The 71,549-nt window shown below is 43.6% G+C and overlaps 6 protein-coding genes across 10 annotated transcripts in view; 1 reads left to right on the plus strand and 5 right to left on the minus strand.

Moving 5' to 3' along the window:
- Positions 1 to 3,823, minus strand: part of LOC310867667 (transmembrane protease serine 9) — a gene marked incomplete at its 5' end in the record, with an annotated part of 24,520 nt that extends 20,697 nt beyond the window's left edge. Inside the window, 8 exons of the mRNA XM_083777786.1 lie at positions 37 to 143; positions 431 to 534; positions 676 to 800; positions 1,213 to 1,441; positions 2,735 to 2,770; positions 2,884 to 3,077; positions 3,542 to 3,609; positions 3,731 to 3,823. Of these exons, the coding sequence (XP_083633912.1) occupies positions 37 to 143; positions 431 to 534; positions 676 to 800; positions 1,213 to 1,441; positions 2,735 to 2,770; positions 2,884 to 3,077; positions 3,542 to 3,609; positions 3,731 to 3,823 (956 nt within the window). The remainder of the gene's footprint in view (positions 1 to 36; positions 144 to 430; positions 535 to 675; positions 801 to 1,212; positions 1,442 to 2,734; positions 2,771 to 2,883; positions 3,078 to 3,541; positions 3,610 to 3,730) is intronic.
- A 4,288-nt stretch (positions 3,824 to 8,111) lies between these two features.
- spata13 (spermatogenesis associated 13) lies at positions 8,112 to 30,125 on the minus strand. Of its 2 annotated transcripts, XM_083778399.1 has the most exons (13): positions 29,647 to 30,125; positions 21,801 to 23,417; positions 17,250 to 17,693; positions 14,534 to 14,681; positions 14,171 to 14,292; positions 13,647 to 13,826; positions 12,840 to 13,013; positions 11,290 to 11,469; positions 10,906 to 11,138; positions 10,623 to 10,752; positions 10,113 to 10,491; positions 9,035 to 9,109; positions 8,112 to 8,790 (listed from the first exon to the last, which is right to left on the minus strand). In XM_083778399.1, the coding sequence occupies exons 1-13, from the start codon at positions 29,653 to 29,655 to the stop codon at positions 8,609 to 8,611; spliced, it is 3,873 nt and encodes a 1,290-aa protein (XP_083634525.1). In that variant the 5' UTR covers positions 29,656 to 30,125; the 3' UTR covers positions 8,112 to 8,608. The 2 variants fall into 2 exon arrangements, with proteins under 2 accessions (XP_083634525.1, XP_083634526.1); XM_083778400.1 differs by lacking the exon at positions 21,801 to 23,417.
- Positions 30,126 to 30,917: 792 nt separating this feature from the next.
- On the minus strand, positions 30,918 to 33,024 carry c1qtnf9 (C1q and TNF related 9; the record flags this gene model as incomplete). Its single annotated transcript, XM_083777861.1, has 4 exons — positions 32,976 to 33,024; positions 32,405 to 32,609; positions 32,203 to 32,265; positions 30,918 to 31,687 (listed from the first exon to the last, which is right to left on the minus strand). Exons 2-4 carry the CDS (start codon positions 32,592 to 32,594, stop codon positions 30,918 to 30,920), a joined length of 1,023 nt encoding a protein of 340 aa, XP_083633987.1. The 5' UTR covers positions 32,595 to 32,609; positions 32,976 to 33,024.
- Positions 33,025 to 34,995: 1,971 nt separating this feature from the next.
- Positions 34,996 to 36,983, minus strand: tagln3b (transgelin 3b; the record flags this gene model as incomplete). The annotated part of the gene is made up of 4 exons (XM_083778056.1): positions 34,996 to 35,137; positions 35,264 to 35,366; positions 35,545 to 35,719; positions 36,804 to 36,983. 4 exons carry the CDS (start codon positions 36,981 to 36,983, stop codon positions 34,996 to 34,998), a joined length of 600 nt encoding a protein of 199 aa, XP_083634182.1.
- A 2,668-nt stretch (positions 36,984 to 39,651) lies between these two features.
- On the minus strand, positions 39,652 to 44,485 carry abhd10b (abhydrolase domain containing 10, depalmitoylase b). The gene is made up of 5 exons (XM_083778780.1): positions 44,375 to 44,485; positions 43,546 to 43,729; positions 41,663 to 41,774; positions 40,622 to 40,759; positions 39,652 to 40,447 (listed from the first exon to the last, which is right to left on the minus strand). The coding sequence occupies exons 1-5, from the start codon at positions 44,466 to 44,468 to the stop codon at positions 40,106 to 40,108; spliced, it is 870 nt and encodes a 289-aa protein (XP_083634906.1). The 5' UTR covers positions 44,469 to 44,485; the 3' UTR covers positions 39,652 to 40,105.
- A 1,871-nt stretch (positions 44,486 to 46,356) lies between these two features.
- ythdf3 (YTH N6-methyladenosine RNA binding protein F3) lies at positions 46,357 to 56,712 on the plus strand (the record flags this gene model as incomplete). 4 transcript variants are annotated; one of them, XM_083778785.1, is made up of 6 exons in its annotated part: positions 46,357 to 46,698; positions 47,205 to 47,229; positions 47,366 to 47,422; positions 47,593 to 47,672; positions 47,885 to 49,603; positions 54,306 to 56,712. In XM_083778785.1, exons 1-6 carry the CDS (start codon positions 46,675 to 46,677, stop codon positions 54,327 to 54,329), a joined length of 1,929 nt encoding a protein of 642 aa, XP_083634911.1. In that variant the 5' UTR covers positions 46,357 to 46,674. The 4 variants fall into 4 exon arrangements, with proteins under 4 accessions (XP_083634911.1, XP_083634912.1, XP_083634913.1 ...); XM_083778786.1 differs by lacking the exon at positions 47,366 to 47,422; XM_083778787.1 differs by lacking the exons at positions 47,366 to 47,422; positions 54,306 to 56,712 and having other exon boundaries at positions 47,885 to 49,612.
- Positions 56,713 to 71,549: the final 14,837 nt, after the last annotated feature.

Below are 71,549 nucleotides of genomic sequence, written 5' to 3' on the forward strand. Positions count from 1 at the left end.
ACACACGGAAACAAGAATCTCAATACACACACGTACATGATTTCGTTGACCTTCCACCAGCCGCTTTCACAGCCTCTCATGTCTTTTCGTTTCAGTACGTAGTTCTCGAACCTCAGTGCAACTCCTAAACCACGGTTAGGGGTCTGCGGAAGAATAACAGAACCTCAGTCAGTAAGAGCCGTTATTAATTATACCGTCATTATTACCAAATCATAACTATGCCATTATACTTGTAACCCGCCCCAGAAGAGTATCACATTCTCATACGACCTTGAGGAATCATGTTGCAGTTCCCATTTCACTAATATAAGCAAAATGTGTGTGTGTGTGTGTGTGTGTGTGTGTGTGTGTGTGTGTGTGTGTGTGTGTGTGTGTGTGTGTGTGTGTGTGTGTGTGTGTGTGTGCGTGTGTGTGAGAATTTACACCGTACCTGGAAAATCCAGGTGCAGAGACACCGAGGAGGAAGCATGCTAGGGTGGAAGGGGCTAAGGAGATGACCTAGGAAGGGCTGGGTCTCAATGTGAGACACACCCACTGTGGGACAGACAGAGACACGACCCAGAGCATTGATTGTCACTGGAGGGTTCTGTTCACATCCAGGTCTAATGTTTAGTTAATCATTGCGATCCTTGTGAGTTACCCAACGCTTTTGAGTCAACAAGTTAAATGACTCACTTTGGTCAGAGATGGCCTCAAAGTGGCCTCTGAAGCTCTTGTCGCCGTGGGTCATTCGGAAAGACAGCAGCATCACATTAGAGGTGGACACCAGAGACAAAGGCCTGGACACTGGCTCACACACCCTGCACAGTACAGATACAGTATACTTATAAGGACAAAACATCAGTATATCTCTATCATCTCACTAGCAGCATATGTTATACTTGTTGTGTTGCTGTCACATTTAAGCCCAGTCGACACAAAGGACTGGTATTTTACAGTTATGTTCGAGAAATATACAATATTTGGAAAGAAATTGTATTGTGTTTTCTACACTTAATACATTAATAAATAAATCAGTGACCAGTAAAATTCCTTCACAAGAGCAAAATATTCTCTGGCAGGGGGATGACATTTTAGAAGATACGGTATACTTGACAGAGGGACATATTGTTTTTGATGAAACACTCACTCTCAATAAAAAAGCTTCTTGAAAAGAAAAACACATCTCCAGAGCTTAAACTGATTTCGGGCTCACCTACGTCACTGACTCACCTGTGGAGAGTGCGCCCCCTCATGGGCAGCAGTGCGTCATACACGGTGAGGGCGTCACCCACACAGTCACTGGGCTCAATCATAAAAGAGTTGATGGTCAAGCGGATCACAAAACCCGGGGCGGACGTCAGCTTGACATAGCAGCTCAAGCCGCCCCGAGATGAGTAGACATTTAAAGGGACATTCACTCCGGGCAGGTTGGCATACAGCTTATCAACACACTGTGAGCCTGGATGGAGGAGAAATAACATTGGTATACTGGAGTCTCACTAAGCCACGGTTATAGCAATCGAAATTAAGTAGTTCATTATTTTTCCATTGCTAGAAATGTAGTGCAGTCAAAAGTACATTATTTGTCTTTGAAATGTAGTGGAGTGAATTAAAAGTCTCCAAAATTACAAATACTCAAGTAAAATACAGATTTTACTTAAGTACAGCACTCAAGTAAATGTACTTTATTACTGTCCAGTACTGAAGGTCTCTCATGCACACTCCAGTCTCCAATAGATTTTCACAGGTTCTGATGCGACTACAATGCAAAACGTGTTTTGAATGCTGGAGGGAAGTGGGGCAGGCTGAGACTGGGTAGGCCTATACCATACTAAACGGACACCTCCCTACTGACCTCAGTGACCTGACATAATTGAAATGACAGCACTATGTATGTTCATCACTTGTTTCAGAGTGCTGTAAATTACATAATTTTTCCCCCACGTGCGTGCGTATGTACGTGTGCGTGTGTGTACGGTTGTAATGCACATAATTCGAGAACCGTTTGACCCACCGACTTCACATTCGACACACACGTTCCACACCCCCCCAGGGAGTGTAGTGCCAGGTATCGAATCGTTCAGACCCACGGTTCTCCAGAACCACCACAAAAGGCTCTGGTCAGGCTCTGCCAGTGGGCCTAATGAGGCCAACTCCTTTCACCTGTGCAATTTCCAGCCTCTGCCTCAGCCAATTTACGCTCAACCAATCAGGCTCTGCCAGTGGGCCAAATTGATTGCCAAGTGCACTTTTCAGTTTGCAGTCTTCACACACACAGACACATACACAGATCTCCATGTGGGACACCAGCTGACAGTAAAAATGGGTGCTATGGCAACGTATATCATTATCATTAGGTTCCCAAGTTGCATCGTTCCCAAGTAGGCCTGTGGCTGACTGTGACGGGCACGTACAGGTCTAGTACATACACAATATCAGCCAGTGGTTCTTAAACGTTTTCATGTCAAGGACCTCCAAATTAGTGTATTTGGCCAAGGACCCCATATCAAAAGATTCTGTGCCCATACAAGATTTGTGTTTGTGTTTATTCTTTCAAAACAATATTCCAATTGGTTTTCAAATTGCCATGTATAGGATATAGGGCGATATTAACACATTTTGCTGGGGAACCCAATGAACCCCATCAGGGATCACTGGGGGTCCCCTGACCCACTTTGAGAACCATTGAACTGTTGTCCACACAACCCTCTCATCACGCTTTATTGAGTGTCTATTAAGTGCATGAACTCACCTGCTGCAGTTGATGAGTAATCTGACCGCTGAGCAGCTGAGGGGAACACAATAGTCGGTCACTCTCAGTCTCAGTACACACTGACCACTGACTAAACACATTTCCATAGACACACACACACACACACACACACACACACACACACACACCATTGACAAGGATGGAGTCGATATCAACTGGAAGGCCCAGCAGGTCTCCTACAGATGTCCTGTTCTTTATGCTGGTGTGGACAGAGTCTCTAAGGATTGCTCCCACGCAGTCTTCACACATTGCTGGGCTCTTCAGGTAAGGAACCACAAACACCATCCAAAAATGGACCAGCACACCACCTTTATTGTTGTTACTGGGCAAAAAATATACACATGCTTTAAAGCAGTGATTAGCTAGCCTGGGTAAACCCCTCCCCCCTCACCAGACTTGCATTCTGCTCCTGGCTGAATGAAATGTTGTCCAGCAGGGGGAGTGGGTTTACCCAAGCTAGTGATTAATAGCAACCATTGTCATTTCAAGGACCCCGAGTCTGATATGCATCATTAGGCCAATCTCTGGGACCCCAATCTACATTGTAAAATCCTCAGTGTGTATTGAACTGTGTCTCTGAGGGACCCTTGTGGGCCCATGACCATTTGGTTCCTTTTGTACTGTACGTGCTCTCTGAGTTACAGTCCCATAAGTGTCCATGGACCCCTGGTGGTACCCACTACCCAGACCTGCATCTGACGTTGAGTGTTTAAAAGGCCCACACAGTGTAGTAATCAGTGGTGTGAAATGCACAAAGAACACACTTGCTATTTTGTTACAGTATACCTGAGGTCGGCAATGACAGCATGCTTGTAGAGTTTGGCCACGGTTGACATTCTGTACACGTTGCTCACCTGTGTCACAGCAATAAACGACATTACAGATGATGAAGTACGTCTCACCGCCTGTCATATTCATAATGATAAAATCTTCATGGTGTTCCAAGACAATCATTAGCATTGAACTCTTACGTACCACATGTCGTATCTTGTTGGCCATGAATACAAACTCCTGGGAGTCTGCGTGGCGGTACTCTGGGATAAATTCCACATTGGCCACCCGGAACATCCCAGTAAAATAGGTGGAGCTGTTACTTTCTCTGCGAACTAAATTAATGACATAAAATGATGACTAGGCACAAAGACAGAGCAAATCAACTGTACAGTTTGCAACTTTGCATATGTTATGCTCCTTGAACTCTACTGACCTAGTATAACTATAGATCCATAGGGCTGTCTTCCTCATAGTTCTCAGTCGATCAAGACTTTGTTAGTCATGTTTTTTTTCTTCATGCTGGATTAATTATTTATTGATAAAATATGAGCATATATCTTGTAAACTCTAAACCATTTCATTACCAGTCTATAGGCCAATAGCGAGCAACTAGTAGCAATTGTGATATCGACATTTAGAATGATCAGTTGTGAACCCTAATCAGCTCTGAACTCTGGATGATTATATGTGTGGCAAAAACAATTGTATAGATGTGTTGATTAAACCAACTAACCATTACAACCTACTATGCTGTGGGATGGTGTGTTGAATGTACAGAAGGTCACTCAGATATAGGGCAAAATAAATTAGGACGTAGTGAACATTGATGAGGATGAATGGGATCATATGGGGCTGTGTAAAGAAAATGTCTGTGCAATCATGTTAGACCTCAGCAGTTTAAAATCCTGCACCGACTGCAAATCTAAGACATATAGTAATACATGAACCCACAGCTATCACCTCTGTGCCTAAAATATAAAATCTCAGTTTTACATTTTGTGTCACCTATTGTGTCTGGTCTTGTCCTAAAATACAGGTACACATATTGGATGGATAGTTAACTATACCTCCCTTTTTTATTTTTTTCGTTTGAGCTGAAATTATATTTTCTTCATCATTTATGTTTATTTTTTATGTCTAATATGTGTAGGCCACTAGGCCTACAGATAGGCCTACATTATATCTATGTCCATCTTATCTTTAAATTTTTTCATGTCAAATCAAATGTGAAGACATTGACATGAACGGCTCGGTGTTACTGAGCCGTTTGTAAAACTCAACTAACCACAAATTCCTCAGTCAATAATACTTTGTTAAGTCGAGGATAGCCCTATATCCTGTCATTATATTGTAAAGGCACTGGGAATCAATTACAAAAGAGCCTTGCATCACACCCACTTACACATGAAAACCCACAGCAGGGACCACACGACGACCACCACCACAAACAACACCGCTGCGACGATGATAGCAATGTGCGGGACGTTCAGCAGGCGGTTCCACAGCGCCTTGACTTTACTGGACTTCCACCTGATTCTGGCCCTGTTGTACTTCCCGCGCAGCTTCTCCAGAGTGTGGTCCACGGTGGCCACCTCCACAGACACATCTGCGACCTGCAAGAAAAGCATGGTCATGACATTCTCTCACATGAAGCCACTTAACGTAGCACTCAATTTCCTTTGACCTTTGAAGTAGTCAGTTCAATCTGCCAAGCCTCTAAACGGGATGTGGTTTATGGTGCTGAAGTGACACGGGATAAATTATATGTCTCTGTACTGCAGGTCCCCAGGCAGCCATGCATATCAAATCCCTAGGGGACTGTCATGTGGATAATCAGGCCTGCTGCCTCCAGAGTTCAAACCATGATGCTGAAATGAATGAAACAGCATCCCATTACCATTTACCCCTCTCTCTCTCTCTCTCTCTCTCTCTTTCTCATATATACACACATTATAAATATATAAAATAATGCTTTGGGTGACTGTTGGTTGGTGCACCATGCCTTGGTTAGGATGAATCCCACAACAAGACAAGACGTATCTCTCTTTGACTGGATTCACTGTCTCACTGAGGACAAAAATGCTAAAACAAATGTACTGCAAGGCTCACATACAAGCCACAATTTGGGGATTCAGTGGTGATGCAAAGAGGAGAGAGGAGTTATAAAGTGTAGGACCCTCTGTGGCTAATGATTGATTTTCTTTTACCCATTTTATGACATTTACAGGGAGTCACTGAGAGGTCATACACTGTAATGAAGCCAGCAGTGCCCCAGTGGGCAGTGACACAGACATTGCCTAATCACTCTTCATCTGTGTCAGCTAGTGTACCTTACAGTGGAATGGCAGATATGCTAATCAACGTCAATTGTCTCCAAGTGAATCACACAGACTTGGGTGACCAAAAGGCCTATACAGTCTACAGACATTTACATAATCATGTGTTCTGTCGTAGGCCGTGGCTGTATCACTGGATCAAAATGAGGTCTCGAACCTCAATGTAGTTGTCTCCACCAGCCGAAGGCATGGGGAGAGTATGTTTTGCACTCCGTCCGTCCGTCCGTCCGTGTGTCCGTGTGTCCGTCCGTCCGTGAACAGCTAATCTCAGCCACCGTTAACCCGGTCGATGCCAAATTTTGCACACACACTCCCTGGATGCCAACCATGAACCTCTGCCCCAAACTTTCCAGAACGGCCTGTTATAGCGCCACCAGGAGGCCGCTTTGTGCAAAACAAGTTTTTTCACAGTACACCTACAGATTTTGTCCAAACATCACGCAAATTGGTACACAGTCTCTCTAGAGCCATTCAACGAAACGGGTCTTTCAGATTTATCAGACTCCATCCTGATTGGTTAAGATTGGCTTCCAAAGTTCACAGGAGTGCTCAGTTTCAAACAAAATGCTGCAAATCATGAACACATCGCGTGATTTCCGTGAAATTGTGCACCCACATTCCCACTAGGCCCAGGACGAAATGCCACATGAACAATTTCAACTCAGCCTCAAGGTGGCGCTATAACTGGCCCAAAAGTGTTTTTACCTCTAACTGCACGGATCTGTGGATAACCTGGTGGAGACCTGTGCCCGGAAGGGCACTTTTTCTAGTTTCTTCTGGTTAGATAAAGGGTAGGGGAAGTCGATTGGAATTCAGACTTAATGATTTGACAGCAACACTTGTTCATCCAGCAAAGTAGTTTGGTACACTGGAGTAGGTAAAATAATGTTGTTTGCCAGCTGTCTGAAGGGACAGTCTGAGGGCAACTGTAACTCCACCAGATCCAGCACTCACTCATTGAGTTACCCGTTACACATATATTATTCAAGGAGTGTCATCCCATACCTCGCAAGTGCCACTTAGCCCATTTTAATTTTCAACGTGAATCTATACCCCACTATCTCACAGTAAACATAATATATACTTAATGAAGCAAATCAAAACCAAAATCATATCTGATTTTGGTTATCATGGTAGATTTGGAATCTCCATTTAAAATAACCATTTAAAATTGCCGTTTGTTTTTTCAATTAATGAAACTACAGCACTTTCAATAGTGGAAAGACCTTCCAATTACACAATTCTCATCGTGGTATATCTTTTGTACAAGAGTTTCATACATTGGCCATGGTTGACCATCTTTCGTAGTTTAACAAACATGCTGGATCTTCAACGACAAGGAATGACCAGAGTATTAGGACAACCTTTCAATTAATTTAATTTAATTAGCCTCATAAAAACAAATGTAAGAAAAACATGCATTCCAGCTGATATCTCCGAGCATCAGCTCTGTTTAGCCCATCTACAGTACTTCATCCGATCGTATGTAGGGCGGTCGGTGTTGCACGCAAAAATAGCAGATCTACAATCTGACGAAGTGATCGTGAGATTGCAAACTGCCATTTTCAACATGATATCATGCCCATGGGCCATTTGCTCAAATTAGACACGCCGGGTTCAAAGCTGTAAATATTACTTACACTGGCAGCATCCAGTTGAGAGGCATCTCCATCTCCATCTTTTGTTGGCTGCTGGTTCTCCACACACTCTGTGCCCATGACACAGGCGCACAGACATGCCGTCACTTCATTGATATCCGTCTCATCACTAGGTGGTCAAGAGCTATAGCCATCCTCTTATCTCAGATCAAAAACATGCACATAAATATAAGACAGAGCTCAGAAATCGGTATCTGTGCATAGCAGTGAGTGCAGGTAGTGTATGGCTGAGATGCATTTGCAGCCCAGGCAACAGGGGTGTGTGAAACCAGATCCTTTCGCTCAGATGAGCTGTGGGAACAGAGTCGACCATGGTGAAGTAACACACCTCCTTCAGTCCTGTGGCTAAGGTTTCATTCATTAAAAAGCATTTTCTCATTCATCAATCTCAAAGAAATCAGGCTATTCAATTTGACAGTTTGACAAGAGGAAGGGTGCATCCACAGCAAATAAACCAATTAGCACTTAGCATTTTCCAACACATTTGAAATCAGAATTCATGTCAACTGTCAAGCTAGCAAATCTTCTTTAAAAATGACACAATTTGGTCATTTTGTACAAGACTTTTATTTACAATGTTAACAGGAAGTGAGTGTGACAGCTGACCGACTGCTTCTCTGGCCAATTTGTGCTCAGAGACGACACACAACAAAAGAAAAAAACAAGAAAAAAAGGTTCCAGCCTTAGTGAAAAACAAACAAAAAACACAAGAAGTACTCAAAATTTAAAGCAGAAAAAACTTTGTCATAATTAATTAACATAAAAACAAGTTTCAGCTGGCATAAGACAGGGTGGGGGTATAATGAGCAGCATCGTTAACACCCACAATATGGAGGGAGTCAGTATTTTAACACTTTTTAAGGTGTCCCTCCCAAGTTGCAGGCACTGAACTTCAACATTGAATAAACAGACATACATTAACAGACATACAAAGCACAAAATAAAGCATGACATACATTCACAAGTAGGTTTAAAGAACAAAACAAAAAACAACAACGTGATCTTTGAGCCTTCAGGACGACGGTATGGGGGTGAGGTTTACGCACATTCACAGAACAGGGATCAAGGGGGGAAATAATTAAGTTTCATTTCCTGAAAAAGGCGCTGCGGGTGAAAGTGTTCCACAGGTGGGAGGGCTTTCGCTTCTGGGGCTCGGCCAATGAGAACACCTGCTGCTGAGGCACGCTGGTTGGCACGGTGACGTGGCGTTGGTGAAGCGGGTGAAGGTTTTGGTGGTGAGGCGGAAGAGAATCAGAGTACCCAGTGGCTAACAGAGAAAGTAGAGGGAGATTATTTAAAAACCTGACAATTAACCACATATATAGAAACCTCTCGGTTATACTACAGCATCACATAGAATAAAAAATAGCAGATCTGCTACTTTTTAATTTGAATCGTGATAAGTAACAATTTTGGACATAATGTGGATTCTACCCGACAGACGATATATAGCAACATCCATTCAAGTTTTTCCAGAGTTGAAATGGGTCAAAGATGACATGGTTACTTACTCTTGATCTTCCCTCGTTTGGCCTTTCTGGCATTAAAAATAGCCCGTTTTCTTTGCTCTTCACTGATCTCTATCCCTGTCACAAGAGAAGAGAGAGAGAGAGAGAGAGAGAAAAGTAATGTGTTAAGTAGTGTATTATACATTTTCACGGCATAGATAATATTCTCGAATCTGTGTGGCAGATGGGCACATTTAAAAAATGCCTGATAAACCCGCCCCATATTGGCATACTGGGCCCCACTACATCGGGGGCAGGGAAATCCAATCTCAATCGAGCGGGGCCAGACCATATCTGCCGAAGGCTCTTTTTAACTAGCAGATTCATCTGGTTTCCAGGTTACTATTTTCTAACTAATCATTGCTATAGAATGTTCAGTAACAGAGACCGCCCTGTCTCTCCAGCTCTTAAATAAACAGAAAATAAATGACTGAAAATAAATGACTAAAATATGTTTTTGTGGATGGAAATGACAAACGACTTCATTTGCACCACTTGCAGGGGGCGTAGTTAGACTTTGTAGCATTCGAAGATTGTGGAATGGTTGTCTGGCTTGAGAGACTAAACTCCATTCTAAAACATATTAGGAGTAGTGTGCTACAGTCCTTTTGGAGTCCTTTTAACACCTTGAATGCGCCGGAATGTTTAAAAAATAATAATGGCGCTATAGGGCCAAGCAGATGAGGCAGATTTTACTCTGAAAAGCCCCCAAAACTGGGAGGCATAATCTGTCGTTACCACCTTGCACTGTCACTAGAAGTGTTTATATTCCAAACAAGATGCTGTTAAGTCATAAATGAAGACAAAACATTGCAGTTTTGATCAAAACCATGGAGCGCGCCCTAGATTTATAGTAAAGAGACAGTTTAGTCGGGCCGTAAGCAAGGAAGGGAACAGCAGTGTGCATGCACAAAACATGTCTAGGATCGCTGAGGCAAAAAAAAAAAGAAAAAAGATTTCAGTGATCTCGTTTGATATCATTAAAAAGGACCTAAAGACACGACATAGGCCCCCCGCGGTTTGATTAGAATTGACGTGTATACACGACCACGTCCATAGCACAAAAGGAGTTAACACTCACCCATCTCCTGATCCTCCTGGACCCTGTGTCTCTCCCTGGCAAAGGCCTGCAGCCAACGCTGCTTGTCCTGTGGCTTCCTGCAGCAGAGCATACACAGAGTCTCCAGGGTGGAGGCGTTGCGGAGGCGCAGGGCGTTCCTCAGACTCAAGCCCAGGTCCGGGTCCCGGCCGTCGGCCTGCTCCACCACCTCCGTCTGGTCCATGTCTAGCCGGCCACGGTAGTGCAGTAGGTCCCTGCGCAGGATGTCCTTCTTGCAGAACACGAGCTGGTGGTCGAACAGGAAGAAGTGGCGCTGCTGCGCCTTGCCTTGACGAGGGACAACCCGCGTCATCTCGCCAGAGTGGATCAGCTCAGAGCTGCGCTCCAGGGCGTCAGCTCCCTGTGGCAGCAAGTTAACAGTAAGATGTTCATGAATGCAATTTATTTATCGCTTAAAAAATACGAGAAGTCCACTTATATGAAGTAACATATTGTTCATTTGAGCGTGACCAATAAGATGGTTAACATCACCTCCCAGTGCAGAATGGCCACCTGCCAGTGAGCGATGGCATCAACACTCTCCAGCCTCCTCTTCCTCTCGTTAATCAGACTGGCCACGTTCTTCATAGCCTCATACGCATTGCTCACTCCACTGTAGTCACTAACAACGGAGAGACCATGTTAGCATCCAAGTACACCACAGCAGGGGTTCATGATGTTAGTGATAGAAAGAGAAGGTTGACAAACTTAAGTTTGTAAGTTATTTGTTGTTCGCAAAAGAAAGTAAACGGGGTGTTCTGGCTTCTGGTGGTACCTGTGCTCCTTGGGGGTGTACTTGAGGAGCTCTCCGAGCTGAAGGGGGTATTTACAGATCTTCTGAACCGGCGTGAGTAGGAAGCCAGCAATGGAGATGTCAATCATCTGCTGGAGGAGCCGGCACGCCTCGAAGAAGTGCTTGTAACGTCCCAGCTTCATCAACCGCTGAAGCTCAGCACATGCTGCTGGGTGGGTGTTGCAGTAGTCCGAGTAGATGGAGAAGCCCTCGCCCTGACGCGGAGCGAGACAGAGGTTAATTCGGTGGTGACTTAAGTGACACTGAATCCGTTGTGAATTAATTAATGAGCAAGTGACCCAAGTGAGTGTTCGAGGATTGAGTGAGTGAATGTTCAGTGTTTGTGCATGTGTTTAGATCCAATACCTGCAAAAGAAAGCAAGAGCCTATCTCGCTCAGATGTGGTTTATCTTTGTTGTATTTCTTCTCCAGGTCACGGAGGAACTGCCTCTGGAAGCGGTAGATGTCCTCTATGTTGCTGAAGATGGTCTTGAGCTGCTCTTCAGTGAACATGGTAGGGTGTTTACGACACTGGCGGATATAACCCTGGACAGAGAAGAGCAAAGCCTTTTATAGTATATCAACACTGACAGGACGCCTGGAAACAGTTCAGCTGCTGGCCAACAGGTGCCGCCAAAGGCTAAACATGTAACCATAACCCTGTTGATTTATTTACTAATTTACTAAGTTGAAGCATTTCTTATCGGTTAATGTAAAAGGAATTCTCATCTCTTCAACATTACCTCCATTTCAATATTGGTGTGAGTAATTATTATTCTCTTGAGACAGACTTTTGGTTCCCACAATTATCCTGAGTGACAGCATGCACATTGGAAGCACAGAAAAGCCATTGAAAAAAAGCAGATGTGCCTCCACCCACTTCAGTTTCACCTTTGCAGTTGTGCAAATAAGCCCTACTTTAAATCAAATTAGTCTTAAGTGATCGTGTGCATTCCTGTACAAAAGTACACAGGAAAGGTTGACAGCAAATGTTCCAGGGATGTCACTAACAGATCGTCTTGCAATCGGATAGCCGACATCATTTTTATTTAAATTGACGGTGTAGCCTAAAGCTGAAATACAGTTATGATGACCCACATGAAATGCACCCAAATCTACATTAGAATGAACATTTATCAGAATACTAGATATTCAATTAGGCATTTAATTATGCCTTGATCTTCGCAGCTCAAATGCATTAAGCAACCTACACAGCTTGACCCAGCCCAGGTAACTGTCTGCTTGTAGGTTTAGTATACACATTTTTATTAAAAGATCAACATCTAGAGTGCACTGCAGTCTGTTGGCACGACCACAGACATTCCCAGTACTCCCAGATAGCAGATGAATAATGGTTAAGGTAGCCAGTCTGGGGGAGTGTTCCATTCTAATGGATTCATTTCCCGGATTGGGGGGAAACCTCTCATATAGCTCTCCACTTTGTTTACTTGCCCATTTTCCTCAGAAGTAACATAGATGTCAGAAGAGCAGTTCTTCACATTCTTCTTTGTGTCCCCATCCATGCGCAATAGATCGCTTGGACACACAGGTGATGATTATATTCTAAGTGATTAGCATGTTGCTCATGCTGCTGCAGTTTTATTTGAGCACCGTTTTGCAAAGCTCTCGGCCATCTTTGTGAAATGGTCCCATACTGAGCTATACTATCCCTCTCACTCTTGAACTCTCTCTGAACTAGTAGCCTGTGAGCAAATTTGTAGCCAAAAAGCATATTCACATATTACTAAATAAATGACTAATCGGCAAACCAAATAACAGGTGACATCCCAAACATACACATTTCATTCATACACTGCAAACTTCTGTTGAAAACTCAACCCACTACAGATCAATGAACACTCATGAATTGTTGCCAGTGCCAAGAGTGCTGTGGTCTAGGTGGGCAGCTCCAGTACCTCACAGATGTCTCTTAGGTGCTTGATGTAGATCCGCTCGGTGTTCATAATCTCTTGGATCACATTGGTCCTCATCTGCTCCTTGTGCTGGCTGCTGTCCCTGGGGGCCGGCTCCTCCTGGTCAGCGATGCTCTCTACACTCTCCCCGCTCGAGTCCTCTTGGTTCACACGCAGCTGTGTACAGACAAACACACATGCATGTGAATGCACCACACCCACAGTGGGAACTGAACCCCAACTGGGATCACAGAAAAACCTTCAGCTAAAAGCTCCCATAATGGTACATCATGAGGATATACTGTATACACATCAGTTTGGTAAATGTCGCTCTGTTTGCAATCATTTATTGTGCTTCACAAACAAGTGAGATAAGGGACCATTTTCATTCAAACAAATTTTAAATACACATTGCCATTAAAAAAAAAAAAAAAAAAAAATGCAAGCAAGTTAACTACTAAAACTATGATAGCCCAAGAATGTTCCACATCACTATGACAACACAAACACCAATTTAACCAACTCCTGTTCGGTCAACAGCACCAGGCAATTACACAGCACAGCAGATGAGCATCTGACAATCAACTGGCCTCACCGTGGTAACCACAGCCAGCCTAATTAAGACTCAACTGCCAATCAGCAGTGGTCGCCACAGAAACCAGCCGAACCTCTGAACTACCAAAGCCCTGTACACACAGTATTAAAGGGGGTTAACGGGGCATGTTTGGAGCAAAGCCAGTTTGAAGCCCTTTGCTTTGTGGTTGGAGAGCAAACATGCATTTAGACACACAGGTCAGGAAGTCCACTTACCCTGACAAAGGTGGAGGGGAACCAGGCCTCCCTGTCGACAGCCCTGCCCCACCACCAGTCCTTGTGAGAGGCATCCAAGATGCGGATGACGTCCCCTGCCTTGAAGGCCAACTCCTGGTCCTCCATGGTCACATGGTCCCAGAGGGCCTCAGCGTACACCACATGACCAGCGATTATCCACTGATCCCCACACACACACACACACACACACAGTACAATATTACATGCCGGGCAAGGCCATGTCTTATGTCAAACATACAAGATTACATCTGGATGTCTGGGACACTGCAGAATGTGCCTGTTCTGCTAAGGTAGCAGACCAGACAAAGCAACAGCCCAGTGCATCTTCACAACACACAAACTTTGTGTCTTTGTGACTGACTGCACAGACACACACACTGGGATTAAAGTGAGTGACAGAATGTTACATCCCAGCAGATCCAACCCATGTTTTCCACGGTTCAGTTGTTGTCAGGAAGGCAAGCGGTTGGGATCATGGTGTTAATTCCACCAAGCTGACTCACCTCGTTGAGCATGGGGAGCTCCACCCCCGACTGCAAGTAGGGTGTCCCATCAGTGAGCTCATCAAAGCTGCCGTCCTCCTCGCTCACACTGTCGTCCACCGTAGAGCTCTCGGAGCTCTCATCTGCAATGCACAGATGACAGAATACATGGGCATTAACACGGTGTGTAAATCTACCGGTTGACAAAACAAATCTATTAATCTAGCATTACTTGCAAAACAAAAACAATCTGCAAAATCAACGTGGTCACAGACCCGGTTCTGTTCCTGCGCTGTCCTGAGACACGCACATCAACATTCCCAGACTCACTATCTCTGTTGTTGTTTTTTCCCCCCCCGCTAAACACAATCCCCTGGTTCTCACCGCTGAGGACTCTCTGGATCTTGTGCCGTCCGAGACGGTCCAGTCCGATGGGGGTGCTCTGGGAGAGGGTGGAGGAGGGGCGGAACCTGGCAGACACAGCTCTGTAGGGGGGCACCTGGTGGGACGGAACCGGGGGTCGCGACAGGGGCTGCAGGGGGAGAAACCATTGTGGGATTTAGTTAAGGGTCGTGGATTATAGCAAAATAAAATCTCACGGCTGAAAAATGGCGTTCGGCCAAGTACTAATCTGTGATTTGTGAAACAGCATTGAAAGGAGCCCCCACGCACACACTAGGGTTTCATAAACAATTAGCACAATATGTAAAATTATGTTTTGGTAGCCATACAGCCAGCCAGTTGCACATCAAGGCTTTTATGAAATATCCTAGAATATAGTTTTCTGGAAGATTGAGCATGTAATGTATTCTTTTGCTAGTTTGACCGCTTAAAATACTTAAAGGGAGTGCCACATCTTTTTTGGCTGGAATCGTTTTTATGTGCAATGGTGTATTAACTTTGTATTTAGGGTTTCTTCCTGGAGGCTGAACCCTTGACAGTCAAACGGGCCAATGAAATAAACAGTAATATAGTGACATCACACTATAAGCCATTCCCCTAACCCCTCCCCCTTTAAGATGCAACTACAACTGTGGGTGCGGCTTCAGTACAGGTGGATCACCACCCACCAGGCATACTTTTTTTTTTTTTTAAGATATTTTTTTGCGGCTTACGCCTTTTATTGATTTTTGAAGGGACAGACAGTAGGCTGACAGGAAACGGGAGAGAGATGGGGGGATGACATGCAGTAAAGGCCGTGTCGGGTCCGGGAGTCGAACCCGCGGCACACTGCGACTGGATTACCAGTCCGGTGCCCAGACCGTTACGCTACGGCCTGGGCCTACCAGGCATACTTAACTGGTGGGCGTGCCCACATAAAAACATTTTAACAAATACTGTAGACTTTTTTGAAAATAATTATACCTCCTTATATAACAATAAGACCTGATGATCATGTTTTAGTGTGGAAAAAAATCACGGCACGCCATCTTTAAAATAATGAAAATAGCTGATCTACAAGCTTTTCGCTGTGCGACATGATGACTTATATGCAGTGTTGCGACTAACGCCCTTACATCGCGTTACGTTACATAACGTAACTACTATTTGCAGTAACTTGTAACCTAACGCTTTACATTTCCCCAGCCTTATAGTTATTGTGCGAGCGTTACCCACGTTATGGCGTTATGTCAACTTATGTGATCAGTGAAAAGTCTTGCAGCTCCGTGAATCTATCATACAGGCGTCTCTGTGCTGCTGACTGCAGTGCAGAGAGAGAGAGAGCGCTCTCTGTGTTGACAGTTTCGTTTGTGCAGTCATACTAGCCTCTGAGGCCACATGGCTTGATACACCCTAACATGATAAAAGCATGTCGCATTGATTGATCGCATTGATTGACAGAGACAGTCTACAGGGTGGGCGGGCTTACTGGCCGTCGTAAACAGTAACACACACACAAACCCTTGTAACGCATACATAGACACTACACAGACAGAAATCGCGGGTTGAACGAAAATCATCATAATACAGTACCACACGCTAAAATGGCAAATGCGGATCATGACAGCGAGATCGGTTGCTTTGGGGGTTGGAAATATCGATTTTAAATCGCCACAGTAGCATGTCACCAAGAGTCAACTTGACAAAATGATTGCTATAGGTTGCCTATGTTGTTGAGGAAATGCTTCCCCTCTCAACGCCGGTGGAGTCTGTTCCTTGGTCAGCAAAATACCAGTGAAAGCAGGGCCAATGTGCAGAAATACATTTTCCAAATAGTGAACAGTGAATATTCTAAAATGGAAGATGAGCTCAAAAATACATTTGATGAAATAGAATATCTCTATAAAGATGCCTGTCAAAATTCCTGAACATGTTTTATTGTTCCACTACATTTCATAATGTTAAGAGGGAGTTGTCTTTTCTCTTACTGTGCGACAGAACAAAAAACCTTCTTTTAAATCGTTTTTTATATTATTATTTTTTAAAGTAAAGTAAAGTAAACTAAAGTAGTTACTTTCATAATTTAATGTAAAGTAAAGTAACAAATTACTTTTTTAGATAAGTAACGATAACTATAATTCCTTACTTTTTAAAAGTAACTTCCCCAACACTGCTTATATGGAATTAAAATGAATGAAATCAGTCATGGTGATGATGAATCCATGAGTGCTATGATGGCTCACCGTCGATATAACCAACCTATTCAGTACAGACTTACTTCTGCATAAAATTATAATGGATCACGTGGATTACATGTGGCAATTGGACAGTAAAAAGCATGTCTACTACGCAGTACGCACTAGAATACCCGGGAGTCATTAATGCAAGCCTGCGATGCTGCAGGGGCGAGTTCCGAAAGCAACGCAGAAGTGCATTAATGACGTTATTGCAATTATATTATTATTTATTTCTTAAGATTTGCCACACATTTTGCAAATTTTCCCTTATTAGTAGCCAAAACACCCCTGAGGGGATCGACAACGGGAAGTATGATTACTCTTAACGCGACAAGCGACGGGACTGCGATTTACGTAGCATGTGACATGTCAAACTAGGGGGTTTTCATGATTCTGAATCCATTCCAAGCATTAGTTTTGCACAAAAAACACTCCTTGGGCTTAAAAACTGCCATAGCCGTCATCAGAAAGTCGGGCCTTACCGAGGGCAGGCGACACTCCTTCTCCTCGGGGGAGGAGAACAGCTCCTCTCCTCCTATCACTGAGACGGGCCGCTGCTTTCGGCTCTGAAGGTCCCCATTGACGCCACGGCCGTCAGGACTGTCTCCACTCACACAACCGTCATTGCTATTGTAGTCTTGACAGGATGTTCCGTTTGTAGTTCTTTCATCCGGATGCAGCTCTGCCTCTTCCTCTGGGATGGGGCATTTCCTTGACACCAGCTGGCCGTAGGCAGAGATTGGCCGAGGCCGTGTTCTCCCCGCCCTCCGCCTGGGGTTGACGGACGACGGTGATTCTATGGAAGAGGTGGACGCCTCTCCAGGGGATGAGGATGACCCTGTGGATGATACTGGCGAGAGAGGAGGGGTGCTACTGCATGCCTCGGCTTTGAGAAGTGCCTCTTGTACATTTTGGTCAGATGATGCCTGGAGAGCAGGGGGGGACAAAGGTCAAAGTTCACAGGTCAATGAGGCTAATTTATCACTCTTCCCCCATTCAACAACCTGCAATGGTCCTGAGATTTACAGGCTGTAGGACAGAAAGTCTGTGAACATGTTAATCAGAAACAGAGCTGAGTGCCTTCAAAGTTAGTAAAACTGTCTTTAAAGGCAAAACGAAAATGCTACATTAAGGAGTACATTTTCAAGGAACCATATCAGGATTCTCACTGAAAGTCTGGCACAAACCATGTGAAAGTATTCAACTATTCACACAGTGATTGCCCAAACACTCAACACACAACTGGGTGTGTTGAGTGGGATTATCAAGAGTTATCAAGAAAATATGAAAAAATATTTCCTTCATTTAGTGATAACATCCTGCATGTGTACTTACAGTATGATACATCTATTGTATAGCTAAATGGTCAAATATTGGCTAATAGTTACTCATCTAAAAAGTTTTCTAAATTGTTTAGTTAGCGAATGATACTCCGGCTGAAACCTCACCTCGTTCTCTTGGTCTGGGTCCGGTCCCCTGCATATGCACTGAAATGGCACACAGTGGCCCAGCACCATTTTGAAATATACCCACACTCATATACAAACATACACACAGGCCCGTCTCCTGAAAGCAGTCTTCACAAGTCCAGCTAATGCCTCCTGCCTCTTGCTATTGAATGGAAACCAAATAGTATTTCCTCCATTGATCCTCTTAATCAAGAGTCTGGCTATATGGCTAGGATTTTATCTAAATCCATTTAGCTATATGTTTACAATTCTGCCTGTACGGTCTGTGTTGCTCCAGCTATCCTGGGCCTAGTACGCATTGTTATCGGACTTTGACCCAGCGGGCTGCCACCACCACAGGGAGGGAGGGGAGGGAAAACAGACAGTGGGGAGAGGGGGGCTGGGGGGAGCATGGCACTTACTGATAGCTGCCTAACCTGCCACAGCAACTGGGAATATGGAGCTGGAAGCTTTGCGCAAGGGCTGCTAATCACAAACAAGGTGTAATTATTAACCCTGGGCAGCTCCTTCAGTGTGGAAGGTAAAACAGTACCACTGGCTTCAGCATGTGACCCAGCTGTAGCAGAAGTCACAACAATTGTTTATGACTCAGGATGACATAAGGGGAGGGACGGAGGGCGCGAAGAAAAGGCGCAAAGATTTAAGTTACTATTGTTGATTAATTTCATTCACACTGGTGGGGAGTGCAACAGCTAATTACACTAATAGATTTAAGTGATTAAAAAGAAGTTCGGTAACACTTTATATTAAGGTCGCCTTTATAATGCATTATAAGCTCGTTTATAATGCATTATGTGCTTATAAGGCATTATAACACTTGTTTGTAATCATGTAATAACTTATAACCACGTTATAACATATTGTAAGTGCTGGTCATAATGCATTATTATGCTCAGTGGAACAGCACATTATAACAATTATAAGGTGGTTATAAAGGCACATAGAGAAGTGCTGTAATCTTGTGTCATAATGCATTATAACCAATGTGTATTAAATGGAATAATGTCTTAACATCAATAATATGATATAGCAGGACTTTGAGACCTTTAAGTATAATGTGCTGTTCCACTAACATAATAATGCATTATGACCAGCACTTATGTTATAAACGTGGTTATAAGTTGTTATACATGATTTATAACGAGTCTTATAATGCATTATAAGCACATTATAATGAATTATAAATGCGCTATAATGCATTATAAAGACGACCTTAATATAAAGGGTTACCAAAAGTTCAATCATAACTGAAGTGTTGATTTCGTCGACTAATACTATGACAAAAAATCGGCTACCTTTTTTCACTGACTAAAACTAAAAAAAACTAAGCCATGATGACTAAAACTAATGAGCATCGCACCTGTCACAGACATGCACAGAGCAAGTTCAGTCAGGAAACCTCAGCATCACATTCTCACTCACATGGTTCACTCAGCCAATCACAAACTCACTCCATCTTCATACCGGCTATTTAAACTGGAGGATCTGCACTACCCCTCCTGCTTGTTTGCATGCTGCTGCTGATTCTGCTGCTCTACTGTATGCTAAAGTTTTGCTGCTCACCCGCCTCCACCCCAGCTACCACCTGTCGTTTTGGATCTGCTGTTTAGGTCCAATTCATCGCCAAATCATAATAAATATATTGCTCATTTTATATATTCAATAAATATATATTCCATCCATTCTTGAGTAGTCCTGACTGAAAGACTATTGAATATTTCATGACAAATAAAAACTATACTAAAATGTTAGGGACTAGTGGACAAGATATCCAGTATAAGTCATTTTACACTCTGTTGCATGCGGAGAATAGATCTAATGAAAACTAAAATCAGAATTTGACTGCAGACTCACTCCCAATTTTCCACCATAGTGGAATGTGGTGGAGGTGAAGACTCACCTTCTTCACCACACACACCACACGCCTAACAGCACATCACTGTCCTTGTAGCATTCGTTCTTGATGGGTTTTTTTTTGCAATCACATAAGAATGTGATTTGCATGTATAGACAGAAGCTACAGTAGGTTCATTGTTTACCAGGTATCCAATTGTCTTCGAGAGACTATGGTTCTCTCCGCACTCCATTACAATTTTCCTTGTAGTTTATTGACTAGACCTCATGCTTATACTCTGCTTATTCAGATTTAACTCTGGAAGAGAGCATCCGCTAAATGTCTAAATTGTAATCTATTTCAATCAAATTAAAATATTATAATAATGGGGGTCATATGTAATTCCCTAATATAATTTAAATAGCTAAAATAGCCGTTCTACAAGCGCACCATGAGTCACATTGCAATGCGCTGTGAGCTTGTTGTAGATCTGCATTTGTTTGCGTGACACCATGATACGACGAAGTATAAAACGGGTTTAAGTGGTTAATCAGATTAATTGATTTAGTAAATTATTAAAGAGAAAAAAGAAACCCTTTTAAATGCTTCACATAGATTCATTGATATGTAATATATACAAATATATCGATCATACATTTAAGAAAATACTCTCATCGATTATGACATAGTCGATAGTTGCAGCCCTTGTGGGGACCTTTGGACCGGTGTGTTGCTCGAACTGTTGCACTCTCAGCTCCTGCTTTCTGGCTACAGTTCAAATATCATGCATCATGTCGATGGCATTGCGTCGAGTAATAATTCATTGATGATCCTTCCTGCTCCAGGTGATAAGGCAGACATTTGATCTTTTTATTGCCTTCATCCCATTGTTACTTCACACAGATGAGACACAACCCATGACCTCGCAAGTCTTCACTCACAAAACCTATGACCTCATGAGTCTTCACTTCCACTGTCTTGTCCCTGCTGATTAATGGCAGGGCTGTTTCAGCCTTGAGAGAAGGACACGCTGGTTCACAGGTGGTTTCATTTACTGTACTATAGTTTAGTCTCCTTCCTTTGTTTAGCTTTTATTTCATTTATCTCGTTTTTTGCTTTTTAACCACCTTTTTCTCCCCAATTTAGTCTTTAAATGCCACATACTTCTTACACATTCACCTGCAGTGAGGAGTCCCCCCCCGCCCCCCACCCCCGCCCAACACTCCCTGCAATTACAAATATCAACTTCCCTGCCCGGCTTCCCTCCCCCCAATTGTGTTCGTAGTTCATACACTATAGACGCTTGACAAAGCCAGATGCAACACGGTGGATTCAAACGATGAGCCCATGCGGTGATAGGCAGGCACTTTACCACCCGAGCGCTTCTTTGTTTAGCTGTTTTCCCCTTCACAATTTACTGTGCCACGTTATAGTTGTTTGTATTGTTATTTTGTTGATATGACATTTTACCATTTCAATTATTTTTGTTACGTGTTGTGCAAAGAGATTTGTAAACTGTTTTTAGTTTTAGAAAAATTAATAATAATGATATAAGGACACAGTTCCTTGCTAGCTTAATTCAGCTGCAGGACATCACTGAACACTAAAAATTGTTATTTTCAAACGGAACCGGTGCATAAAGATGACTTCCTTGTTGTTACACAAGACAACAAAACACTGTTTGTTCAGGAGGGAGGGTGCCATCTTTACCTGGTCCACTGACTGCTTACCTCTTTTGGTTGTGACGTGACGTTTGTCTGGTCTTTGCTTCCAGAAGGTTCAATGAGGTTGAGTGGGGGGGAATGGCATTCTGCGGTCAGTGTGTAACAGCTGGTTGAAGTTATAGACAAAGCATTGTAATTAGAGAGAGAGAGTGAAGCCCGTTCTTTCCCCTCTGCATTCTCCACAGAGACCGTGCTTATATGAACCTGGTGCAGGAGCGGGCTGAAGACAGAGTCAGGCGGTGGGTGGAGCACAGGGGTGAATTCAATTTGTGCCTGCCTCTCGTCCGTACTCTCCCCGGCCTTCCGAGTTCGGGCGGGTGAGGGCCGCCGCTGCCGCTCATTGGCAGTCAGGCAAGGCAGTCTGCGGGAATAGTCATCGTGGAGACGGCTGAGGGGCGACAGTGGAGATGTGGGGGAAATGGGGGAAGGGCCTGGGGAGCGGCTGAGCCGCCTCCGGGTGGTGATGTCCGTCATGCTGCCCATGAGCTTCAGCATCTGGTCCTTGGCCTTCAGAGGGCTCTTACAACGTGGGACGCTGCTGCGTCCACGTGCGTCCATTGATGAGGCACTGGCCGTCCTCTGGAGGCTTGCGCTCCTGTTGGGTCTGCTGGTCCCTGGGGAGTCTGGCGCAGGTGACGTAGAACTGGGTGAAGGGGCTTTACGTCTGAAAGATGACTTGAAAAGGTTCAGGTTTTCTGCACTCTTGCTCAGTCTGCGCATCACCTTCACATTTGTGTTCACGTTTACTCCATCTGCGTGCGGGTCCACCTCTGACCCTGACCCTTCAGCTGGCTTCTCGCTGCACACCGTCACATCCTTCTTGCTTCCCCCTCGTCTCCCCTGACCAGTGTCGAGTAAAGTGATTCGTCCTGCTCCGTAAGCTCGCTTGATACTCCGAGAGAACCGAGTGTTCCTCTGAGGACCATTTCCTTCCTCATCTTCTTCAGCCTCGCCATCACAGTCCTCATAATCAGAGCCGTACTGGCTAGTAACAGCAACCTTATGGCCGTTAGACACAGTGCATCCCTCTGAAAATGTGAAGAGGTTAGCCGCATGGCCTGGACCACTGCCTTGATTGCTCATGATCAAGCCATTATCTAGTTGCGGATTGGTTGTAGGACTACACTCTTCATCGTGATTGTCTGTTCCTCTGCTCTGGATTCCCTGGAGCACAGAGGAGCGCAGCTTCTTGAAGGAGTCCACGACAGCAAGTCCTGAAAGGCCCGGCCAGGCCTGTGGGCCACCAGAACCATGCGAGGAGGGACAGTCCGTACTTGGACTGTGCCCAAGGACAGGACACTTCTTTGGGTTAGAGAAGAGCCTCATAATCCGTGAGGGGTGGGGCTTATCATCAGGTTGGCCTATTACAGGACCGGACCAGGCCGAGGAGTTGATGCCATTGAGCCTGCTCTCCTCCGAGTGAGGATCTGAGGTGACTGGCTGTATCTGGGTAACACAGCCAGACAGCAGGCAGGGGGCTGCGGTCCTCTCAGCATGGCTCTGGAAGGGGTAGATGTCACTGAGGGGTCGACTCCGGGGCTGAAGGGGTGGGTCGCCTTTGGGGCTGAGAAGGCAAGGAAGGGAGCCTTCGATGGTGGACAAAGTTCCCTCTGTTTGGTCCGCCTGCAAAGGCAATGTATAGATTCATTAGTACCATGGTCCTCAAAGTTTTTAATTTCAGATTGATAATGGTATACATTAGGCCACACTGCCACAGACCCCCATTTGGTTCCAGACCTCAGGTCTGCAACCCTGAGAGTATACAAATGAACCAAATGGATCCTTACAGGTCCTGTAAGTAAGGGTCCATTTGGTTCCTGATCTCAACTGTAAATCATTTAGTTGGGGGCCCGCTGGAACCAGCCGGGGGCCGGGTGCTCTGACCCCACTTTGAGAACCACTGCATTAGTATTAAAGAAGATTAGTAAAGAACACAGTGGTATTTCTGGAGCCCTGACACACACTGACAGACAGACAGAGAAATACAGTGAGTGAGAGCAGGCTCAGCTGCTGTACATGGCGGTCGGGAGAACAGATTAATGTTACCTGACCAGTGTGTTCAAACCAAAATGGCTTGACTTAGACACCTTTTGAGTGAGCAGCTGTAGCCAAGCCAGTATTGTGTGTATACAGTAGACATATACTCAATCAGCTGTATATTTGACTACATACAGCGAATACAGTTAAACAATAAACAACAATAAAGTTGAGTTTGAGGTGCTTAAATTCACATCACCTGAAATGGTTTAGCCCAAATGTTCCTATTCCTAGGTAACTTATTTGAATCAGTGAATGAAAAGTCAGATCTGATAGATGGAATATACTTTGAAACAGATCTACCAGTGGAAGATGAAAGAGATTGTCACAGTAATACTACAGTGCATTCCTCAGAGAAAGATCATGGAAGATAATTGCAAGTGTGTAAAAAGCGTGTTACGGGGGAATTTAGAGAACGACGTGTATGTCGTGTGTGTGAGCATGGAGCTGAACTGTTCCATGTATCGCCTATGATGATACAAGTTCATAACCGTTTATAACTGTGCTGGGGCGCTGAAAAAGGAGCATCGCTCAGAATGTGTGGGAGCAGCGGGAGAAGGCCACGTTTCACACTGTGAGAACACAGAGTGCATTTCTCCTTGGTGCAGTATTTCTAAGTCCAAGGAGAGTTGAGGCCCAGGCTGGGGTCGCACTGAGCTGTGTGTGTGTGTGTGTGTGTGTGTGTGCGTGCGTGTGTGTAGCAGGGCAGCAACTAATGCAGCCGAGTCTTTGATGCTAGTGGTTGTGGGGTTTGTGAGCATGACTAAGCACTGAGAATCGCTAATCCATTGTGATTGATGCAATAAATTGCCCGGTTTTCTACAGATTACGTCGACAGTGAGGTGATGGCAAGGTGGGGAGGTTGAGGTTTTGAGAGGTCCCTGGAGTGGACTCTCAGCTTCTCATTGAATGCAGACCTCCTGGGCAGCAGCACTGTTAAACTCCCTCCAATATGCTGGTAGCCTGCAGCAGTGGCCTGGGACAGACTGAATATACAGGGATCCTACATATTCCATTTCCAACTTTGCAAGCTTTTTATAGACAAAAATGCCTTATCTGGGTTTAAAGGTTTTGGTTTGGTGCCCAGGAGGATGTGTGCTAATATTGGCTGGGGCTGGGCCATATCTATGTCATATATCATGTATATACCCTTGCTATATTTGTTTTGTTTTTTGAGTGGTGCAACCACTCCAAGGAACAGCAATGTCCGTGTTCCCGTGTTCGTTCACCCACCTATGTGTTGGTTATGAGCACCAGTATATGACTATGTGTACCAGTAGGGGAGCTGTTGTGCCAGAAACAGAGAGAGGGATGGTGCTGCACTGTTGCCTGCTAATGAGAGAGAGAGAGAGGTGGGGGGGGTGGGGGGTGGGTGGGAGTTGCACCACTCAGTTCTGCTTCACACGGGTGTGATTTATAAATTCACCAGTCTTTTCCATTTTCTAAAATCTACAGATGTGTTCAGTGGAAGCAAATAAATAAGTTTCCTTGATAATCTTTGTTAGAACCAGCACGTTCCATAGAACATAACCTTGTGCCGTTTGTCTGGTATGACACAGCCTCGTGTATATTTTTACTTTTTGACAGTATGAACAGTGAACACAGCATTGCTTATTCAATTGTTGGGGGAAGTGGTCGGGGGGATGGGGGACTCCGCTCAGTCTCCTCGCCTGCTCTGCAGCAACAGATGGGCTTTCTCTGTCCAAGTGCCTCTGGAGTCTGCTGTCATTCCAACCAGCTCACTCCATCACACTGAACACTTATGTAAACACAGAGCTACCGCTGCCAAGCACTGCTGCTGACGGACAGTGAACACCCCCTCACAAAACAATGTGCTGTTTTCAAAGCTATGCTCAATTGTGTTGTTGTCCTTTCCTCCTCTGCCCCTGGAAAAAAGAAAAACGCAGTGAATGGAAAAAAGGAGAGTGGAGACTCGATCAATTGTTCCGTGTATCGTCCGAGCCCAAACGTGAGGAAAGTGTGGGGGGGGGGGGGACATTTCTACAGGGTTAGGTGTCTCGTGTTTTTGTGTTTGTTTTTTCCCAAAAACATTCCTCTTCATCTTATCAGCTTTTCCACCACCTCTATGCACCCCCCACCCCCCATGAGGCACCAACTGTCACAGGCCAGTTGGCATCCACAACACTTTGCAGTGTTGATAGCAAGGAGCCAGAACGCATAGGTGGACTATTCCATTTCACAGGAGGCTCAGGCTCTGCCTTGCCAATATTTTATTTAGCCATGACTTTTTAACATATTTTAGGTGCTCTAGGTAATCCTTTTAGCTATGCTCTCCAATCACTGTGATTTTATCTTTTTTTCAATCCAAGCATTACCGCAGCACAGCTCAATTGCACTGCAAGACTAGGCCTGTGTGGTATTCTTTTACCTGTAGACCTCTGAAGACCTGTAAGAATCTGTTTATTAACTTAGTAATATAGTTTACAGTGCAGAGCCAGCTCAGTGCTGAGTTGTGTATTGGTCCTCCCTGGTTCACAGTTAATTAAGAGCTCAGGGAGGAGAACCCCCCCGCATGGCAGCCAGCTGGAGCCAGCTGTAGATTAGACTCCCGGAGACCAGGACAGACAGATTGGATACACAAACACATGGGCAGAAAATGCCAAAAGCACGCCTTGCATAAACACACGTCTCATACAAACAATGCTTTTAGAACATCCTTTCCCACCGGATAAAGTGTGCAATGGATTCGCAATTTCGCATTTCACTTAGGTGCCGCATCACGCATTATGCAAACATGCACCCATGACTTCACAAGTTCGTAAACACACTGCTACATGAAGACCAGGGAGGAAGGCATTCTATCTCACTCCCTTTCCATTTGTGGGGAAAAGTCAGGCTCTTATGTAAGAGGTCATAAATGCATAATGATTAGTTAACTCCCGCCCCTGGTTCACCTCTAAAGTAGTATGTGCTGCCTCAGGCTAGGATAAAAACTAATTAGGGCCAAAATGAACTGAAAATTAAAAACAAGGAAAAAAGTCAGTCAGACAGAGAGTATGAAGGGAAGCACTTTCAATTCTCTGGCTTAGCTGTGAGACACCCTGAAGCACCTCTGCCATTCCTTTGTAAAGTGGTTAGTTTACTAGTTGCCCATCAGTCTTTTCAGGTGATTTACAGCAAAATGGCCTCCCAAATGTTCTACAGAAAGGGAATGGTCAGTGACTCAGTGTGTGTAGATCAGTAAGTAGGAATACTTCTGGAAAGGTTTAACAGAAAAGATTTATCTTGTTTTCCAAGTGGATGGGATTCACATGTGAAGTTGTTTCACTGTCCGGCAAGATGAATCAAACACACTTTCGTAAATCTGAATCAACATTCATAATCTATTTTTCCGACATTTCAGAAAGCTTAACTTTTATGCAGCATTTCCCTCGGCCAAGAGTCAAGTCTGAGGCCCGGGTGGTCTGAGGAGACATTTCAGGGGACTGAATGTCCGAGTCCAACAGCAAGACCAGCCGAGAGTTTGAGGGGTGGGTGGGTGGGTGGGCGTGCGTGCGTGCGTGCGTGCGTGCGTGCGTGCGTGCGTGCAGCCATGTCTTCTTCCCTACCAGTACTAATCAGATTACCAAAGCTTTACCAGTCTGTGTTCGGGACTTGTTTCATCCACACATTATAGCCTAATCAGAGAGACAACTAGGCTATTCAGCCATACTGACTGAGAGACAGACAAAAAGATCCATTATGGCCCAGGCCGTAGCGTAACGGTCTGGGCACCGGACTGGTGATCCAGTCGCGGTGTGCCGCGGGTTCGACTCCCGGACCCGACACGGCCTTTACCGCATGTCATCCCCCCATCTCTCTCCCGTTTCCTGTCAGCCTACTATCTGTCCCTTAAAAAATCAATAAAAGGCGTAAGCCGCAAAAAAAAAAAAAAAAAAAAAAAAAAAAAAAGATCCATTATAAGACAATGTGTTGAACTGCCAGTGTTTTCCCACAGGAGGCACCAATATGTGCTTTTAACAAGCACTGGGTGCCAAGTGTTGACAAATGGAAGGTGATCTGGGATAAATGCCAACTATCATGTTCATTTACTGTAATAGTTATAATGAATAAAAAAGGTATTTCACTAAAGTAGCCACACGTCTGGCAAAGGAATGATTTCAAGACAACCATCTTCTAAAACGGCTGGATTGCTTAAAAATCGGAAATGGGTTTTGCAAAGTGCAACTAGCTCAGGTGACCTCTCTGTCAAGCTGTAGGCTACTCCAGCGGTCTCAAATTGTGGCTGTGACCTAGTTCCTTATAATTTGATGAACGGAGACAGAGACTGGGGCCACACCCCCTCCATAGATCATGGGAACCAAGTACCGGTATACGCCAAAGCCAGGGAGTGTCAACCACTTGCACCAACACCAAGGCATCCGCTAACTCACCCACCTGATCCACTGCGGCTTGTCATAGAAACAGCCACCCAGAAATCCAACACCGCACCACAGTGTACAGAGTTTAGCAAGGACAAAACGTTATTAGGCCAAGTTAACAACAAGCTAACCGCAGTACAGCACTCAACTAGGCTGTTATTCCACAAATCTAACTATGCTCTGTGTCAGATTCTGCGTCTTTTACATGTACTTTTCCTTAGGCCTGTCACTATTATTACATAAATTGTCTAATTGAAGTATTTGAGATAATTTGAGATTTTTGCACAATGTAATAATCATAGGTATTTACATGTGGGAAAATGTTCATACATTTAATTTAGACAAGCTTGTACAAGTTACATTTTAATTGCAATTATATGCGAGAACAATGTGTCTTCAAATACAATGTCATGATCATGATGACAACCAAATCTTCTTTCTTGTGTTTCATTATCATTGCTGCTATGACACCTTTATTTCCCTCCAGGTATCAATGAAGGCTATCTTATCTATAAGGGCATATAGCATACAGGTTATCAGGTTATAGGCATACTGCATACAGGTACAATTTTGCCAACAGAGTGTAAAATGGATTTATGCTCCAATAGCACAATAAAACTATGTTCATGATTAATAAATAACAGTCAAAAGGATTTGACTTTGTGAGGGGAAAACATAGTTTAAACAAAACTATTATTAATGTCCTCGTCTGATGAGTAAAACTGAATGCTCCCCATTGTTTGCTCAACTTGCCTGCACCAAAAATGGAATGGTGCCGTGAGAAGTATTATACCTGCTGCTCCTTCATACTTCATATGAAGGAGATACTGAATCTTTAGAATACAAGCAGTGTAAGCTTTTTGTGGAACTCTCAGTCAGTCTGCAATACAATCAATGCAAATGCAACAGGTGGATATACCACTCACTCACATGTCATAACTCCCTAGTTTCATGGCAGGGGAGCTGTAAAAACAAGTTGATGCAAAAACAAACACTGTATGCATGACCAGAATTAACTATGCATCGCAAACAAGCATCAAAGAGGATTACTGTACACAGTGCATTTTTTTCTTCTTTTTTTTTTAAAAGCTTGCAATGAACTCGGGAGGGGGAACTGCTTATTTATTTGTGCATTAATGAACTTGCTTTGCCCATAAAGCTTTGTAGTTGCTGAGAGCCCCCACCCCCTTCCTTCACCATCTCACTGCCTGGCATCTCCCACATCACTATAACAACCAAGGCTGTAATGCACTACAATAGCCCTCTTTCGTTCTCTTTCCAAAAGCACACAACAGGCAAACCTTTACTATTGTGATGTAAAACGAAGCGGCAAAGTAACAAAAATAAACAGACGTCTTATTTGAACATTTGATCGCATGATTGTGTTTTGTTTAATGGATACGATCATACGGCGCATAATGGTGCTTCCTTACCCTCCTCATAGTCGGAGTTGTCCTTTTTGATTTTTCACATCAAAACAGCAGCTGTTTTTGTTGGCTGACCATGGTCAACCAGACGATTTGGAAGGCTGAGTTTCTCTGAAGTCCAAAGGTTGAACTCGACGCTCACATCAGAAAACAACATGTTGTCAGGAGTAAAAGCTTTTGGTTAGCCGCTACCATGCCAACTACCTCGCAACATCTTGAGACAAACGGCTGGCTAACTTTTCAAACACTGGGCTATATACACTAGCAACTTCAGCTAGCTCAAAGTTCACTTGCAAGTTGCAACTTCTACTAAAATCAACCAATTCCTACGCAAAAAAAATCTGTTATCTCCGTTTCAACGGTCGGAAGAAGCTCTCTTGACGGACCTCGTGTATAAAAAGAATAAATACGGAATGGTTTTAAATATCTAGAAATGGTTCAAAACAACCGGGGATGAGCCCGTTGATGCTCCAGCACTAGAAGTGCTTCTTGGCAGGTTGAAACTGCACAGAGCATCACTGCACTTGTTGCACTGATTAAGGGGGAGGGGCCATGAGGTTTGGTTATGAGGTTATTGGTTGACCGGAGCGTGACCATTCCACGACAGCCAATCGCGGATCAATTGGCGATTCCGTGATCTAAAGACGCGCCTTTGATACGTGACTACGTCCCATTCTCTAAGGTCCCATTGAAGAAAAAGGTGCAGCGTTGAATGAGGAATACAAACGTCTCAGTCACTACTTTTTTTTCTGAGTGATTGGTATGCACTTTCTCTGAGCTATTATTGTAAAACAAACAGGACTAGACAGTCCAGTTTTTTGGCATTGCATTGTGTCTACTGTTTAGCCTACATTACGAGCCCATCAACCTGTCAAGACCGCATAATTAGTTTAGGATGTGTTAGTCATTCAATGTTGTTTTGTAATATTGTGAAACTTCAGCACCCCAACAATGTACTGGGGAGGACAATCATTGGGAAAGCATTAAGCAGATCTCATGTTTTTTTTTATTTATGGAGACCACAGAGGTGGAAACATTTTGTTTTGAACAGTTGAATTACACCTCCCCCTCCTCACAGCAACAACACACAAATTAGTGTTTATAGTTCATTTTAATTACATAGTAGGCCATACTGAAGATCCAGCTACAATGAATAGGCGTATGTAATTTCAGGTAAGATGTGGGACTTGAGATTAGGATAAATACCATACTACGAGTACATTTTTGACAAGCAAATCTCTGTTGACACACAATGGTTCAGTGTTATACTGGCATGATTAAGCTCCAAAAATTAAAAATCCAGAGAAAGTCGTGTCATCATCTTCATCAGCATAGAGCCCGTTGAAGAGCTCCCCACCAGCTACCTGCAGCCACACCCTGTCTCCCACCTCTAGGTGCAGGACAGCACCCCCTGCTGCTTGGTCTTCACTGCTCTGGTAGTTGTCCGTGGTGTGAATAACCTTTGCCCCGTTCTTCACCAGAGCCACCTTGACATTTCGGGAGAACACTGTGATGTAGTAGGCAAAGTAATAAGCACCTGCCACGGCGCATGTAAACCTGCCAGTCTGTGGGTCGTAATGATTCTGCTTGTTGTATAGGATTTTGTCAAAACGGATCGGTGCATTCGGTGCTGGGAGTTTGGTGAATTCTGTGAGACCCACAGAGAAAGCACTTCGGGGGAGGATGAATGTTTCTCCCTTCTCGCCTCCCTCTCCCTTCTCCCCTCGATGTCCTCTCTCCCCCCGGTAACCCAAGGTGCCTTTGTGCCCCGGAACACCGATATCCCCCTTTGGGCCAGGTCTTCCAGGGGGTCCCAAAGGCCCCTGAATGCCTCTGTCTCCCCGGGGGCCAATTTCTCCTTTTGGCCCCTCGGGTCCAAGAGGACCCGTTTCCCCCATAGGCCCAATGGGCCCTGGTAGTCCGAGCTCTCCCTTATTTCCTTTCAGGCCAATGGGTCCCTGGACTCCTTGGGGCCCCATTTTTCCAGGTGGGCCCCTTTCTCCGTTGTCACCTCTTTTTCCTTTTGGCCCTAAAGCACCAGCTGCACCTGCAAACAACAAGGACATGTCAATTCGGAGCTAGCTTTTCTGGGTAAAATGTAAGTCACTGCAAGCTATTAAAATCATATCCCCAACCATGATAGATGCTATATTGAATTGTACAAATCAACATCATCAGGGTGAATTTGAACTCTGAAAAACAGTGCTGAAACAGTGTTCAGCCTGAACTCTACCTGAACATTAAAATGTAAAGATGTGATGTAAAATAGTCCAATCACATTTATTCAATATGTCAGTAGGCTATGTTATTTTATAAACAAATAATGTTGGCTAGATGGTATAGCCAAAGAACCCTTTGAAACATATATGTCTTAATAGTGAGCGCTACTACTGTTACTACTGTAATTACTATGTATTTGAAAAACATGACACAGACTGACTAGAAACTCTGCCGCAATAAACAAAATTAAGTGCTTTGTAAGTATAGGTGAAATATCTCCAAGATATTACAAATTCATGACCATCACTTTCCAGTTTCGTAGTTCATTTAGAAAACACCTACCCAATTCCCCTTTGTCTCCTTTAAGGCCATCCTTGCCTGGAGGTCCGCTAGCTCCAAGTTCACCTTTATCAACAAAATAACAATGTGCATTCAAAAATCTTGACACTGATGCATAAAACCTTGACAGAGGAATATAGTGTATATATGCTAATGAGAATCGCAGATAATTTAATTTGAGTTGAACCTCTTTCTTCTAACTTACCGTGATCACCTTTGTCACTTCTGAGTCCATCTCGACCATCTCTGCCTGGTAATCCATTGTGCCCAGGGTCCCCTGGTATCCCTGGATGTCCACAGACACATCCTTTTGGCAGAGTAGTTTCTGCCTGTGCAAGACACCTCGCCGCCAACAGGAGGAGCAAAAGAGTGATGCTCAGTCTCATTCGCAGCATTGTCCTTGATGCAAACTAAAAGATTGCTTTGTTACACTTTATAAGACTCAAACAACTGCAAGCCAAATTACAGTACACTAATTTGTAACATGCATGCACAGTGCAAGCACACCAGCGCATCTATAGAAGTATTTATCAATACCCATGGAACAAATCGGAGCAAAATAAAAGACAACCAAGGCACCAACCAAACAAAACACTAACTGGATAAGAACTTTGGACAACAATGTTTGTCCACTAAGCCCCCATTCCATTGGTCTGACTACTTTTTGGTTTACTTATTACGCCTTCTGGCTTCTGTCAGTTACTCAGTTCCCTATCACATATGCTCCATAGATGTCCCTCCTTTCCCTTCAAAGCTAATTATCAGCTTGGACTCACCTTGTGGCACCATCTAGGTGTCCAGGGTAAACTGTTGTGCCTTTCTTTGTCCTTAATTCAAGGTTCTTTGCAGGGCCGGTGGTCTCAAAAACAGAGGGAGAAAAGAGTGGAAGAAAGACTCGCACTCAACAAAAGAGTTCCTGGGTGACTCCTTAGAGACTATATAAGAAAATAACTTTCTCTTTAATTTTACATGCTCAATAAAGTGCTCTAAGTGTTCAGTGCAACAAACATTTCAGTCATGCGACCATCATGATGATGATCATCGCATGACTGAAACGCTTGCTGCACTTGAGCACTTTATTGAGCATAAAATAAAGAGAAAGTTATTTTCTTAGTCTCGGTCAAAAGGAGTCATCGATCCTTTTTCCACTCTTTTCGCCATCTAGAACCAGCCATGAACCACATGACAAAGATTCACCTCTTCCTGTAGTGACTCAGTGCAGGACATTAAACTTTCATCATGTAAATTATTGTACATGCTGTCACAACATTTTCACATGGATGGGTAACTCCTATTTAATAGTGTTAACTTGTGAGAGAACAATATTGGTATGCAAGACAGAATGACTGTAACATTTCAACTCTAACCTTTGATTTACATGTTTCAGCTATTAAGAAGCTTCCAGTTACCTAATGGAAACTATAACAAGCAAATAAGTTAATTCATGCATGCTGTTATCATCCAAGCTATTTGAAAGATTTATCATTTATTACTATGCCCCCATAAACGGTACTACTGCCATCAACTTCGACCTTTTCAGTTTGTGTTCCAAAGCCCAACCCAGTCCTTGTTGAATTACTTTATTTATACTCCATTCTCCATTCTATATTCCATGGGATGAATAAACGGAAAATACGTAAATATTTAGTGTACGAGGCTTTTGTCACTTACTTTCTCTTTCTATACTACAGTACAATCTCAGTATAATATAACATTTTTAAGCAATATATTTATGGCATTTCTTCTTTATTAAACAATATCACAGGGGAAGAACGGAAGAAACGGTTGTATAACACAATAGTGGTCACGAATTATACTATTATAGTGCAAAATCCTGAGTTTAACTGACTAATTTGACCCTTACAGGTAAATTGTAAACCCTTCTCCTTACAGCGATCAGAATACCTTCAGCTTTATCATCTCATATAGACCTACAAACAATTAAGTTTACATACTTTATTTCAGCAACATTATACATAACAAGCCTCGAGATATAAATATATTTCCAAAATATAAACATGACAACATAAAAGTGCACATTCAAACTAGAATCATATCTGCAACTAAAAATGGTAACTTCACTGTCATTCACTTGCCTGAGCAAAATTGGACACATTATAGGCTGATCTATTCTAACACACATAACCCTTAAAAGACCAACGTCCATAATGAACCAAACATATTAAGAGTTTGAAGTTTGACGCCAATATAGCAGAACAGTCTCTGTACAGTATTTCTTTAACCAGGCACAATGTGATGGTGATTTGGTTACAGAGGATACTGCAATGAGTACAACACAGACAAAATTGCAGAGACATCATCAGTCATTGAGTTCTATTATACAGTAGCTCAAGGTGAAACAAAATTCTAACAGACTGTCCCAAATCGTTGAATAATGGCACACAAATAGATGAACACATGAATACAAATAAATTTAATACATGCTATATAACACTTGCTTATGTCTGTTACTTGAACATGTGTATGCTTTCAATTCCAACTCTGGGTCCACTGGAAGACTAAATTAAATGAATGATGAATGACTGACTTCATTGAACGAGGCCAGAGTGAGGACAGCAAATAGAACCAAAGGTAGAAATGAAAGTAACCTTATGGCATTTAACATAAGTGTTGGAGATGGGACAAGCAGCATTTGAAGGGAAACTGTGAATTTAACACAGCCAGAGGTACGCAGTTTATGGAGGTTTTAGGGATACAATTTGAAGGGAACGTATAGTTAAGGTGTAGACACAAGGAAGTGGGCTACTACTGAGCATCCCATCATTGTCCCAGGAACTACATGATCTGACGGTGCTGACCATACCCTGTCATGCCAGACTGGGAGGCTCCTTGGTTGCTGCCCATCTGCAGGCCGATCAAGCTCTGCCCTTTGCGCATTTGTTCTTCAGTGAACTCCCGCCGATACCCCTGGGCTTTCCTACAAATACAGTAAAAAAGTAAGACAGGCTTGAGCTGAGGAATTATGGAATTAAATAATCATGTCCAAAGAGCCGCAGAAAAGTATACCACTTCTGTGGGTCGCAATGAGCGTGCTTCTCCTCACCTGTGGAACCAATCACGGTCACCTCTGTAATGGCCGTCGTCCTTAGTGAGGGCCACACTGCCCAAAGCCATCAGGGTTCTCTGCACTGCTGCCATATCTTTTCCTATTGTCAAAGTCATATTGAAAAAAATTCTCATACAATTGATTTAAAAAAATCAATTAAGCAGTTCAGCACTGAGTGGAATCCTGTTTTGAGCTGCAGATGATTGGAAGGATGGTATAGATCAGATGTGAAATGAAATGTGTCAATCAAAAGCAATAATGATCTGAGAACACCTCACCTTCCCACAAGTCCACGGTTTGAAAGATATCAGTGGTTGTCACCCCATAGGCGTCTGATGCTTGCAGGAACTGGGAGATCTTCTCCATCTGTTTGAATGCCATCTGTGTCTCTGTTATCTTCTTGATGGGTTCCTTCCCTCTTGGATACAGGCTGTTGATAAGCCTGCAGAGAATCTGGAGGAGGGATGTGGAGTGGTGAGCTGTTGTACACACCTAGATTCTAACCCAGGTCTCCTGTGTGGGAAACCAAACATCTAATGCTCAGTCGTCCCCATTAGACTTCTTGGCTTCTGGCAGGGTGTTTTGCCGAATACTGGACAACTCACCCCGGTGCTTGCCTGTTTTTCCTCCCGGAATTTCCCCCAGTGAGGGGGATAACTTGTAATATGCTATTGGCTGTTTGTATTATTTTTGGAAAAATATAAAAAGATACTCCTATGGAAAGTCTTTATAATTTTACTTATATTGACCCTATAAACAATTTAGTATAATATACAATAATCCCCACATAGCCTACAACAACTTCACTGTAGTAGCCTTTTCATAAATTATATTTGTACTTAGGCTGTCTGCTGTCGTGAGAGATATTAGTTATATTAGTTAGTTAGAGATATTCAAAGTCCAGCTGCCGTCGAGCCTCTCCCACCCCTCACTGGGGAAAACAGAAAAGGGGTGAGTTGTCCTGTTACCGTTTTGCCACTACAGTATATTCACCCTCACTGACCTCCATTTCATCAGAGAACCCGACCCTGGACGACCCCCAATGTTACAACGTGTGTTCGATCCGTGGTCTCACATGAGAAACAGAGCCCACAATGTTACCACCTGGGCTTGCCGACAAGTTTGTATATTGTATAGAGTAGACACACTGCATATACTGTATGCACTGTGCAGTGTAGATATTTAGAGAGAGACAGGGCACATATGTATATATATTATATACACACTCACGCACTCTCACACACCAGCTAAACCTTCAATTACCAGTTAACTAGCTGCAAACTAGCTGACAAATGTTAAGGGCAGCTCTCTGGTTTAAAATTCCCATTATAGATAAAGATAATTTCATATATTTTGTATTTGACACATATTTTGGTTGAGCATTTTAACTCTTCCTCCTATTTCCCTTTAAGTTTTACAGTGATCCTACTCCTACTCCTATTTCCCTTTAAGTTTTACAGTGCTGTTAAAAATAGTGTGACAGCCTAAATAATTCAATGGTTATTTCTATTTCCAGTAGATGTACTAAGGCACTCACAGTTCCATCCATCAGCCAGTTCTGGAAGTTCTGCTTGCCCGGCTGTGGTCGCTCTAGGTTTCCTCCACACTGTGCGACTATCCAGTCCACCAGCCGGACTTCCAGATCATTGTCATACTTCTGGTCTATCTTCTCTTGCACTTCTCGGCTCAGCCCATAGCTGGGTCCTCTGTTCGCCATGACAACACACCCAACAAGCTACACCAAACCAAAGCAAGCAACCCTGGAGGAAAACAGCACAGTTGAAGCTGAAAGGACAAATAAGACAATAAGGACAATAAGAATTATGCAAAGTCCTTTGTTTTCTCCCCCCCCCCCCCCCCCCCCACTATGGTAACCACAATACTAATAACAGTTGTAGAATACAGTACAAAAACCTTTCATAGTAGCTTAAACATTTTAAATGTTTTCTTTCTAAATCTTTCCTTTCCCAAAACACCTGTCCCTTTCAGCTTAATAGGCTAAGGCGGCAGGGCCCCCTAGACATGGAGCTCTTGTTGTGGGGATGGGTGTGGTCCTTCCTTGGCATTTGTCCCGGACAAGGACATCATCCTTTATTGCCATGGGAGCAGCCAATCCAATTACTCTAGTCTGCACAGTATATGCCCGCTGATGTAGACCAAAGGCAAGCAATGCAAAGCAAAGCAAAGCATAAATCAAAGCAAATGCAGCAACTGCAACAATAATGCAGAGAAAAACTTTTCAATAGGAATCAGGAAATCCAGATAAGCACGACAATAAACTGACAGCATTGTGACTGATCGAAAATATGCAATTCCTAAAATGTGATACCCATTAAAGTTAGGCATACAGGCAATACTACTGATATAAGGCTACGGCAGGCACTGCGTCATGCAATCACATATCTATCCCATGAAGGCTGTGTGCACTTACTCTAGAGAAAAGGATGTCCCTGTAGTCCCCTTGCCGCTGTGTTAATTCCGCTGAGTTGAGCAGAGCAGAGGATGCTGAATTGCTGAAGCATCCATGAAGCGCAACGGAGGCGCGTCCGTTTGTGCGTCAGGCGAGGCTAAAGACCTTACAGTACATTGTCCGGGAGTGGCACACTGCTCGTTTTATATGCGACCGCCTCTGGGGATCTCTGTAAAGGCACAATATGACATGGGCACATGGCACCTCGGCTCTATAGCAGAGGGGAACAGAGACGAATCGATATCCCCGATTCCAGCTTTAGGTAGCCTGTTAGTAGCTAGTATGAAACGACCCGTCACCCGTGTACTAAGGCTACAGTGTATGCTACGCGATATAGCCTTGGATCAAGACTATATTTGATCAAGTCTGACTTTTACTTTAGTATCATAGATCTGATAGTCTTGATCCAAGGCTATACGCGATAAACCTTGCCACCTGCCATGAGAAAATCGCATTTTAAACTACCCCCCCCCCCCCCCGGCACACACACACACACACACACACACACACACACACACACACACCATTAATGCAAATGCTAATAAAGATTAAACCATGAGGTAGTTAGCTATATTACAACTTAATAGGTGGCCCTATTTTTGTCTAGGTTTGGACCTAGGATGGATACTGACTGTAGAAGGATGATATGATTGAATTAGTCCTTGGAGCTAGTTGCAATAATGAGAGGTAGGCCTATTTGTCTGCTTTTATTGAGTTAGGAGTTATTTGAGGTGGATGAATGTTCCAGAGAAAGGACGTCCTGTGTGTAAACTAGAGCAGTGGTTCCCAAACGTTTTCATGTCAAGGACCCCCAAATCAACATTAGGCCATGGATGTTTTGAAAACATATGCCAGTGACCCCAATAAGGGAGGATTTTTTATTCTAGCAGTGATTCCGAAAAATATTCATTTCATGGACCCCAAAGTTCACACGCATTATGCTACAGACCCCCGATTTAATGGCATTTCTACCTCCGGTACCCCAATTTATATTGTAAAACCACTGTTAATTTAACAGACCCATAAGGGTCCATTTGGTTCCTTATATCTCTAATTGAGCTAGGTACCCCCTGGAACTCCATCAAGGACCCCTAGGGGTCCCCAGACCCCACTTTGGGAACCCATGGACTAGAATGCAGCAGTGTGGACCCTATAGTCTCCAAATTATGCAGCTAAAATGTTTTGTGGCAGAATGTGCCGTTATGCACAAATATTTTCCTATAAAAATATAATTGAATTAAAAGATTAGGGAGGTCATGGTGAAATAGCAACATATACTGTAGACAAGGTGTCAGGTAGGCTATAGCCAATCATGTATTTTTCATTCATGTGAATTTGCAATCATCCAAACATTTCCAGACATTTTTCACAAACAGATGCATGCTCATATTAAATGTCCTTTGGTTTTGGGCTTGATATAGAGCTGAGTGATCACATACCTTAAGCGTGCAAGTGAAAGGTCATAGTCGCAGTTAGCAGACCTGAGGGAAGTTACTGGTTGGTTTCGCCCCATTGAGCGCAGTACAGCAAGCAGCAAATCACATGTTAATCAACAGCTCACTCAGCTCCAGCAGGGCTGGCCTTTCTACAACTTAGGTATGGCTGCTAGATATACTGATGTTACCAGTTCTGCAAACAAAACCTTAATGCAGCTATGCTACACCACCTTTGATACTTATCTTGAGTGAATAAAACACAACTAAAGTTTATCGCAAATTGCTTTGTAAACAAGGTTATCTCTTAGTGTTATGAATGAATATTTAATGTATTTGCCTACTGCATTACTGTACATGCTGTAAAGCTTTCAATAGTTTAAATGCCAAGCGCACTCAGCCTTCATTCATAACTTCATCAGTGAACAGTTACTTAGTGTTTGTGTGTAATGATGGGTGCTATCACTTCAAGTAGACACCTGCACTTTGGAGGCTTTATTGGCCAAAACAGGTGAAAAGAGATTAAAAAAGGCACAAAACAACTACATGTCTAAAATGACAAGAAAGAATGGTCCAAAGAAAAGAAAAAAAAAGTGGTAGCGGCAGCAGACAGCAGCAGCAGACAGCGGCGATGGCGGCAGCAGACCTTGTAGAGGATGGTCAAAATGAACACTTGACATAATAAACAGGAACAAGTATACAAACACAACCTGAAGAAACAAGGGAGCAGTTTGTAGGGGAGCTCCCTTTCATTACAGTTTGCACTGCCTGTGCATTAACGTCTGTAAGGGCATATTAAACAACAAACTGACTATAGGAACAGCGGAACCGACGGTAGGATAACTGAGCGGCATAAGGGATCTAGTTTGGCGGAGATTGGACCATTTTTCTCGAGGGTGCTTCTCCCTGACTCTCATGCTCCCTTCCCCTCTCAGATCAGACCAGGGTGGTCAACTTGTCTATGAGGTCATCGATGGTGTAGACCATGAGCTTGATGTCGTCCTTGTCGGCCATGCGGTGCTGGCCGTGTCGGCGGAGGATGACATCCACGTCCGGGCTGAGGACACGCTCTGCCACCTGCATGGAGATGTGCCACGGCACATCCTCGTCCTTCAGGCCGTGGATGAGCCGGATTGGGCACATGATGGGGATGGGGCTTTGCAGCACACAGTGATTCTCCGCCTCGCGTAGGAAGTCCATGCTAAACTTATACGCGCCTTCCTCTGAATGCTTGGTGGGCACCGACCACTCGCCTTTCTCTTCAAACTCCTTACGTGTCTGCGTTGTCAAGAGCGGAGATTGAGAAATCACACAGAATGAATAAGGTACACCCAATCAGATTGTAGAACCATGCTCTTAAAACAAACAAACATGTGATTAAACATTGTTAATCACGAATCATGACGCGATTGCAACTTAAAATATAAATGCATTCATTTGGGGAAAGCTCACCTCCAGAGGAAGAGAATTGAAAGCCGTGACGATGTGATCGGCTGCCGTGGAGATGCCCACTAGCGCTGCCGTCTTCTCTGGGCGTGCAATGCCGGCCAGAAGCATCAGCCATCCTCCTATACTGGAGCCCACCATGATCTATGTACAGATAACAAGATTATAAACCCATGGTTAACCGAGTTGACCAACTGAAAAGGTTATTTACTTAAAAAGAAAGATGATTTCCTAAGTCAAAGGATGATGTCATAAGCCTCTCTGTCATTAAGTTCCTGAAAGGGGAAAGAAATGCCAAAAAAATTAACCATTTAAAAACATCTCCTTTATATTTTGTTAACTCGTCATAGGGCAGCAAGTAGCAACCAGATAAATTTTATGTATTAATGTAATAAAGTAATTGTTTTGGCATTATGAAAAATGTGTCTTCCCCTTTTTGGATAACAATCTCTCTACATTTTAGATAACAATCATGTATTCACAGAAGCAATGGAGAAATACTGTAGGTTCACAGAGCTAGAAAATGCCTGAAAAGTGTAAAACAGTGCCATCTTCTGGAGTTAAATGGTACAAAGTAAATACACATGGACACTAGTGTGATTCTCAACCTTTTTGAGCCAGAGTCCAATATACTTATCTCTTAACGGATCCTCACCCGTTTCACTTTACACTCTCAAGAGTAAAAGATCTATACGAGTCCATTTGGTTACCAACTCTCCATCATTTAGCTGGGGACCACCTGGAGGTCCCCAGTCCTCAAGGACCACTGGTTGAAAACCACTGGTGTGTAGACCAATGTGGCTAAACAACACCTGATGATAGTGACGGTATCGCTTTGACGAAAATATCACATCTACTACCCAACAGCGCATCATATCTTGACATGATGTAGATAGCTTAATAGTTCTAGTAGCAAGTTGCTACCAGCAACCAATGTTTTCTGAACGCAGCCATTGATTAACACTAGTACAGAATTAACTCTTTTGTTTTTGCGATTTGCAATTCCATAACTTTCTGACTGTTTTATTACCCGAAGGAAATATTTACCTGTGGGCCTTCTGTTAACTCATCCAATACAAAAAGGACGTCTTTCTTCCAGGTACCAACCGTCCCCTCTGCCAACACACCCTCGGAGGCCCCATGACCTGTATAGTCAAACCTGAGAAAGGCACAAACACAACACATAGGTATCAAGTTATAAACACATAGGTGCCAGGCCCAGTTGTAAATAATTTGTTCAAAAACAAACTCCACGGAAGGTAGTGAATCAGGCTGGATCCCAGGCTTGCATGTAGTGTAGTTTGTTGTTTCCACCAAATTAGGCACAAATGGTCTTGTGAGTCATGCAGGGTCAAACTGGGTTTTGATACAGTTTGCCTATTTCTTACAGAAAAGTCCATATTATAAATCGTACGATCCAAATTGGAATTTCATGATTGGGCGGCTGTGGCTGAGAAGCTAGAGCAGGTCGTCCAATGATCCGTGGGTCGAATCCCAGCTCAACAAATGTTACTCACACTGTATGCGTTGTCGCGTCCACTTCCAGTCTCGCGATCAGTGACGAGAAAGGCTGATCGCTACGGACAGTCGAAAAAACCTTGTTTTGACCAGCAATTCCATTTGGGACAAGGAATTGGAGATAAAGGCGATTGAAAGAAACAGAAATTTATTTTTGTTGAGGAGCCTCAATAGAGTGTAGCTCCAAAGCCACTTTCACTTGGGAGGCTACACCAACGTGAACAGTTGCACATTTTATACAAACTATTTCCACCTGAAGCTTCCTCGCAACCCTGACGACTGCACCCCACGACTGGTCTAGTAGGATTGACTGTTCACTCAGTCAACATTTCAGTTATTCTTAGAATACGGCATGTTAAAAAAAAAAGTATAGGTAGTAGTAAGTAGTACCTGGCCATGATATGAATTTCTGTCATCTTTATCTGTTATTCTTGTGCACTGTGAATTGTGTGAAAGCAGAACTGGAGTTTTCATTCTCCACTCACTCTCGTTGCATAGTGAAACAGGTCTCAAGAGACGACATGAGGCCCAGGCCGTAGCGTAACGGTCTGGGCACCGGACTGGTGATCCAGTCGCGGTGTGCCGCGGGTTCGACTCCCGGACCCGACACGGCCTTTACCGCATGTCATCCCCCATCTCTCTCCCGTTTCCTGTCAGCCTACTTTCTATCCCTTAAAAAATCAATAAAGGCGTAAGCCGCAAAAAAATATCTTAAAAAAAAAAAAGAGACGACATGAAATGTGCTAAAAGTTTGAGACCAAGATTGTGAGACCTATTTCACAAAGCAATGATGAGGATCAAGACAGGAAAAAACACTATTCTGCACTCCGCACTCATGGAGCACAAAGCCGACTGATGATAAGCAATATTTGAACTTAGCGCTATATCATACCCAGGTAGCTGTACAAACCAAAGTTCTACCAAAGGTCAACTGGCTACAGGTTAAATTTACCAGTGGTGGACAGTATTTTTGACTGAGCTACTTTTGCTTGCAGTTGAGCAATATTTGACTAGGAGTATCTATACTTTTAACTCCTCATCGAAGTCACTGAACGGCCCTACCACCTGTTTTGAATTTGCACATAATGCAGGAGGCAGAACTGCGACCCGTTAATAACAACGAGTGCTTTCAAACTCCAACACTTAAAAAAATAATCACCTGCACAGAATTTATTGAACGAAAGTAGCTCATAACATGTCTACGGTGGATTTTCATGAAACAAAAGCTTGGCAGATTGAAAGAGTTAATTCAAGCTTGGCCTAGAGCTGCAATGTTGGTGAGTTTAACATTGTTTAATACAAGCAGATCGCAAAAGCAAATTGGATGAATGGGGAGTCAATGGAGGGTATTGCAACTAGATTCATCCAATTATTAAAAGAAATCTAGAATAGCAAATTGCAGCTAAGTGTACCTTAGGTATGAGTGTCCTAGAGACTTGCAGAACTCCTCCAGGGCCTCAGCTTTCTGTCCATTCATGGTGGAGGCATAGCCTGGTAGGAACACCACACCTGGGCTCTTCCCCTTCAGTCTTCTGTAGGCCAGCTTTGGAAGATCTGGTCTTGAAGCCATCTGAACAGTGGTTTTATGTCTAATTCCTGGCAGGCAAAACACAGTGATTAACAAGGCACGACCCCCAAAGTAATAAATAAACACTTTTTTTAAAAGAAAAATAAATCTATGCTCAGAGGACGCCTTTGCATTTTGCAAATAGCCCATGCCCCATGTATATAGGTTTAAAGTGGTTCATGATTTTGATAACATTTTGCTGGGGACCCCCTGGAACGCCTTCAAGGAGCCCTGGGGGTTCCCGGAAGCTCTTTGAGTGATGTAAGGCACTGCAATAACGTCGTTTATAAAATAAACGTCAATAAAAGAGGTAATGCGTATGGACTTTAAAAAAAAACATGTCAATATGGTTGTGAAATACCAACCTGCCTGTGGGCATATTGCATTTAACTCGATTGCTTTCTTCTCTCTATGCCATTTAAATGACTGTACATGCGAAACTAAGTGAAGAAAACTGTTGGTTGACAATATTATGTTATTATTTTGTATTAGATAAGATAAGTCAGCGGCAGCCCGAATTAGTTCACAAGCGCAGGTACCGCATCGTTTACATGCTGTGAAATGTTCAGGCCACAGGGCCTGCGTTGCCACACCCCCTGTCCATGTTTAACGACATTGTTAACGCTCTCAGTGAAAACAAATGAGTACAGTTTACATCGAGATTTTAAACTAACCTGCCAAACCATTTGGCGAGAACGTAGAGGTCCCTCCATGGTTTAAAATCTGTAAAAGTCCTCTGCGACAGGACCTCAGCGCGACGGCTGCCATACTGCTCCGTGACCCACTGTGCTAATATCGCGAGACGAGATAAATCCATTCAAGGTTCAGTGCGCGGAGATTAGACTGGGATCCATTAACTTCGCAGGTTGCTAATCCGATCTGGGTCTAAAGCGGATACGGAAATCCTGCATACATGTATGTGTGTGTGCAAATTACCGGATACAGTAGGCGGGCTGTAGCCCAGGTCGGACTGGTTATTTAGAATAAGAATATACACCAAGGTTTCCGTGAGGCAGTGCTAGACAGTAGACTAGACCCTACTGCAAAGTACAACTGGCCTTGACCGTCATTAAATACTCAAAACACATTATGTAACAACAAATAATAGTTATTTATAGCTATATTATTTAGTTTTTACCTTGATTGATTGATTGATTGATTGAAATATTTATTAACAGTTTGCAGAATTACAGTACATTTCAAGCACAAACTCAATACAAAGACTGTTAACTGTGAGTGGACGACCCAATTAAGCATTACACTTGTTTACAAGAGAGTCCACCTTGTTCAATTCATCAAAACATTTAGAGACGTACAAATAGACACTTCTATATAGTTAAAGAACACAACAGGAATTCATCATAAAGGAAGCAAAAAGGGAAAAGAAACATAGGCTATACACATAGCCTACAGTGAGGGGAAAGGGGGGGGGGGGGGGGGGCGGTGGGGGGGATTCAGATTTTACAGGGGCCAGTTTCGAATTGCAGCCGTCCATAGGTGCCCTTTGAGAGCGGTTTTGAAGGAGTCCAGGGATTCACATGTCTTAATGACTGTTGGTAGGGCGTTCCACATTTTGGTGGCATAGGAGCGAAAATAATTTAGTCCCTTGTTTGTGCCGAATCTGGGTTGTACATGGTTTGATGCACTCCCTCTGGTGTTGTGGGTGTGGACTTTGTTTACATTAAGGAAGTATCTAGACAGGTACATGGACATGGGTATCTTGGTGGTGTATAGAATCTTGTGGACCAGACCCATTGCAAGATGCTGTACTCTGTCGTCGACCCTAAGCCATCCCAGCCTGTCAAAGTGGGCAGGGGTGAGGTGGTAGTGAGGCCAAGTAGGAGCCTGACCAGTTTGTTTTGGGAGGTCTGGAGCCTTGTTTTTAAGGTTAGGGTCAGGTTTAGGTATAGTGTAGGCTGTCAATCACAGCGACTGGCCAGTCACAGCGCACCCTCTACGTCACTCTGTACTCAACCCGCTGAAGGAACCATTGCTCGCCTCTCGGGCGCCTCCCTAGGGAGGTCCTCGACGCACGTCCCCCCGGGGCAGACCAATTGGAGGAAACACATCGACTCACTGGCCTTGGAACGTCTCGGAATCCCCCAGGAGGAAGTCACTAATGTTGCTCTGGAGAGGGAAGTCTGTAGCACTCTGGTGGAGCTGTTGCCCCCGCGACTCGACTACGGATAAGCGGTTGAAGATGGATGGATGGAACCCATTAGCTAGCTAGCTAGCTAGCTAGATAGATATATACCTTTATTTTAGATGTAGTGTATGCAATTATATTCTAATTAGTTGGATAATGATGTCATGACTCATGTAGCTGAAGTATAATCAAAATAAAATGTCCAGTGGTCTATCTTGCATGCAGAGCACTCGTCCTCTTCCATGTCTAAGACATGATGTGTGATTGTGTGTGACTGTCATGTTTTGTCAGTTTGTATATGCTCAGTTCAAATGTCAGTTTGTAACATGTGTGTGTCATGTGAAGTTAGTGAAGTGTCAGTTTGTAACGTGTGTGTACTACTGTGTGTGTGTGTGTGTGTGTGTGTGTGTGTGTCATGTCATGTGAAGTGTCAGTTTGTAACATGACTCAGAGCGTCACAGGCGGAAGGTCATGGAGCAATAGAACGGAACGGAAGCGGGGAGTAAAATACTATCCGCCATTGTAGAGTGTGCCAGTGTGGTCAGGGATAGCTTCCTCCAGTAAAGACATTAGTCAGTTTTCAGAGTGACTGAAAACACTGTAACTATATCGGAAACGCTCAGCGTCTTTCACGGCCACAAAGTCCGCCATTCGTAAACGCCGAGGCACGTTGTCGCAACGTTTAAACGGGAGGAAACCGTCGCCTGTGTACGGAGTGACTGGATAAACCCCGAGCCGAGCTAGAAAAGAGCACCGGACCGGAGTGCAGAGACAGGAGAAGCCGTGGACAGACACTCATAAACAGCCACTCGTCTCTGTTCCTGGAGGATGTCTACGACAACTGTCGACCAGGTTCGTCTCTCTTATTATTTGTTTTACTCTATGTCGCCACGTATTAAAATCGAGCGGTGACGATTGACGAACGTAACTTTGTCAACACTCTGCTAGACTGTTATCGCATTAGCATAGTTCGAGGAAGACGGTACCAGATCACACAGGTATTTGATATGTGATAGCTATTAGCAGTGTAGTAGGCCGACCCTTGAAGCACCGGCTGCAAAACGCCGACCAACTCCAGTTGTAGCCGGTTGCCGACCGTGCTCCCCGGCCAATGCGGTACGTTTACTGGATGTCAGACCGTTTGACATCCGGTCAATAATGCAAAGCAACCGTCCTGTACATGTTAGACACAAGCTGATGGCGTCGCATCAGGTTACCGCTACCCCTGCTCTTATTATTAACATCATCCTGACTATATCTATATCTACCTGAATATCTTGTGTGCTGTGTAGTGGCCTGTATGTCTGTGTTGACGCAATAGCTCGCAACAATTTAATATGTGCTGTCCATGATTTCAGAGACCCAAAGGACAAGGAAATAAAGGTAATTTATTTTATTTATTTCAAATTGAAAATTTTCTTTGGCGATCGATTTGTAAAAATAAACGGGACAGTGGTGTCTTTTATTATGAAAACACGAATTAATCAACTTAACATTTTTTGTCATACTATACAAATAGCCTACTTTATTTTGTTTGGACAACTTGACAACAATGCCAACTGCTACTCTGCCAGTGGTTAGTATTGACTGTATTATCCTGCACTTGTTTTCATTGTAAAACCTCACACTAGTCTTTGTCATTCATATTGGAGAAGAAGGTACTGCTTTGCCAGGATTTAGATCAGTGGTGGTCTGGTCTGGTGTCTGTTCATGTTTTTTTTTTATGGTCTCTTTCTCCATTTTCAGTACAAAACGGATCAATGCATCAAAAGGAAGGTGTGAACGATGATGATTTTGAGCCTTATCTAAACAGCCAGACAAATCAGGTAATGTTCCACCATATAGTTAGACTGTAGGTCAATCAAGAGTGAAAGCCTTTTGGCTTTTGTGGCTACATTCCATTCCAGTTAGCCAAAGATGACCGTTTTATTTGCATTTTCTTTTATTATTCTGGACTTGCTCACTGTCACACACAAAAAAAATAAGTTGCTTGAGATTCTCCCATTAACTGGTTGCACCTTCTCCCTCCCATATACAGAGTAACAGCTACCAACAAATGTCTGATCCCTACATGCCCAGCTACTATGCTCCATCCATCGGTTTCCCATACTCCTTGGGAGAGGCTGCATGGTCCACAGCAGGAGACCCTCCTATGCCATACCTGACCGCCTATGGACAGATGAGCAATGGCGAGCCCCACTTCATCCCAGACGGTGTGTTCGGTCAGCCGGGCGCCCTGGGGAACACCCCTCCCTTCCTCAGTCAGCACGGCTTCAATTTCTTCCCTGGCAATGCAGACTTTTCCACCTGGGGCACCAGTGTTTCTCAGGGCCAATCCACACAGAGCTCAGTCTACACTAACAGCTATGGATATGCCGCCAGCTCGTTGAGCCGGGCCATTGCTGATGGACAGGCGGGCTTTGGAAGCGACACCCAGCTCAGCAAGGTCCCGGTGCTGAATAGCATTGAGCAGGGTATGACAGGGTTAAAACTGGGTACGGACATGGTGGCAGCTGTCACAAAGACTGCTGGCTCCCCTCTGGGTGGCACAGCGGGTATGAGCAGCATGGCAGCAAATAACATCCCACCGTCTGTCAGCTCATCCGCACCTAAACCTGCCTCCTGGGCAGCCATTGCCAGGAAGCCAGCCAAGCCTCAGCCCAAGGTCAAACCCAAAGCCAATATAGGGATGGGGGGAGGCAACACCATCCCCCCGCCCCCTATAAAGCACAATATGAACATAGGTACTTGGGACGATAAGGGCTCACTCAATAAGCCCCCACTAGCTCAGGCCATGATGCCCCCGCAACCCCTGGTGCAACAGCCTCTTATGGTACAGCCTCAACCCCTGCTGCAGAACCCTCTGCCCCCACAGCCACAACACCAGGCCCAGCACCACCACCACCACCAACATCATCAACACCAACCGTTCCAACTTCAGTCGCTCCAGTCCCCCCAACACCCCCAGTCTCTTCCCCCTGGTCCTCCTCACCCCCACCATCACCACCATCACTCCCACCTCTCCTCTCAGCCTGGTCCTCCCCAGCCCCTTCACCAGCAGCAGCCTGGCCCTCCCCCTAATCGCTGGGTGGCCCCTAGGAACCGGGGCACCGCCTTTAACCAGGGCGGCGGGATGGAGGGCTTCGGCCTTGGTGGGGGGGTCCCGATGAGCGCCTCCCCTTGTTCCGGGGAGGTGCATCCCGTGCTGGAGAAACTCAGAGCCCTCAACAACTACAACCCCAAAGACTTCGATTGGAGCTTGAAAAACGGCCGCGTTTTCATAATCAAGAGCTACTCAGAGGATGACATCCACCGCTCCATCAAGTACTCCATATGGTGTAGCACGGAACACGGCAACAAGCGCCTGGATGGAGCGTACCGCTCGCTGGGCACCAAGGGGCCCCTCTACTTGTTGTTCAGCGTCAACGGCAGTGGGCACTTCTGTGGCGTGGCGGAGATGCGCTCGCCAGTGGACTATAACGCCTACACAGGCGTCTGGTCTCAGGACAAGTGGAAGGGCAAGTTTGAGGTGAAGTGGATCTTCGTCAAAGACGTGCCCAACAACCAGCTGCGGCATGTCCGGTTGGAAAACAATGACAACAAGCCAGTGACCAACTCCAGGGACACTCAGGAAGTGCCTCTGGAGAAGGCCAAGCAAGTGCTTAAAATTATCGCCACTTTCAAGCATACCACCTCAATCTTTGATGATTTTGCACATTATGAAAAGCGCCAAGAAGAGGAAGAGGCTCTAAGAAGGGTGAGATAAAAAACACACACACACACACACACACACGAACTTGAAAGCCATACACAGTGAGATCCACACTGTTCGTTTAACCCTGAAAGAGTGTGTGTATGCATAATAGACAACATATCTAGATGCAGATGTCACAGGCTGGTCAGTCACTTGAAGTCGGAGGTCCACATTGTAGCCACATCGTATACATCATTTACTAGTATTACCGGTACCACTTTAAGTGTTAGATCAACACTCCAGATTGAATGTGTACCAACTCTTCACTGAGTCAATAGAATGTGGCCACCTCATATCTGTAATCAACTGATCCTGTTCCACCTGCCATGAAACAAAAGTAGATACACCATGGAGTTACACAAACAGTCTAGCGTAACTGGGACCTTCGAAGAAGTCATGTCAGCTGATTTGCCCTACAACCTAATGCCCAACAGCAAGTTCAGGAAAGCATCTCATCAGCCATTTTGTGCTGTCGTTTAGGGAGCGATGATTTTGACATTTTTAGATGCATGCTGGACGGGTGTTTCCTGAAATAGCCCACATTCCTGGCATTCCTTCACTCAGACAAAGGCAGAAGTAGGCTCTGATCTGCCTTTGAAGGCTAGGCCCTCCGCTCTCCGCAGGCTCCTCGTGCTTTATTAGCCTTTAACCACACAAGTCCACAGCCCTGCAAACTAGCTGCGGTGTGCCTTTCCCCTGGGTGTTCTAATTTAATGGGTTAATTTTGAAAACCTCCCTTGGAAACAACTATATGTGTGTGATTTAAAATGCATGATTCCATTTCCTCTGTGCTAATGAGAGTTCTCCGAAGTAAACGTACTGCAGTGCACTGTCAGAGGGGAAACTGGATTAGGTTGCAGTGGTAATGTTGATTGTACAAGGGTGCCAGAAATGGTCGTCAATTAATAATTAAACTAATTAAATGCACTTTCATATTGTGAGATAAGATGCTAGGAAGGGTGAATAATCTGTCATCATAGCTAATGCTCTGCTGCATCCAATTCTGGATACACCAGTATGCTAATCTGTTTGCATTAAGATCCCGGTTTACACACACACACACACACACACACACACACCCCTCTCCCTCTTTCTTGGCCCCTCTCCCAACGGTGGTGCTCCATTGATGCTGTATTGACTCCTCAGTCCTGACCTTGTTAATATGCACCAGGGTTGCTTTCTCATAAATATTTCAAGTCTGTGTTTTCAGGCTTCTGAAAACAACCTGTCAGTAGGACGCCTGTTTCATCCTGCACTGTGCAGACGGTGCACCGTGCTGCTTTTGTAGCCCTGACCTCCTACATGACAGAATCAGCTCAAAAGAGGTCTCGTCCTCCTGCTCGCCTGACAAGGTTAATTGTTCTCCGTTGTTGTGCCTGTCCTTCTCTGAGTCTGGGAGGTGTCAAACCAGCTCGGCACAACAGCACTGTAGCACCTTTACCAATGTCTGCATGACCAAGTCAACTCTTGACACCGTGACCAAATATTTGTTTTATTTATGGGGTTTTATTAGCGTAGCTATACATGTTTTAGATAAATAAAATTGCTCCACTGTGGGGCTGTAACTATCGATTATTTTCTTAATGATTATTCTATTGTTTAGTTTCATCGAATAATGGAGAAGCCATTATTACAAAGCTACATGAAAAAAAGACTTGTGGGCTTGTAGATCAGCTATTTTGAAATAATTTGATTGTATTTGTCCCTCAATATTTTTTTAAAACCGTATATTGATTGTTTTTTCAATCTCATTTGATTAACGGTTGCAGCCCATTTCCACTGGTGTTCCTGGGTAGATGACGGAAGATAATAGCGTGTTAATGTGAATGCTGATGAGTTTTGAAAATGGATGATGCTTTGCCCTCTGCATTGTGTAATTGTTGAAATAATTTCATCGATTGATGCAGTTGTGGAGAACCAAGTTTCAGAGTCTAAGGACAAGGTGTGGGATCAGTTCATTTTGGCATTGGAAAAAAAAAGAAGATTATACTTTATAACCATTAAAATAATAATGAGAGCTAGTGCTGTGGATGTGAATTGCGGTCTCGGTTTACATTTTGTGTTAAGTGATTTTTAAAAGTAAATTCCTCTTAACCCTGCTGAGGCAAGAGGGATGAAAAAGCACTCTATGCACTACTGTGAGACTGTATGGAGGGCTTTGTCCACCATACCCCCCCCCCCCCTGCTCACTGCCACAGTCTGAACAGGCCTGCTGGGGATAGAGTTACACAGGGGGCCTGGGTCTCACTGGGCCTTCCCCCAAATCAATGACATGGACACCAGACATTGCTCAAAGGGAAGGCTGTTCCACCTGGGAAATGGGGTAAAGAGTCAGTGACGTCAGTCCATTAATGGCTGTTAATGCCCAGGAAGATTAATTTCCAATTTCATTTTTTTTGTCTTACTGGTACTGTATGCAACAGTGTATCGACTTGGATGTGGTCTTATTTTGAAGTGATCTTGAGGATTCCCTTTGAGTATATAAGGTGTGTTCTGGAATCTGGATTGATTTTTTTCCTCTTTTTTTTGTTTTGTTGAGGAGACACTGTACAGACCAGCTGGTATTTATGCAAGGCCCGGTGAAAGCCTGACAGTAGTGCACTGCAGTGCAGTCTCTTGTCCCTAGTGTAAACATAGATGATAGATACCAGTGCATACCTTACCTGTATGTGTCTTCTCAGATTTAGATTAATACATTTTATTGTCACATGTGTGTGTAATTCTTACAAGCTCACATTTTAAATGAAAGAAGGGGTAAATAATGGACATAGAAAGAAACAAAGAAAACGGTTCATATATAAAATATCCTATCCTCAAAAAAATAAAATAAAAAGAGTGAGAAGCAAATATACCTTTCATACATATGCTTTGTGTCTCTTGCTTTTTGCTCATGGAATGTGGAAAACACCACTTTAGCATCGCTAGTTCGCTACGAGATCAGTTGGTGCTAAAGGCTTACACAAATTAGTGTTTTCACACAGCATGTTGTGCTTCGTTTTTGTTTTGTTAAGGTAAAGGGCAGGTTCTTAAAAATGAAATTGTCAGCAGACGGTTTCAAATATCCTTTAATATTAGATTACAGAATGATTGGATTATATTACTTGAGTACAAAAAGTATTGGCATCAAAATATTCTTTGCGTACCAAAAGTAAAAGTACTCATTGTGCAGAATGTCCCATTTCGCAAGTTTCCAAATGTATAAATTCCTTTTAAAATAGCCGATAAAGTATATACATGGGGCGGAAGTGATTTTGTAATAATCTAAATCTACAAAGTAACTAACATTTTCAAATAATTGTAATGAAGTAAAAGTACAATATTTGCTAGTGGATTGGAGCAAAAGTATTGATAATTGGAAATATTCCAGTAAAGTAAGTAAAAAAATACATCAAAATGGTAGTAAGTACAGTACTTGAGTAAATGTACTACTTAATTACTTTACACCACTATAAATGTTCTAGTGCCACTAGTGTATATGTCTTGAGAAAGCGTTCTACATTCCACTAATAAGGGTCCCTCTCCAGAGACGAGTTTAAATGGGCTTAAAGGCCCAGCCTGTAATTGCAACCTGCAATAACTATATGTATAATGATTATAGGCTAACTTGGAAGATGTTGCATTGAACAAGCTTTATTTTTAAATGTATTGTCTGGACTTTAAACACTGTAGGCAATTGTCACGACTCACAACATGTAAGTGTGATTTTCTTTTACTTCCACTGTTTTCGCCAAATTTTAGTCTCAGAATAGGGGTTATAGTTAATAGAAAGAGAAGCATCTGTATTTTTGATGGGATTGAAAATCCTACTTTCTAAATACCCATCATGTATACTATAATATCTTGATACCGCTCAAGCCTACTATGCAACGCAAATGCATTATGATGTAGTACACTGTATTTCAATCGTCATAACTCAATACTGACCTGTAATTCAGTTGGAATGATTAATGACCAGATGTTTTGGTGTTGTCTCAAAGCCAAGCACTTCAAGAGCGATATGGACATAGTCCAAATTTAGTTACCTACTGGTGATTATCGGTTGATAAGAGTGTCAGAGTTCTGCACGGGTTAAAAACCAGCACTGGCTTTTACAGTACCTGCATACTACCTGCTATCCCACAGCAGTCTGTACCCATTTTCACCCATTGCATAAAAAAACTTGTGGGTCACCCAGCGAACACCCCGCGGGTATCCTTTGAGGCAGACAGTCCTGCATGACCTCCTTGCTGAGTAGATAGTGACAGCGTTATTCTCAGACAGTTTTCAAACATCACTACCAAAGTGGCCATAATAGGGTGGTTGGTGGGGGGGCATGTTCTTCTGGGGAGCCCAAACCCTCTGACAGTTTGTCACTTCATATCCGATCAGGGGACACAGACCTCACAGCAATGTTCCCCAAGAGTATAATACCAAATTTAGCTGAGCATCATTCTATCAACTGAGGTTATAAAATAAAATCACATAAAAGCCAAAGGGTGCAAAAAATTCCAGTGTGGATTTTTAACCCCTTTAAGCTCAAGTACTTGCGCTTGTGTAGAGTGCACAAGCAGTTCCTTTTGTTTAACTTTTCGTCGCATGAAGACTGAGAAGTTGAGAACAGAAAAGCGTTTTAAACTGTTATATAATTATGTTTCTTCTCCATCTATCATATATTTTAATGCAGCCTGTTTATGTTTGCTGTTTGCTTTTTGTTTTCTCTTGTCAGGAGCGGAATAGAAATAAACAGTAACCTTCAAGCAAGCCCTCTGCTAGAACGGCAACACTAAAATGATGTAGGACTTTAAAACGATTTGCCTAACCACAATGAAGAATGGCCAACACAATCTCTGCTGAAGATGACAATGTATCTGATCACTTGAACCTGATGGACGGACTCCTCTGTATCAGTTCACTGGTGTATTCAAAATCCTGTTTCTGTCTCACAAGAAAAATGATGGAACGTAATCCACTTTAGAAACTGTTTTTAAAGCACTTTGAGTCCTAAACAGCCTCTACCAATATACCCTTAACTCTCTAACTATTTTCTTCTTCTTTGATTATATTTGTGATTAACTGACTAACCAGTGCAGTCAGGGAAGTTTACTGGGCTTATAAAAAGAAAGAGAAAAAAACATTTTAATGCCTCAAGTTTGGGATAAAAAGATCTGGTGAAATCAATCGCCTCATAAAGAGATTAAAAAAAAATGTGTACAAAATTAAATAAAGATTATTCTCAAATCTATTCACTTGTCTGATACTGTAGTTCTCAGACGGAGGCTGTGATTGGTTTGGTGGGATGACAGGGAAGTGGGTGACATCATGATGACAGGGAAGTGGGTGACATCATGATGACAGGGAAGTGGGTGACATCATGATGACGGAAGTGGGTGACATCATGATGACAGGGAAGTGGGTGACATCATGCCAGTCATGCAGTGTTTCCTTCCTCACTGCCTATGTTTCCTTTCAGCATCCCGTTTTCCGTGTACCAAAAGATGACGATTGAGCTGTGGCAAGTCTCAGCTAAATGTACGTTTGTTTCATTTTTTTCCTAATACTTTTTTTTTCCTTCCGCTCGCTGGCTCACTCATATTCTCTCTCTCTGTTATGTGATCCTGTCATTCTGAAGTGCATTTGTCTGAGGACGAACCAAGGAAGCTCTGAGAAGGAAGGGAAGTGGTCACGTGACTGGGCTGCGCCATGACACTTTCATGGACACTTTCATGGGAGCCAAACTCACACCGGAAGTGCAATGAATACATGGCAGTGAATGGAGCCGGCTGGACCAGCTCATAACAAACCTTATTTATGAACAATTGAGACCTTTTGTAAAGTAATCACTTCTGGAAAATAACAGAAGACATATCACAGGTTGTTTTCGAATCACTTTTCAATGTGCACAGAGTGCACAATATATAATTTTATCTGAGGATCTAAACAGCAGCAGGTATCGTTTCTGGCTCCGAAGTATCGTAAGATTTGGCTGCCAGACAGGAAACGGCAGGAAGTCTCGCGATACTTGGTGCGTTCAGAAAGGTACTTTGTGCTCTTTAGATACCATACCTCTAGAAAAATTACAGTGTACATCAAATAACAACACAGCAGACAATAATGTGTTACATGTCTTATGTTATTTTCCAGAAGTGATTACTTTACAAAAGGTCTCAATTGTTCATAAATAATGTTTGTTCATGAGCTGGTCACTGAGCCCTCATTGACTCCAGTGCATTCTGCCGAACTTCCGGGTAGTTTGGCTCCCATGAAAGTGTCATGGCGCAGGCCAGTCACGTGACCACTTCCTTCTCAGAGCTTCCTTGGGAGGAACCTGCTGCTGTGACAGAAGTAGCAGTGGCCTCCTTGGGCCCGTTGGGTGACTGTTGCTTTGACGTTGATGTATTGTACTGTACCTCAGGCTCTAGCCAGGCTGTCTGTCCTACACAACTCTGTAGCACTTTTGGGATAACCCTCCCAACAAAAATCCACCCTCACCCCCATCCTGGATAACCCTCCCAACAAACATCCACCCTCACCCCCATCCTGCTTGGTTTGACTGGGACCCCCCTCCCCTGCCCTCAATTGAAAGGATGTGACAGTTTTCTCCTCTAGGTGACTGACTAGCTAAATAAACATTACCCATGTTTAGCGGAAACCGTGTTGGTGTCTTGTTTTACTGACTACGACCTACTGCATGTTGGGAACAACATTCACAGCTACATCTTGAGTGTTAAGTTTCACCGAGTGTAATAATGGACCCTGTGTTATACATGTATACAGTACTTTGCAAAATGGAATTGAAAACTTAACGATTGAAGTGCGATGAGTGAAAGATGTTGAAATACTGTAGGGAATTATGGTGTGAACACCCACCCAGCACCATGACACTACCACTCTCCCACTTAAAGAAAAATGCTCTGTATCTCTAGACATCTGTAAGTAATATAGTGTAATTGACAGACCATGGCATTTCCTGTTTGCTCTGTACACATGAGTGTTCCATAAACCATCTTGTCTGAATGTGCATTGAGAGAGAATCCCTCCATTTATAAAATGTATACCTTTGGTCACTCAAACTAAGAAAGTCATATCAGAAAATCTTTATTTTCTCTGTCACAAAATTACATTGTCATTGTGCACTATAGAATTTTCACCTGCCTCACTGACTGGCTATAATAAAAATGAGATTTATACATGACTAAGAATGCCTTTTTGATCGATAAACCAGTATCACTAGTATCCATCCTGTAGTCAGCCCATTGGTGCTGTATGTGCCTGACTTTCTGGCTCACTGAGAATTTGACTGATTTATCAACTGTTCACGGCACACATTTTTTTGTGCCGTACCAAAAAGCTTATTTCAGTTTGTCCACGAGAGGGCGCCATAGTACCATGTGTGGCTGCAGTGAGCTCCTCCCCGGCAGTAAGAGGCTCTCTTATCTCAAGTTCACATGTCCTCGTCTATGGAGCAGTTAACCAGTTAAACACCAGCTAAGCTTTGCAATGAGAAGTGGAGAGGATAAATCCCACTTTGTTTGTCAAGGATGAATAAAGAACAGTAATTATAAAAGCGGAAGCTTTGGATTGCAACTTTGCTCTCCATGTTAATTTGTACACGCATCAGGTTTTCTCAAAGAAAAATACCACACTCCTGCTTCCATTTGTCTGGGAACACAACTAAACCAAACTCTATTTATACCCTTGGCCTTCACAATGTCATTACAATTACTAGTTGTATGTAACAGCGTTGAAATGCACAAAGGAGATTCATCTATGAATGCAGTTTAAATTAGAGACCCATCTGGTTTGTTGGAACTGCTGATTCTTATCTTGTGCAATGAAAGGATGATGCTTACAGAATCTAACCCTGTAATGACACACTACTGCTATTCCTTAATTATAGCAGGCAATTCTGTTTCTTTAAAAGCTTAAGAATAATATGTTAAAATTGCACAGCATTTCATTTTTGTGATCGTTAGGCTATATAGTATCATAATCAGAATTAAGTCTATGGTTACATAGAGGAATGTGTATGAGAAAATAATTACAACAGACGTCAGTCATCAATGATATTATATTCAAGGCCAAATCACCTGTTTGGTCTCAATAATATAGAGTCTATAGACCATGTAGTCCATTCGTGATGAAATGAAAACAGGACCACAATGGAAACAAGCCCTCAAGGCTTTTTGTGTTCCGTTCAGCATTATTGTACAACTGTACCTCTGTACTTCTTGCAAACTGTTAACGTATTAAATCAATCAAAGCAGTAAACATTGGTCAAAGTTGTTCCAGGGTCATGCCAAAGCTATCTTTTCAGAATCATCTATATCTGGAGAGTGGAGATGAAAGATAAGCTGCACAAACTTCACAAACTGTCTTTGAAGTTTCAGTCAGAACTGAAGGCTCGTCAAGACAATGACATGTCTCAAGGCAAGGTTAGGTCAAGTGTTTTGTGGGTTTTCACACTCGGCCCCATGGTGTGTCACTACATAAAGTCTAACACTTCTTTGCAGGACGCAGTATACAATTTTCAATTTAGCAGACGCTCTTAATTCAGAGCGATTACAGTAAGCAAGGACAACACAAGGTAATACATCAAATGCATAGAAAGTCATCTAGGATCATATGGAAACCAATAACTTGTCATCCGTCTAACAGTAGAATATCCAAAAAACAAATCTGTACATTGAATCTACACACTATAGGATGCCAGGTTAACAATGACCTACTATCGGTCTACATAATATGCCATAAACTGGTGACAGTGCTCACTGACATTAGCTTTATTGTAAGCACCGGTGCCAACCTCAGAAGGTTAGTGTTAGCTCTACTGAAAAACAGGATAGAACCGCAGCAGAGGCCTTTAATACAATCTAGCATGTGACTGTCAAGATCCCTAACATAATTGATGTATGTTGCCATGGTTAATAGTTTAAAGAGATTTGTTAATAATACAACACAATGCTTCACAATAAAACACAATTTCTCTATATTTGGGTAAGACTCGCATCATCATATGGGAGCACATTTTCTTAATTTAAGGATGACATATGTATAGGTCATCCTTTCACATTTGTATGGGGTGTGTGGCAACCCAGGGGAGAATTGAATAGGCAATAAACAAGAGGCTCAGAGTCAACAACGGGGCAAAACATCAACTTAGGGTTCCTCCTGTCTGGGGCTTGGGCTTCTATGCACAGTCCTGTGGGCAGAGCAGAGAGAGAGCTAGTGACTAATGTATTCAGGTGGGGGGAAGAGTGCTGCATGCTCTCCCTTGTGGAGTTCAGTCGGCCTAGGAGGGAGGGAGAGAGAACGAGACCAGGTGAGCCACAATACACGCACAGCACATCCAAGTGGGTCCAAGGGTTTGAGTTAAATCTTGTACTCACTTGTGAGATATCCATCATTCATACCAGCCTCCTCATGAACAGAGTGACACCCTGCTTCCTCACTCCTCCAAACTGACTCACCAGGCAGCTTGGGCGTTGGCTATTTAAAAGCTTTTGTTGATTGCCTTACTGGCTGCAGGTGTGTCCATGTCCAGGCTCCCATTGGCTGCAATACCTGTACAGGGTAATATACTCCCTCTATCACCTCCACATAGGCCTGGCTGTTTCCTCTGGTGATGAACTAGATTTAGTAAGTGTTGAATGGGGTTTGTACAGGTGGGAACATGTCTGGACTCTGGAACTAGTACTAAAGCCGCACTCCGACATACGGCGGCTTTGCTTGCACATCTACAAGCCAACAACTTGTTGAGACTTGTTGGCTTGTAGATGTGACCTGATAACCCTAGCTGTCACAGGGCTATCTTATCATCTTTTGACATGTTACTGACCGTGATAGTGACCATAATACTGAGTCTGCCCAAGTGCCCATGATACTGACATGATACTGACCATGACTATGGTCAGGATTCGGAACCAGAAGAACCGGATCCAACATTTGGAACCATTTCCGGAAGTGGATTTATCACAGTCAGACTTCACGTCTGCCTGTTTTTATTTCTCAATTTACTTCTATTTGTAAAAAACTAAAAATGAATAAACAGAACATTAAAAAAAAAAGACTTCACGTCTGCTATACAATTCCAGTGGTTCTCAAACCTTTTAATTATAAGGACCACCATCCTCTCAGAGTTAGAGCTTTGGTCCCACTCCCTCAAGTAACCCAGTTCACTTTGAGAACCACTACAATAATACTGTTTACCATATAATACCATATGCCATGCCATACCAATGATACCATACCACATAACATGCCATGCCATGCAATGCCACATTAGTAATTAGGCTGATTGGGAATGTGCAGGCTAGGCTAGGCTGTCCCTTTGATCATTTGTTTGTCTCTTAATGTTCATACTACGGATTTTTGGTCATTAACACATTTACATGAAAGCCCATATTGGTAAAGTCCCTGCACACCTGACACCACCACCGAGGTTTTGGGTTAGAAAAACAAAATCACAACCCTAAGCAGTGCATGCCTATACCTACTCTATTTGTTGTGTGGGTGCTGCTATTCAGGCGGTAATACTTTTATGTGTGGGTGCTGGTATTGAGACAGACAGTATACTTCATTGGGTGTGTGAGTGCTGGTATTCAGATGGTAGTGGTACTACTTTACTATACTACTCAGTACTCAGACGGTATTACTCCTTTATGTGTGGGTATGTGTGGGGCCTGTGTGTGTGTATACTGTATATGCATGTCTTTAAATGGCACATGTGTTGCACTGTCTCCTGTTTGTGTTTAATTGATGTAATTGGTTGCATCTTTGTGTTGGAATCAGCTGCAGCTGTTGATGCTGCATGTGCTCATACTGCGCACACACACACACACACACATACACGCACACTTACACGTGCACGCACACGCACACGCACACACAGACGGCCCCTTCTAGATGCAGCTTGCACCGCTTACAACTTACAAGTGAGACATAAATGTGTGCCGGCTCATGGTGGTACCGGTACAGTATGGACATATCTGGGCCATCATTATTCATCTTACAGTAGGTCATATACACAGGCCCAGCTCTTCCCTAAGGTGTCAGGTTATTGCCTATCTGCTGCCAACTATTTTATTTATGGATAGCAGAGAGGGAACAAACCAGGAGAGCGAGCAAACTGTGAGCGAGAAAATGGGGGGAATTGCTTATTCCCCCCATAATATTTATATTAAATAAGCTGTGCTGGCCCTACTAGAAATCAGAACACTGAGGCTGAGCACGGTTTACTCAAGATTGTGTATACCGGTATGTACTGTTTGTGAAACTTTAATATGGATCAGACGTTTGTGGAAAGAGAATGCAAGAGCGTTCCAGATGACCAGACCCACATCTATACCTCTCTTGCACTGGGATGGTGATTCCTGGAGGGGAGGCATTGCTGGACATGGTCCAGCTACTTATTGAATTCAAAAGGTTAGAAACGGTCCTGTATTCAGGCCAATGGTATGCATTGCAAGGGGGTGGAGGTTCGACGGTGGTCTGTGCAGCACGGAAAGGTCTGAAATGTAATGCATTTGAAATGAAGTGGATAAAAAGATGCCTCGGAATGAAATATGAAATGCTGGCTGCTACGGGGTGGGGCCTTGGGAGACATGGGGTCGGGAAACTAGCCTGAAACGTGTGTGTGTGTGTGTGTGTGTGTGTGTGTGTGTGTGTGTGTGTGCATGTGTGCGTGTGTGAGTGTGTGTGTGTGTGTGCACGTCCGTGCAACCGTGTGTGCGTGCATGCGTGAAAGAGAGACTAGGAGCGTGGCACTGTATGAGCGTACAGTTGGTATGTAATATGATGCATGCTGGCTGTGACTTCCTCTTCCAGCCCTCCTGTTCAGGCCTGATGGAGATTAAGGGCCATTAAAGGCTCTCTGCTGCATGTGCAGTTTCTATTGATCACATCGACTCAACTCACTGTAGCCAATGATCCGATTACAAGTGTTGTACCCCTGTCCCTGTCGCCCACCCACCCCCACCCCATCGCCACGGCCATCTTCCCTCCTCCTTCCCCCTCTCTCTGCCCTTCGTGGCCCAGGGTGCTCTGCAGGGACGGGGGAGACGGGCGGGGGTAGGGGGGGTGGTTGTGACTGCTCTAGCTGATGTCAGCACTATAAGGCCCATCCCAGAGGGACCAAGCCCCCAAGGCGAGTCTCTGAGTGTCTTGGCCCCATTGTCTGTCTGCATTTCTGTCGTTGAAGCCTTCCTGTAGTGTACGCGCAATGTAGGCTACATTACAAAAGTACGATGGGGTTTTATGACAAGGAATCTGCAGGAGAGAGATGGGTGGGCCGTGGCACAAAAGAGCTAAATGGGTTCAGACAGTCTGAGAGGCATAAACTCAAACCCCTACAACCCCCACACACACTTCTCTCACCCGTCCAGCAGCCTTTCATTGTGTGCATGGTCAAACAGCCCTGGGGGAACCCTCTGTGAGACCCACAGTGGTTATTAGCATTGACAGAGGCTCTTGGTAATCTTCTTAGTTTCCAATGCACATAAACTGTCCCACTGCACTGCCGTTTCAGGGGGGGGGGGGGGGTTTCTGAGGAACTGGCAACCTGTTCCCTACTGGAATCGTGCAGAAGAAATCTTGAGTGTCAATACAACTCTGATAGTTTTAACAGGGACCCTCAGTGTTAACATGTATACATAAGCCAGATTTGGAACGTATATTTTAATATGTTATACAATATCGGGAAAAATCTGCAATATCAGTTGATTGGTGTTTCAGCTCATCTTGGTACTGTACATCATGGTACTCGTCATGGTATACTATCTCGACTACAGATTTTGTCCTATAGGGAATATGTTTTACTGACTGTTCATTTTCTTTCTCTTTCTGTCACGTCCCGTAAATATTCCCTTCATACCTTTGATGGCTGATAGTATAAAATGTGTTGTTCTTGGTTAAGTAGAGACAAGTATTGTGTATATGTGACAGAACTGGGTCTGTGAGGAGACGGGGAGCTGCGTGCTAGCGGTGGATGCGGGCCGTATCTTCCAACCCGGTTCTATCACTCAGCCGCATTGGCAAGGGATTCACATTCACACAACCCAAACACTGAATCCCACCAGGGCAGTTCTCTGCAAAGATAAAAGCAGTTACACAGTGTTTCTCGTACCGCAGAAGGAGTATCATGTGTCTAATGTTGTGCCAATTCATTAAACACAGGTTTTCTGATCAAACATTTGGACACTTTAATAGTGTCCATGGGACCTAATCGAGGCCAGAGCTGGAAAAGGAATAAAAGGTATAATGTCCGGAACTCAGCAGCACAGTCTTGAGAATGTGTGACTATATGGTATGGAGGAGAGAGGGATGGGATTGTAAACACATTCCCTTGGTGGATGAGAGCCACGCACTGTTTCCAAGGAGAGACACACCAGAATTGGATGTCGGACCATGGAGACTGTATGCAGGAAGTGGACAATTTAAGCATCTATTTACACAGCACTAACATTTACCACTCAAACCCTATAGTTGACTGGGGTTCCCCAAGGATCTATGCCGGGCCCTCCCCTCCTTGTTACCCTCTGCACCAAATCTCTTCTGCGAAAACAGCCAATCTATACAAGCTCACAACGTGTCGTGAGCTTGGAGATAGGCATAGGCTATCCTGTATCAGCACATCTACAAAAGAGCATGGCAAATTCCATGAAGCACCCTCATTTGTGTGTGTGTACACACATACATGATGCATGCATACGTACGTACGTACGTACGTACGTACGTATGCATGCATCGTATGCATGCATCGTGTGTGTGTGTGTGCGCGCGCGCGTATATCTGTGCTTTGATATGGCACAGGGGCTGGATGGAACTACTGATCCACGTTGTAGCCGCAATTACATCACAGGGCAGAGTGGTCAGGCTCCTGTCATACATATTAATGCAGGTTCTGGAGGCATACACTTTGATTCCCCAAGATCTGAGTTCGCCATTGCATGACAATTGCATGTGCACACAAAGTGTATAATGTTTTTCTGCTCTAGGAGAGATGCACAGTGAGCGGGCTAGATCAAACACACTTCTCAGTAGGGCGACTGGAGGAAATACTGTGTGTGTGTGTGTGTGTGTGTGTGTGTGTGTGTGTGTGTGTGTGTGTGTGTGCGCGCGCGCGTGCACGTGTGCGTGTGCGTGTGCGTGTGTAATGTAACAGACATATTACATTGACTCCTACTAAGTACTAATTTTCAGTAATGGTAATTCAAATCCCCTTTTCCATCATATGCTTTGCTCCTAACAGGACATTTCATTCATATGTATAGTCGTTGGAAGTTACTAACGGCTTCATTGTTGTTAAGTATTGCAGAGTTTCCATTATTTATTCAGAAGCATGCAGTGGGACATCACACCAAGGTTTGCAATAAATGTGAAATTACATTAACAATGTAATTTAGCGCTTATTACTCTATAAAACTTAAATACTGTATAGTAGGACTATAGTTGTAATGTTGAAAAACGAAATGTCTATGGTGAAGAGCATTGTAGCACCATAATCTGCACTAAAACCATACAGAAGTAGAACGATTGATCCCAAATGCCCACGTACAGTGTGAAATTATACAGAGCAAATGCTGCTCAGTGCTCGCCCAAACATTGTCAGATACTGTTGCTACCAGCAGAGGGCCTCGTTGCTGTTACAAGGAGCAATGGAGAAGACGGGTTCCATTTTCTAGCACTGAAACACACACATACAGACATGACTTCCAATCCACACATAGACAATGCTGATTGCTGAATGAGTGAATGGTACTGAATTTGATTAAATATCTATGATACAGGACACCCACATTCTTCTAATAACTCTGGAGAATCTCAGAAAATATAGCACCAGCCAAATCATTTCAGAAATGTCCAAGACACGTCTTGTATTTTATTCGAACAGGGCCCCTGCCCATGCTCCATGTGGAGCTGGCTTGCCTGACACAGGACTCCGTATTAGGAATAAAAGGACACAGAGACAGAAATCTCCATATGGGCATAAAAGGTACAGACGGGTGGAATGGGTAGGCTACCCTTCAATCGTTACTGACTTGGTACTCTACACTGTAGAGTAGCCTATTGAAGAGTAGACCCTATAATACTGTAGAGTCTACAGTATTATATACAGTCTAGTATTATATAAAAAGTACACAATTGAATAAAGCAAATTAAATTATTATTTTTGTCTCAATTATTATTTTAATCTGGTAATTGCAGTGAGAAGAAAGGCTAATTACTAATGATGTTTTCATGCATTTTATTGTCATTTGAATTAAGATGACGATATGGACAAAGTATGCACTTCCTGAATACATCCTATTGTAAATGACTTTTCACAGAAAGCCAAACTGCTATATTTCCCACTGCGCTATAAAGGCAGTGGTAATGTTTCAACATGGTGAAATAGATATAGGCACACCAGGGCTCTCTCTCTCTCAGTAGGGCACCAGCATTATAGTCTCACTGGACACCATTTTCTAGTTTTGATTGTATGACTATACAATGAATAACACATCTCCACATCTGAATTTATCTTTTGTTTCCCCTCAAAGTATAGATGTAACTAGAGGACTTTTACTAAATTGAAATGAGTGAATGATACCACAGAGCAAATACTAATTGTTTTTATGCCAAGAATCAACTTAAAATTGACTATACAAAATATCCTAAAATCCAACATAATGGGTGAGTAGGATCTGAATTGGTCATGTGAAATTATTGAGTCACAATTTCCACACTCAGGCTATTAGGTTTTCATGAATAATAGCAGTCGTGGGTCTCCATCTGTGGGTTTACTAACTTCTAGTCCCACATGGAGACTACAGCCACAGTGCCACATGCTCCTGCTGGGAGTGTTGGTCTGGGGGAAAAACACAGTGATATTTTAAACTGCAGTACAATACACAAGCATTGGATACAATTACAACAGAACAGCGAACACACACACGCACACGCACACGCGCACACACACACACACACACACACACACACACACACACACACACACACACACACACACACACACACACACACACACACACACACACACACACACACACACTGTAACACACACGACACCTTGCAGGAGTATCATGGCGAAGTGAAGGCTTAATTTACAGAGTGAGGTAAAAAAAATGGATGGGTCTTTCTAGCAGCGCTATTGATCTTTCTACCCTCCCCCAGCCCCCCCCCCCCCCCACCTCCCTCTCCTCCTGCCTTCCTTCTGTGGTTACATTACTTCCTGTGTCATAGAGTACACTGTAACATATATCTGATTCACAATGCATTCTCCATTGATTTTACTGCACCTCTGCACCTCGCGCGAAGAGACACCAATACTACCTCGACTTTGGCATCCTACACAAGGCTGCTTCTGGAAAATAAAGGGTCTCTTTGAGAAGTATGTGTACAGTATGTGAAAGAGTCAAACAAACCACAACACAACAAGCATGCAGAGACAGACATCTCCGTTGAGTGTACACATGGCTTCATATCTTCACTGACTGCATTTGACAGAAAAATATATAATTACAGAAGCCATGTGATGGTTTGGATAATGTAGTGAAGTGAATGAACTATAGAGAAAAATAAAACAAATATTGAGCTTCATATAATGTCTAAGAGGAGTAGGTAATTGGAAGATGGTATTACTCTTCATCAGTATAGTGTTTCCGTTCAGTTCAGTTCGGTTTATATGTATATATAGAGTCATATGTAATCATTCTCGGTTTTTTGTTACATATTATACAATAGTAAACCATAATCGAAATGGTCCAAGTCCCTGAAAAAGGTAGAAGCATCATGCTTGTCGGGCCCTATGCTAGCTACAACCTGCAGTTATAGATCAGGTGTAAAATTGGGTCTGTCCTGCAGTGTCTACCATTCATTTGTTACTTAGTTTGTGGAGAGAGAGAATAGTTTTTTTTTGTTCATTTTAACAAAATATGTTTCTATGAAGATGATAGTTTGGATTGAAATGCAAATGCACAATACACAGTAATTTCAAAATCAAGAAACACATCACCAGACATAGTATATCCAATTGAATATGCATGGAAAAGCAGGCTGCAAGTAATTGCACAATTTTATAATGACAACCTGTAATTATGGCTTTGGTCATTAACGCTTCATCTGAAAGGAATAAAATAATTCACATCTTTTGTTTGTATGTGCGTGAAAGTATGTTTAGGCGCACGCATGCACGCACACACACAAGAGAGCATAGCTATAGGAATGTAAATACAGTATGCATGGATCGAATGTATGCATGTTTGCACATTCACAATGCATTTACACACACACCACACACGCACGCACGCACGCACACACACACGCATAGACGCACGTCATTTACATATCATCTACAGCCATCTGCTCTAAATGATAGGTAATTAACTCAGTGCCTTTGTCTCTGCGGCTGGGCGGCTGACATATACGGCTTCTTCAAAAGAGTATATGCAAAGAATGGACTGCAAAACAATGAGAGGACGAGAGAGAGAGAGTAAAAAAGGACAAGGACTAGATGTGTGTGAATGATGCTGCAGAAACCCAGAAAGGAGGAGAAGAACCATTAGGGGGGGGGGGGGGGGTGATGGAGAGAGGACAACCTGGGTCAAAGAGGATGCTTGCACATAAAACATGTGTGCATGTGTACGTGTGATACATGTGTGACATATACACACACGTTTTATGTGCATGCCTGCATGTGTGTGTGTGTGTGTGTGTGTGTGTGTGTGTGTGTGTGTATGTAACCTGCCATGTGGTTCACCTACAGCCTCAAAGTCAAGGTCAAGTGATATTGAATAATACTGCATCTTTGGTTTACATAGCTTCTGACAGCGTAACCGTTAAAGCCACATTGACAGCATGCATGCTATTCAAATATGTACAGTATATTTATCCCCGCCATGCCAGAACAGCCAAAGGTGAGGTATTATCGAGTCAGTGTGTCCATCCATCAATTCGTCCATCTGTCCGTGATTCTTTCTGTGAACAACAAATCTGAGAACCCATCGGCAAAAAATAAAGTAAAAACAACTGTCTCGAAAGACTAGGGAACAGCTAACCTCGGTAACCGCCCGACCGATCGGTGTGAAACTTTGAACGCACTTTCCAAGTAGGCCAAGGAAGAACTTCCATCCAAATATTTCAAATTGGCCTCATGGTGGCCTATAACTCCTATAACTCTTGAACACTATAGGGCGTTCAATAAAAACAACGTCCTTTCATTCTGTGGATCATGCCCGCCCATTTCCCATTGTTTAGATTTTCCAGGCTATATTCCATTCTAATTGGTTGTGATTGGCTTCCAAAGCTTGTGTGAAGGGCCCCCTTTGTAAAAAGTGCATGAACGCAGCATCTGCTCCAACTTTGAATCACACATTTAGCAGTCAAACATGATTACACTTACACCCATACCACAGATGTTTGAAATAGTTTGTTGCTGATTCTTGATCCCCCCCTTCAACAAATTAGGCACAAATGGTCTTGTGAATCATGTGACAATGACTATCAACAAACAGGGTTTTGATACTCCATATTGTCTGCACAAATGTTTGGCCGGAGTCTATTTCTTACGAAAATGCCATAAAGGCCTATCATGATACCCAAAATTTAATTGCATGTTGAAGGGCCGCTTTAGAGTAGGCCTTCATCTCCAAAACCATTTTCTCTTCTGTCATACATTCAGATTCCTGTATACGGCTGCACCCCATGACTGACACAGGCCTTGGTAAGCAACCCAGACTGGCGGGAAACTGCATTCTGTTTAGCACACTTTTACACTATTTCAGGTCATGCATTCTTCTGCATATAGCCAGGGTTACTGCAGCCCAAGTTGATGAAACCTGTATCTCACGAACAATAGTTCTATTTCCAAGAAATGCAGTAGGCCTACTGGGAAATGGAAAATGTATTCAGAAAAAATAGGGTGTTTAATTACAGAGAACGGGGCTCCTCCACTGACAGGACTATTCAAAATAACACATGATCGAGTTGATTCAACTGCTGTCTGTCCTCGGCGTGATGCCTTCACGTTGCAATCAGGAGTCTTTATAAAAAGCCCAATTTACATTTTGTTGTGTGACAGTGTCGCTCGCCAAAAAGCACTATGGCGCATGGATTAGTCTTTCATCATCAGCCGCTCCCATACTGTACCATATCCTGCCTCCTCTAACAGCATGCGGTCTCCGGCATGCAAGCCTGGCTGCTCCTATCAGAGCTATAATTAGCCAGGTATCTCCTGCGGTAATGATGAGTGGGAGAGGAGCCCTGCGTCTAGCCTGCCTGGGCCGGGGACAGGTCTGGAGTCAGTGCTGCAGCACACAGCGTGACTGAGGGCGACAGACGTTTTTCATTTTACTCTTTCTAAATCGGCGAACGGGATAATTAGGGTGTGTCTGATCTCAGGTAAGAGGTGACAGGGTGCAGGGAAGGGAGGCGGGAGCTGGGGGGACTTACTGCCAGCCTGCCTCCCGCACTGCATGTCAACGGGCACGGCTGCTGTAGAAGGAGGCTAAGCAGACAAGGTATGGGGGGGAGGGTGGTAGGGAGAACAAGATATCGCAACCATCAGCAACGCTATACTGTAGGAACAGAGCAGAGGAGGGAGCTTGTGTCTGTTAGAGAGGAGAGAGACGTGATTTTAGGGATAAAAGTGACAATATCAGTAACATTGCGGAACAGATGAGGGCTGCGTTTTTGGGCTGACCATGTGGGAACGTACTGTAGACAGCACAGTGAACAGGGGTGTGGCGCTGCACAGGGACACTGATGATAGATGACCCTATGCTGCTTTTTCCCCCCAGAGCTGTGTTTCAGCTGCAATCTCTCTCTCTGTTGGAGGAGAGAGAGCTGAGGGTGCGATGTAGACAGAGAGAAAGAGAGAGAGAGAGAGAGAGAGAGAGAGAGAGATGTTGATGATGGCTATGTGCATTTCCACAATAGCCCACATCTACAGTCAGCACAAGACCGGGTCTTTAACCGCAGAGGCAGGACTCCTCCCTAGACACCCCGCCAACCCACCTGCACCAAGTCGGCGTGATACAAACAAACTAATGTGCCATTCCAGCAAACAAACAAACAAGCGTTGCCATAGTAATTGCAGTGATTAGAGATAGTGCAGGGGGAGCAAACCGCATGTTATGGAGGAGCATGTGACCTTTCACCAGAAAGAGTCAGCTGCGATTGATTTCTGCAGTGTGCATGCAGGGCCAAGCAGCACACAAGACCCGGGCTGGAGGTTACTAGCAAATAGCAATATGAGATTCAATTGATTGATTGAAGTATGTATTAACACCATAAAGCATTACACACTTGTTTACAAGAGGGTCCACCATTTTCAATTCATCATAACATTTAGAGACGTACAAACATACACTTCTATATAGGATGTAAAAAGGGGAAAAAACATATAGTGAGGGGGAAGAGGGGGTGGGTGGAGGATTCAGATTTTAGGGGGGCCAGTTTTGAATTGCAGCCGTCCGTAGGTGCCCTTTGAGAGTGCATTTGAAGGAGTCAAGTGATATGTCTTAATAACAGTTGGTATAGGGTGTTCCACATTTTTGTGGCATAGGAGTGAAATTAATTTAGTCCCTTGTTTGTGCCGAATCTGGGTTGCACATGGTTTGTTGAACTCCCTCTGGTGTTGTGGGTGTGGTCTTCATTGACATTTAGACAGGTACATGGGTATCTTGGTGGTGTATCGAAACTTGTGTCGTGAACCCTAAGCCATTGCAGCCTGTCAAAGTGGGCAGGGGTGATGTGGGTTCGGGGGGTGAGGCCCAGTAGTAGCCTGACCAGTTTGTTTTGGGATGTCTGGAGCTTTGTTTTAAGGGCCTTTGAGGTATACAGAGGAAAACAGAGGCAATATTAGTCCCAGGATGTTTCAAATAAACTGGACTGTGCAGAAACCGAGCTGAGTTGTTAAGATCAAACTATACCACGTCTAGCTACTCACAAAGCATTTGAATGCAACACACTCTGTGCGTCGATATAAATTGGATGTCCTGACACATTCAGCAATTTATTTCCCCTGTTCCAATGGTAACACACTGTTCCTGTATTTCATGAAAGCCAGACCAAAAGGCTGACTTTGATGTTTGTTCTGTCTTTTCAAAGCAACGTCACGGCCGGTTAAAATGGGCTTAGTCATACAGACAGGGTTAACGGCGTTAGAGGAAAATCAATTGGTGAATTGCCCTGCAAGGTCCTCGGGTGAGGTAAACACAGAGTTAGCTATACAGTACATTACTGTCTCTAGAGAACTTCAAGAAACGTGCTGGAAAAGGGCAATAGTTCCCAATTCTGTGCATACAGACCATGGTGCGTCAGACCATGACGCACCTGCATGTTCTCTCTCTCTCTCACACACAGCTGGCAGGCAGACATTTTCAACCCTTGATAACTTATAGCCTACTACAGCTCTATAGCTTAATTTATTTTTTATTTCTTTATAGATAAAGGATCAGGCAAGTGTCACCATTCTGAATGTCCACAGAATGGGCATGGCCTTCAGTGGACCCCAGCATCCAGAGCAAAGTGAATAGAGGTAATACTGCTTATGATCACAAATTTGGTTGGGTGGTTAATTATAACACAGTATTCTGTGGTGTGACAAACTGAGAATACATATTATTACTGCTTTACGAGCAGACACAGAGAATGGCAACATCCTTCTGGATTGGTTAAAAGGTGGGTCATGTTTTCAGCTTACCCCGCAACCCCCCCCAACACTCCTCCTCGAAAACTCCCAGGGTATGAAATGTACATCAAATCACAACCCCAATCCCAGGGAATCTCGCCCCAAATCCTCCCTTTGAATTATTGAGGAGAACCAAGGCAGCTTGACTCTGATTATCCTACAATCAATATGCCTCGCCTCTCCTCCTATAACATCAAATGCCTCAGACGATCGATCCGGCCAATCACGGGAGCCGCTGCCACTGGAAATGCAGAGTGTATGGTTCTGTATTGTTTACACTGACGC

This window comes from Protomyctophum parallelum (assembly GCF_964188405.1).
Source record: "Protomyctophum parallelum genome assembly, chromosome: 12".
Classification (NCBI taxonomy): domain Eukaryota; kingdom Metazoa; phylum Chordata; class Actinopteri; order Myctophiformes; family Myctophidae; genus Protomyctophum; species Protomyctophum parallelum.

What these genes read in the sequence shown, in the direction of transcription:
- spata13 (XM_083778399.1), bottom strand. An exon ending in TGGCCATTCTGCACTGGGAG is followed by an intron (nt 10,492 to 10,622) that starts GTGATGTTAACC and finishes TTGCTGCCACAG; the next exon opens with GGAGCTGACGCCCTGGAGCG. An exon ending in CCAGGAGGATCAGGAGATGG is followed by an intron (nt 9,110 to 10,112) that starts GTGAGTGTTAAC and finishes CTCTTGTGACAG; the next exon opens with GGATAGAGATCAGTGAAGAG.
- abhd10b (XM_083778780.1), bottom strand. Translation starts at nt 44,468, where the DNA reads ATGGCAGCCGTCGCGCTGAGGTCCTGTCGCAGAGGACTTTTACAGATT. An exon ending in CTAGGACACTCATACCTAAG is followed by an intron (nt 41,775 to 43,545) that starts GTACACTTAGCT and finishes TGCCTTTCTCAG; the next exon opens with GTTTGACTATACAGGTCATG. An exon ending in AGTTAACAGAAGGCCCACAG is followed by an intron (nt 40,760 to 41,662) that starts GTAAATATTTCC and finishes ATCTGTACATAG; the next exon opens with ATCATGGTGGGCTCCAGTAT.